Below are 58,888 nucleotides of genomic sequence, written 5' to 3'. Positions count from 1 at the left end.
TGTGAATTTCTTATTTAGCAGCTGGAGGTAATGCCTCAGATGATGAGGAGCCAGCAGGAGCAGCTGCTGCTGCAGCACCTTTACACTGCAAAGTGAATGAACAAAAAGAAACTGTGGATGGTCTGGTTGATGCAGAGTGTGGAAATGAAGTACAGGCTGGAAATGCTGGTCTTTGCAGGTTAGCCATAAGAGTTGTGCGGCACTTAATTGTTACTGTCATTTAAACTGGTCATTATTTTTATAGGAAGTTACTTAACAAGTAGTCTGTGCTCTCTGCAACTGTTTAATATCTCCTAAGATTGTTCTGCAATTTCCTGAGCTCATCAAGGACGATGAGACTATACAGTCTTGGGGATAAATAGCTTTTGATGGGGAAATCCTATTGCCAAGAAGTGACTAACCATACTTGTTATCTCCCAAGTTGCTTAACAACATCATGTAGCATCACTGTGTGATACTGGACTGACTGTTCGCAGAATATTGTTAACTGTTCTGGTTTAGATTTGATTGGACAAGTCAAGGGTGTTCTTAAGTATTAAAATGCATCAGTGCTATTACAAATTTCCATGTTTCTTGATGTATTATTACTGTACAGATTATATAACATCACAGGCATATTGTATTTGGAATATGATATTAATGTTCTGTTGCAATTCTGAAGATCAGTTTATAGGGGAAGGAACTGATTACCCATATACAACACAAACATCTTCTTCACCAGTCTCCTTCCTGACCAGTTGACTATTATTAGTGTCATGTAGAGCCTCAGATAACTGGAAAATGTAAGAGATTCATAAGGTGGGGCTCGCTAGGCACCATAAAGAACTTTTGAAGTTTGGTTTCATTTGATTTCATGATTCATTTTCCAGGAAACATTATGTGGAGTACCTTGTGGTATTAGTTAATAATAACTTGCTGGACCCTGCTGATATCATGTCATCTGAGGACCTTGGTCATGTGCTGAGGCGAGGCTATGTTGAGCAGCCACCAAGGCCAAACAGAATGAGTGAAAATCAGTATCACGAGCTTCTGTTACGAGTGAGTAGCCCTCTGTGTAATACATCACTCAGAATGTAAGATACAGTGTTTTGTCAGTAGAGAGTTGAAAACAGTTATGTCATGCAGCAGAGTGCTTTCAACAAACCTCAGAGTGTTTGGAAATAATATGATGGGGCATCATCTGGAGTGTTTGTTGAATCCTCTTGGCAATCAAAAGCTAAAACTAAGAGAAAGTGGAGCAATAAAATTGTCAAAATCAATGTTATTGTTAATTTAATAAGGTTACAGATCCACACAAGCTTCATATAAGTTTTTGATTTCCTTCATTTTAACTTGATTAAAAAATTATTTATGGCCCTGAGCTGTTAACATCAAAGCCAAAGTTAATTATAGTCAGGAATGAGTCAACTTGAGAAAAACCTTTAAATGGTTAATCAGGCAAACATTTTTTTTTTATTTACTAGTGTTGTTTGCCAATTTGTGCAAAGATTTGGTCATTACTGAAACTGGATGTCTAATAATTATTTTCTACATAGTATTTGTTTAATTGATTTTGAAATAACTAAAGTTAAAATCAGTTGTTTGATTTGTTTTCTTTGTTTGGTAGACTGTGAAAGAGCAACTTCCATTGCCACCAAAACCTCCCAGGAAAAGAATACTAGATGACGAGGAGGAAGCACCGTTGAGACAAAATATTGAGGAGATTGAAGAAGAAGATGATGATGACGATGACAATGATGATGTATGGCAATTGAGACAAGATGACGGGCACATTTTCCTTGGTGATGCTGATGAAGAATTAGAACCAGGATCTATTGGATAACAAAACGTTCACAAGGAACCTTAAGCAATGTGAATATTGATGTCCTAGCCTTAGTGGAGAGCAACTGGGAGTATTACAGTCAATGTTCAACGTGCTACATGTACTTTAATCATGATGCCATGAAGCGTACAATTTAAACAACAGAGTGCGGTGAAAATGATGAAAGCGACGATGAAATAAATTTTGAGTTACAAACAGATGCAACAGAGGAAATAGAAATAACATGGCAAAGGTATCGATACTTACAAATGTTGTATGACTGGGACAGCTAGGAACACAATCAAAGGAAAGCAGTGAAGATGGTAAAACTACATGACTGTAAAGAACACTATGGAAATGCACAAATATACTAGAAAAACTTGTGCTAAAACGAAATTATGCGAAAAAACTTAACAGAATATTGATCACATGAAAGTGAGATAAACAAAAGAATATGATGACAACAGAAAGAACGCGCGTACAAATGGAAAAAATAACAAAAGAATTGAATGTGGCAACAACATCAAGATAGCTTTCTTTTTTGGAGCTGCATTTTTTGGTGTCTTACTGTAGCTTGTCTCTATTTAGCTGATTTTGTAGGGTGGAGCAGACATTACTCATTATTGTAACTATGTTTGTAACAATAGACATGATCAGATTTTTTGATGATTTTTAAATGAATGCAAATGAGCGAGTAGACTATTAGTTAGCAACAGGCCCATTTGTCTAAGTTGCAGGTCAAATAGCAGACTAACTGGCAACTAACTTTTCACGCTGTTCACTGAAATACTTTTACTGGCGACTAAATCTGAAAACTTAGGGGCCAGCTGGCACCAAGGTTTTTTTCCTGAAAGTCAAGCTCTGAAAGGTCTCTGTCCATTCCTTAAGGGGCCATTAACTGATCTTTTCAAGCCATTGCTAAGGAAAATTTATTCTGATATAACCCTATCATTTTTAGTTAGTTCAGAGTTATTTCATGTGTTTTAACTTTTTCATGACCAGTAACACCAGTGAGGACATTATCGGGCCACACCCTGGGTCATGTGACTAATACTGAAAAAATGCAAAGGCTGCCAGGCAAATTACTTAATTGGGATTTTTTTCATTGATTTAATATTTTAATTTTAATCCTCATTATGCTTTGCATAGATTTTGTTTTATTTCTAACAGGTCAGATTTTGAGACAATTCCAAGATATTGAAAAGTTCGTAATTTTCTGAAAAACGCATGATTTTGAAAAAGGAATGCATAGCTATGTTTCCAACGTTGACTTCAATCGAAACTCGTTGAAAAAGGCTCGATTGAATGAAAAACCACGTTTCCTTTAGCATTTAAAGAAATGGGAAGTGCGCCCGATATAAATTGGAAGTTACCCTATCAGCACAAGGGCAATTTACACTACCAGCGTATTTCGGTATGATCAAACAAAGCCATGCAGAGTTAGTTTTTCTCTTTCTTTTGCCCTTGTTTTTCTGTTTTTCTCTCATTTTGTCTTTGCTTTACTTTTTTTATTTTGCATATTGTGGAACACAAAGAAAAAACATCTAAAATGTAGGCAAATTTGCAAGTTATTTTTTTTTATTTTCCGCACGCAAGTAACCAGAAGTGAAATTTCACCTCCTTAGCAACACGCGTGCTCACGTGCATGAATTGGTTAATGGGCCCTCAAGGGCTAGTTTTCACTAGTGCATAAGCATACACAACATACACATATGCAACAAGGTGCCGTCAAGTAACACCTTTTGTTAATACATTTTCCTACTATCAGCATCTTACTGCATCTGTTTGCTGCTCATGCTTATGCTCGTGCTTATAATTCTGTCCATGATTATGCTTTTGCCTATTGCAAGTCAAAACCAGCCTTAAGGCTTGTGCGGTAGCACACAAACAGGTTTAAGTTAGGATTATATAATACTATAACTACAAGTAGCTCACCAAGACAATAAACCTCGCTTTTTCCTACCTCATGAGAAACAAACAATAGTCCAGGATAGTGTGGGCTCTAGATTAGCCAAAAGCAAAGGACTGAAAAGGCATACCCGAGAGGAAAATAATTTGAGTCTGAGATAGTGGGGAGTTCAAGAAAATGAGTTCAAGATAGCAATATGTCATTCTTTTACAAGTCATACCTGTATGTAGGGGCAGATCCAGGATTTTTCGTAGGATGGAGTCCACCACTAAGGAGGGGCATAACTGACTGGTGAGGTAAACAAATTTTAAAAGCGCATACGAAGGAGAAGGCTTCATCTCAGGGGCGTGCACCCCTTGCACCCTACCCCGAGATCCACCCTTGGTATGAGTTTATCCCAGAAGCTGTACCAGAGTGAGATTATTGTAATTTCTGATTTATAGAGAAAGGTATGCTCTACTCATATCAGGCAAAACCTGATTTGCACAATTATCTTTATTGACCTGCTACCAATATTTACTGCTTGATAGTTATTTTTGGTAATTATATATTAACTTAGTCCAAAAGTATATTTCCTATAGTCTTCAAAATCCTAGAGTTAAACTGGGGTAAGGAGCAGCAGGCAGGGGCAAAAATATCAAGTGGCTTCAAAGTACTGTCCTTTCCCCCTAATCCATATCCTACCAACATTAACGTACAGAGAGGTTATTTTAATAACCTCACTTAACTGAGAACAAAATCTCCCCATGTGATTTTAAACCCCTGGGGGATTAAGTTGCCTCCAAATAGCTGCAGGTATACATTGCAGTCTTGTTAATTACTTATCCATCTCTTAAGTGGCCAGAAAAACATGCTGATATAGAACTTTGGGGCTCTTAAAGTAACAAATAACTTACTGAGTCAGAAGAAATGTTTGTTTATTGTAATAACATGGCCACATAAAAAAATTAGTAAGGTTAGATGAGTGTTATAAGAGTACCGAACAACTGTAAAGTATTAAACCTGTCCTTTGGCATGGACACTAAACCAAGTTTAGCCCATCTGTTCAATACTAAATCCTTAGAATTTCAAGGTATATTTTCTATTAGCTGTAGCTTTGCTGGGTATGGTGTTAAGGTCCCTCTGCAAACCTTATAAATTTTACAAGATTAAGAAACTTATATTGTCTTTGACCAAGTTGAAGGCTTTGCAGAACAGCATGCAAGAATTTAGTTGCAAGTGATTGTTTGCTTTTCACAACTCGGCAACAACAATTACTATTATATTTCTACATAATTAGTTTATACCAGTACTTGCAAAGTGACTTTTTCAACTGGAAAAGGCTTAGCTTTGTTAGCTTGCAATCATCATGTTATAGTTTTGTTCCTAATAGTGTGGTAGACATGGGTATTAATAGAACCTATCGTTTTCTTTGTTACATGTAATTTGATGTAAACATGTTTCAGTTTCTAAGAATAGGCACAAGGCAATATAAGTTACAGGTACTGTATGTAGAATGTGCTATTCTTTCATAAAGCTTTACGAATATTAAACGATAAAAAAATTTCTTCAAAAGCATTCTAAACTTTATTATATCTAATTAATTCCAGATTTAAATTTTGAGATACCAGGACAAGACTTGAGATAGCTAAATTGCAATGGGATTCATCCTTTCTTATGATGAATCATGACACCTTCTCATAGGCCCCATGCTGTTACTGCTGGCAATTTATTTGATCAAGGAAGAGAACATGATCGCAAAAAATGGTAGAATGCATAGAGGGTGTGACCTGGGATGGTTGGGTTGTCTGCACGAGACTTTTACAGTATGTAGCAACACAAAACGTAAGGCTAACTACTAGCTTAATTCCCAAATTGTCTCTCTTTCTGGGGCAAAAGCCCTGTGTTAAAGAACGAGTTATTATGATGGCAAAGAAATGGTTGCTAAAATCTTTATCAGCAGACAAGGCTCCTTCACTAGATATAGACCCTCAGGAGCAGGGTGCTACTAGTTTTGTCACACTACATTTCATACTGAAAATATTTAGCAGAATTCTACTACAGTCGAACCTCCAGTTGTGACCACCTCTCGTAAGCCACCACCTCTCCTCAGTGACCAGTTTTCCAAAATACCAGAAGTTTCCCAGTCAAATCATTACATTGGGAACCTCATGTAAGCGACCGCAACCACTTCTAGAGCTAAAAGTTAAAAATTTTCTATTGTTCTTAACCTCTCAGAGATTACTTGACAGATAATAGAGGGGCAATTGGATAATAAGGTGTTGTAACATTATCATATTCCTGGGTAGTAAAGAGACAGAAATTTCTCCATGGAAGAAGCAGATTTTTTTTATTGAAATTGACTTTTCACAGGATTAAAATATTGCATCAGCATTGGCACATGGGGTAAGTCTCAGCAGTTACCACATGCTAATGAGGCAAAATTTTGATTCAATATGGTCTAAGCTCTTGTAAGCGACCCCCTCAAGCAACCACCTAGGCTTGACAATTTGGGTGATTGCTTATGGGAGATTCGACTGTAGTGTACTAATGCAAATGCAGCAATCTGATTGGCTAAGCCTAAATATAAGGATGCAGTGACTGGAGGTTGTATACAAAATGGTGAAATGCTTGGCTCTCTGAAGTTGAAAAAGAATGTGAAATTTCAGAAACACTGGATAACAAGATGTTTTGCACTCAATTTTTTTAGAATTGCCATGATTAACAAGATTACCTGACAAAATTGTTTAATAGCACCACTACGTATTATTTTGTTCTTATTTGGTTGAGAGTACCCTCAATTTCTTATGAATATCTTTAGCGTGGCAGTGTAATGAAGCTAATTAGGCTTTAACAAAATTCGACCAAACATAAAATCATACAGTGTCCTTTAATTGGAATCGCTCTTCAAAACATTAACAGGAACTAATCTTGAAAAGTGCAATTAAAAACAAATGTTTACAGCAACCAAGAACTTGATATACAGCCCTAAATTCCTGAATCAACTTTCAGTGGTAATTCTTTATTATTCAACTGGTTTTATAAATGAATAGAATATTTCTTTACATATCTCTGATAATACTAAGAAAACATTGCTATCATCCTAAATGAGCTGCATTTGTTGTAACATACCACACTGATTCGATTCAGTAATTTCCTTTCAGTAGCTCAAAAGAGGGTGCTTATTGAGGACAGGGCACTTCATCTTAATTTGGTACAATACTTTGATGAAAAAGAACAGATACTTTAACTAAAGAACTGTAACAACATGTGTCCTCAGTCAAAGTGTTCACTATGACGTTCAGATAAGAAAGCAGACTTTATAATTCATTTGCCTAATCAGTCTGTTCTACATGAATATCTTGAATGTAACTTAAGATGTGGGTGTGCTTAAATATTAAAGGGAGCACTATTTGGAATAGGGCTGCTTCTTAAGCAACAGAGAAAGGGGTGCTTATTGGGTGGAGGGCGCTAAATCGAATCATTACAGTAACACATTTGCAAATACTACAAATATAATACTGCTATTTTCTTATGGAAGAGTATTTTACAACATTTAAGGATTGGTTTTCACTTACAATGGAGTCAGAGTAGGGATAAAAATAATTATTGTTGGAAGTTTGGTAATAGGGATCAAAACATTTCCATCCTAACGCTTAAAGCGTGACTTGCATTATTTACACACTTGTGTCTCTTCTGACTTTGACTCCATTGTTACTAAAAACAAGCCCTTGGTCCAACAGTAATCTGTATCTCATTTCTCCTATAACAACTTTAATACTAAAACTGTCGCGAAGACTGCTGCCATTCAAAAAACTAAAGAAATTCCTCGAACTAACATCAAAAGAGTTTTGCAGCAAACAATAAGAAGAATTAGATATTGAACTACAAATTACATGGATTAAATTGTTCACATCTCCAAAAGTAACACAACAGATGCAATGATACATCAATGATAAAGTTATTGAGAATTGCAGAAAAGCCTTTTTCACTCAGGAACTTGTACAATAAAATTGCTTTTCAATCACTGTAATCTGGACTTCAAGTAAGAAACAATACCAGATTAATGCACTGCTCAATAGCTTGGGTAATCATATCTATAACAAAATTCTCGACCGTAATTGGTTCTCTGCGCACCTATTTGTCACATAATTGGCACACGATCATGTGGGTATCCAATTACAGGTATCCAATTTCAACAAGTTGTAATTGGATACCCAAGTGATTCGCAGGTCAATTACTTAGTGGCTTTTTTCTTAATATTTCCTACAGTTATAGAAGGCACTACTCACTTTTTTGCTCAAAAAAAGTTCTCAAAATACTTTTTTAATTTCTAAATTTTGTTATTGATACGATTAATTAGTAATTGGACCTCATGTCATACAATTCAGTGAGTAATCGTGCTCATAATATCAAATCAGCCTCGCACTGCACACTTTTAAAATTCCTCGCCTGATTACTCCCTGAATTGTACTCCAATCGGTTCAATTACTATTTCTAATCAGGTAAATAATTTCAAAGTCAGATGAGGGGACAGCATGAGGTAGATTTGAAATTATGAGCACTATTTCTCCCAGAATTGTATGACACAAGGTCTAATTAGAAATAAATTGTATCATTCAATATCAAATTTCACGATTAAAAAAAGTATTTTAAGAACTTACAATAATCTCAAAAGTTACAAAAGTTACAATAATCTCATGCAACTTATAACAGTTATTAGTTGGATGAAATTGAAAAGTTATCGAACCACAGGTCTGAAAATGCTGTTTTGCACTACCTCAGTTGCCTGTACATTATGTTAACAATTTTTTGGGTCCATTAAGATTCTCCTCCAGTGGTCTTACATTTCTGTTTGTGCCCAGCTTTCCAATCTTGAGCCTGGCATTTCCTTCCACAATAGTAAACACTTTTACATCCACCACATCTCTTGAACTCTCCTAGCTCACTCTCTGCTTGGCCACAGCTTTGGCAGGCATGCCGCTGAAATCGAGGATTTGGTTTCTTATCCAATTCTTCAAATTCTCTGATCAAATGTGTGATGAGCTTTTTGTAAATTATGTGACATGAAATCTTGCACAACCTACCAAGTCTTGGACAATCAGCAAAGCCCCCCTCATGAAGTGCTTCAATAGTGTTGCTCACATGTTTTATATCAAATGCAGGCATGCCACAGTAGTATTCTCTCTCATTACCACTGCAAAATTCTTCATTAATCACTATGTCACCATTATCGAGACAGGCATAAAAAGGTACTGGATTATCTTTGCTGGACAGCACATTAATCAAGTGGTCTTGAAGCTTTTCTTTGTTGTTGCATGCACATGAGACATCACCACAGTCCTCAGGCGGCAAACGAGCAGTGACAGCTTTCTTTTTGTCACTGCTTTCTTGAGTTTGCACTTCTTCAAAGGCTTCATCACAGGACTCTTGTAATAACTTTGAGTTTGCCGTTAAAATCTTCCTTTTCTTTTTACTAGAAAGAAATCTCCAGGTATTTCTGAAATCAAAAGCGAGATGTGGCACAACATTGTTTGCGATAAGATCATGTGCAATCTTTCCAGCAGTTGAAGCTGCATCTGCTTTCATGCTTGACTTGATCAGCTTGTTGAACTCTTTTATAACTTTCTGAAACTTTGTTTGAAACAAGTCACACAGCTTCTCGACATCAGCTGATCCAAGTTTACTGCCACAGTTCCTCAACAGGGCATCTCTAAGGATGACTTTACAGGATTCAGCAAGTTCATAAATATTCAGTTCTCCTGGTGATTTAAATGCTATTGCTTTGCAGAAACTTGGAACAACATCTATCATCATTGCATGCACCATGACGTTTGTTGGCTTGATTAGCCAAAACAAATTTTCAAATGCATGGTTCAGAAAGACATCAAATGGTTTCTCGAAACAAAGGTTCGCAGCAGTTTTAACATTCAAATCAACACCAGACTGGTAGACCGCAAACAGCAATTTTGCTAGTTCCTTTCGCATTTCATACGAACCAAATTCTCCGATACCATCTTCATCAACACAAGTGAGGAGGTTGGAGTACACTGATGCACTGGTCTTTGATGAACGAGTTGAACATATGTCACATCTTTCTCTAGGTGTACGCCTGGCATCAAGCTTGACACTTCCATCATGTAAACCAATGGCATGATAATAGGTGAGATCTAGAATGATGCTGAACACCATGTTCTCCAGACTGAGAGGTTTTCCTTTCTTCTGGTCCTCTTGGAATCCCTGCCAGGCATTCACCATGACACTGGCTCTGTCCAGATCTCCCATCCATATGTACCACATTGCTTGATGCTTTGCCATGCAGCTGAATCTCTCAAAGTTTAGTGCAGTGCTACACTTCTCGGCTGCAGTTTTCTTCCACGAGCCAGCTTGATGGCAGCAGTGGACCATATAACCCACGTGCCCCAAATCGAGAAATCTCTGTGGGATCTTCGCGTCTTTAGGTGGGTCTGGAGGTAGTGGACAATTGTGATAATACAAATCCTCTTTTTCCAGAAACCACGCTTGCAACTCTATTCGGGGATTGTCGAACTTGGAAAGATCAGGATTTTGGGGGCCTTCGCCAAGACATCTGTCAAAGAAGCTTTCCGAGGACTGATAACTAGAATATTTTGCCACTTTCCTTACACACTCGAAGGCATTTGCCGTTTCCCTATCCGGAAAACCAAAGCCTTTCTCCAGCGATTTCTCGTACATAGGAACTACGCACAACGCTGCAACATCTTCAACCGGTGCAAACGATGGCCGAGTCGGGTTTGCTGCACACAGATCGGTGTGCATTTGTATCATACGAAGTGCTTCGCTTTCCTTGAGGTTAGCTTTGAAATAGCCATCTCTCATCTCACCTCCTACGTAGCCCAATATGTTGGCGTAGTCGTACATGGGTTTCGAATGTCTCCTCGGTCTTCTCACGATCGCGTTCACTACCATAATGGCTCTTCCGTTGACGTTTGAGACACTGGCTACACCGTGCTTAGATTGAGACAAAATTTCCCTTGTTAAATTGCTACAGAGGTATTCTCCCGAGTCATAGCCATCCGCGGGAGGTACCAGCGCCGCCATCTTTTCTGTCAACTCGCGATGTCGCGGTTTCCCCGCGCTAAACGCATGGTCACACGCGTGTATTGACGTAATTCACGTGATCGAAACCAGTCAAGGTGGCTGAACACAGTTTTTGATACCTGTGTTTCAATCGCCTTTTTCTCTAAAACCCTTCATCTCTCGGTCGCCAAAAATAGCAGCAAGCAAGTTAACAACACAAACTTTGGTTTTTTGATGGTTAAGCTGACGTATGTGCCGTTGCTATGGCAACACGAGCAAAAATAAACAGGCCTTTAAAATCGGTTTTGTTTATTTGTAGAAAATCTAGTCATTAGATTTTCTTTACAATTTCCATGCAACAAGCTTGTAACGATTCTCACAAGTTAACACCATTTTGCTAATAATTTAACAGAGATCTTTAATTATCCCTTGTTGAAGGTTTACTGTAATATCTAGAGTTTCCTTTGAAGTTCAATATCTTGAATACTCCAGTTACTTATTTCCTAAAGTATTTTCGTGCCAAATTTCGTGAAATTCTAATGAGTGGTTCTCGAGAAATAGGCGTATTTCCGAGAGTGCAAATTTTCATTCAATCGCAATTTTTTGACTTACTACGCATGCGCTGCATTTAACTGGGTTCTTTCGGTAACAAAGAAAAAGCTGAGAATTGCCGAGTTCTTTCCATCTTTACCTTTTCTAACATATATTTGTGATAAAAGACTAAAGCCATCACTACACTGCGTTCAATTATAGAGAAAAATAGCACAGATACTGCGGGTGTTGAGTAAATAAAATTATTGCTCTATTGACGGCATGTTTGTTTTTTGCAATCCTTGTGTGCGCACTGAATTGCATCAGCAAAAGCATGCACGAAAACTGTGTTCGGCCACCTTAAAACTGGTGACGAGTGACGTGGTGGGTGGCAGGTGGGGGGAGAGACGAAAACTGAAAAAAATACTGAAAAGACTGAGAAAAACTGAAAGTAAGTATTGTGTAACTTTAAGTGTAAAGTGAGCCACGAAAATGAAATATGTGGAGCAAATCAGAAACTTTCAATTAGAGTTGGTTTTCAACAAAGAAACAAGAAACTAGGCCTGAATTAACATGAAAAACTATGTTAAATAATAAATACTAAAAGTAAGCTCTACCTGTAAAACCTAGCATATGATTCCTTGAAATCTCAACAATATGTTTTATTACCTAAATCCACCACCATCACCGCTAAATCATGGCCATTTCCAATGAAGTAAAATTCTTACTTCCCTCAGAAGCTTTGAGGGTGATTTTGCCCCATGCAGGAGTAAGAATTTCCATATGTCAAAATTGGCCTACTATGGTTTGAAGCTCTTTGAAAAAAACAGTGAAGATGAAACTTGAGGAAATACAAGCTTAAAATTTATTGATATAGCATTAAGTCTAACTTCAAAACAGAACATAATCCAACACTGACTACAAAACAGTGACTGTGTCAAGTGCCTTTCTTCAACCAATAGAGTGTTTCATGTGATGTCACAGCAGCCATGTTGGTGTCCCAAAACAAAATGGTAGCCATGTTGTACATCCGTGTCCCAAAGTAATCCAGTGGGAGTTGAACTCTTTTCTTAGGTAAACACTGCCTTTTTTCCCATAAATTTGCATGGCTGCTGGCCACGTAAGTGAAACCGCTCTATATGTATTCTTGCACTGATCACAGTTGGTGACTAGTCTTGTTGAAGATAATAATCACGAGACAAAATATTGAGCTAAAGATGGCTCTAAATACTGTTTACTCTTATAAAGCCTTTGAATGAGACTAAAATTTTGCACAAAAATAATATGCCTTAATATACTAAAATGTCTCTTGGCTCAGTCTTGAAGGAATAAAACAAAAGATATCACATCAAGGTTAAAGGATGAATAAATAACTTCTTTTGGTTTATTATTCTAAGCCTTTGAGCCAAATATCAAAATTGCCAAGTATTTTACTTGATAATTTTAGTCAAATGTACAGTTAAGTGAAAATAGGCCAAGGTGCAGAAAGGACAGATGAAAATGGAACAAAGTACAAAGCACTATCGAAAAGGGATTTCCACCCCTTCTAGTAAGTCCAAATAATCACACATGGTTCCTTATCATTCATTTTCTATATTTCTTTCACTTTCTGCACCTGTGACACACAAAAAATTTATCTCCTCTGTTAGCAATAGTAATCAATTTCAAAATTTTCTTTAACTTCCATAACTACTACAACAATAAAACCACCTACTTCCAAACTTGACAACCCTGCTACATGGCAGATAACAAAACACACAATAAACTATTGTTGTAAAAAAAGTCTGCATACGAGCCAAGTGGCTCATCAGGCAGGAACTTATCCCAGTTTCAGTAGCATGAAGTGACTAGGAGTATTTCTACTCCCCCCTGGATGGGATGCTAGTCCATTGCAGGGTTACCCCCCACCCCCGCATTAAATTTGCCGGTACCCATTTATACACCTGGGTGGAGAGAGGCACTGTGAGAGTAAAGTGTATTGCCCAAGAACACAACACAACGTCCCCAGCCAGGCCTCAAACCCGGACCACTCGCTCCAGGGTCAAGCACACTAACCATGAGACCACCGCACCTCCCAAACTGTTGTTGTGCACTACTAGAATATTCCATTACCTGATATACCAGTGCATAAACTACAGAAATCTCAAAATGGTCAGAAATTTTTTCACTCAACAACTTCTTCACCAGTATTGTTTCTGCAATACACATCATAATACCTGGTTGCTTTTAGGGTCAACTTGATATCACACTTGCCCACAGTGCTACATCATAAAATAAGTTCTACTAAATATGCAAACAGGGGTTTCATTAACGTTTTCAGCAGGAGGGCAACAGGTTTTCGCAGGCGGGGAAAACCTTATTGAACTGAACTTCTCTAGAGGAAAACATTTCCTCTAGATGGTCAAACCAAGTGGGCAAAATCAGCCTCACAGTCAGTCGATATCTCTGGTGCCTGGCCCTGAATGAAACCCCTGTGCAAGGGGAAATTTCATATCTTCCCATATCAGTGTATCATTCTCTACCTTTTTGTCAACTGTACTTGTTCCTTTGTAACCACAGTAAAATTCCAATTTCTCAACTCTTGAGTTTTCAAACCTCCAGATTACTGGAACCAAAAGTTGTACCCACCACTCAGTCAAACACCGTAATTTAGCCCCCGTTTTCTTGAACTACCTAACTTTTCAAATCAATTTTGTTTACCCTCGAGGTTTGAAAATTGGATTCCACTGTAGTAATGAAGGCAAATCTGAAGTCCACGCTGTTATTGAAGGACTGGAGCCCACAGTATCTCAGCTCACTGCAGCAACATGTGGCTAAGAATATTGCTGCTACCTTGGGTGGGATGCTAGTCCATATCAGGTTATCCCCCAAGGATTACAACAGGCTATTTAACAGTTAAACTGTACCCATTTGTTCTCCTTGGCAGAGAAAGAGGCAGTGTAAAAGTAAAAATTAATTGTCTTGCCCAAGTGTTTGAACCCAGACAGCTTCTTAAACTTAAGTTTAAAGCCGTAACCATTAGCCCACTGAATGACCCACTAGTTGCAGTGTACCATGATCAAAACTAACTGGTTATAAAATGCATTCAAGTGCAACGTTTACAGTATATTACAAGAAAGCCATGGATGTACATGTATGTAACTGTTTTACCCCACATTCACTGGCATTCATTACAGGAGTTTCACGATAGTAATTTTGTTCCAGCTTGCTGACTCGCTCTATCCCCCACTGGTTTAACACAACAATCATAAAATTAACCAGTCTGTTACAGTTTCTGACTGGTTTAAAACTTACAATAATAATACAACGTATGCAATACAGATGCAATTTCACTTTGGCAGATCTTTCACAAAATGGCCAAATGCTTTGATGTATTTGTTTTGATCTAATTGCAGCCCAATGAAATTAGAGGTATCCCACATTTTTTTCAAATGCATTATGGCACAAAATTTTTCACATACAATATAGAAAAAACAAATTTGCAGGAAGAGGCTTCCCTCTCATATGCAAAAGAATGTCTCATAGGGTATACTATCTTTCCCCTACTGGAATATAAATTATTTGCCCAGTTGCATTGCATTATTTAAGGTCTAGGTAAAATGAGGGCTTAAGAAAAACAATACCAGTAAAAATGGCCCATAGCTACATGTAAGTCTTATACCCTGCACCGAGGTTAAAGGCACTAAAACAAACTATATCATAAAGAAATTACCCAGTTGTTGTATATTGCACCCTGTAATAATTGGCAAATTTTAGAGTTACGATGCCTGTTTTGAAGATTTGTCACATTTCTGTTTGTGTCCAGCTTTCCAGTCTTGTACCTGACACTTCCTGCCACAGTAGTAAACACTTTTGCATCCACCACATCTCTTGAATTCTCCTGCTTTAGCCTCCTTCTTCCCGCATGCTGGGCAAGTATAAAGTTCCACCTTTGAACTGTCCTTCTTTTGAAGCTCAACAAATGCTTGGCACAAGCTCATTATAATTATGGGATAGATATTGTGGCAGACCCTTTTGCACATGAAGGCCAGACGTGGGCATGATGAAAATTTTTCTTTCTCAATTGAATTCATTGTGGTGTTCACATGGTCAAAATCAAAAGCAACCATGCGTCCAACATTTTTGCCATCTTTATCCAAACACATTTCTTCATTCATGATAACATCACCAGTGGGAGTACACTTATAGAAAGGCACTGGGTTCTTGTCACTAGCCAAAATAGCAACAAAGTGCTTGTAAAACTTCTTAGGATCTTTACAAGGACAAGAATCCTTAGGGCAAACATCAGGAATATTGACATCATTTTCCCCATTTTCTTTAGGCTCAGAGGAAGGCTCAGATTGGTTGTCAGTCTCCTTTGCATTTTTCTTGTCATTACAGTTGTCCTCTGTGGAGGGGTTGTCTTGCTCTGGTGTATCTTCTGCATCTTGGTTTACAAGGCTTTTCTTTTGACGGCTATATAACTTGCTGATCTTTGCAAAGGTTCCCTTGCAGGTCTTGACTAGAGCCTTTGATTCTGTTGTCAAAATCCTTTCTCTCTTAGCTTCAGGGAGCAGAGTCCATTTGCCCTGGAATTCAGTAGCAAAGGAAGGAATCAAAGTTTTTGACAAAAGGTCTATGCCAACTGTTTCAGCACTTTCGGCACCTGCTGAATTGTCACTTGTTTCTTCCTCTTCTTTCAGTTTATCGACGTCGCCAACAAGTAGGTCAAGCCTTGAATGAAACAAATCACACAATCCCTTCATTTGCTCTTCTCCAAGTTTACTTGCGCAGTGCTTCATGATAGCTACCTTAAAGATCGTTGCACAGGAATTTGAAAAAGTGGAGAGAACTAGTTCTGCTTGTGCTTTATTAGATAGTGCTTTAACAAAGCCTGGAAGGGCCTCAGCTTCAACAGCCTCCTTCATGGCTTTTGTTGGCTTGATTCTCCAATACAAGTTAGCAAATGAATGCTCCAAAAATGTATGAAGGGCTTCTTTGAAACAATGCATGGCTGATGTTTCAAAGTCATGGTTGCTGCCAAACTTGAGAATAGCAAAGAGCAATTTTGCCATATTGCTGCGCACTTCCTCAGAACCAAATTCAGCATTACCATCATAATCTACACATGTCCTCACATTGTTTGGCCTAAACCAGTGGTTGTCTTGATCATACACATCAACATCAGTACTCAAACAAATGTCACATTTTGTGTCACGAATCATTCTGGCATCAGGCTTCCTGTACCCATCAAATAAACATTCAGCTGAAAGGTCAGTGTGTGTGATATTTAATATCACATCAATAGCAGGATTTTTGGCATCAAGAGTTTTACCCTGCTTCCAGTCCTCTTCAAGCCTACGCCAGGAATGAACCATAACTGCAGCTTTTTCTAAATCTCCTTTCCAGATGTACCACAAAGCTTGCTGTTTAGCCATTCCGCTGAATCTTTCATAGTTGTCTGGACTTGTTAATTTTCCGGCCGCAGTTTTCTTCCAAGTCTCTGCCTCTTCATAAGCTTGGATCGCCCAGCCAGCCTGTTGTAACAAGCCTGACAACTCCTCGGTACCCATAAAAGATGGATAATTAGGGGGGTCAGGGGGAAGCGGACACTTGTGAAACCCCAGCTCGATATCATCAATAGACCACAGTTTCAGATCCCCTGTGATTCTATCTCGGGCTTTTGTTATGTCGCGACCAGAGAGACTCCTTAGCCGAGCACGGAAGAAATCCTCAGGGGCGGCATGGCGGCAATAATGTGCAACTTGCTTAAAATACTCAAAGGCATTCGCCGTGTCAGTGTCTGGGAAACCGAAACCTTTTTTGATGGACTTCTTGTGTAGTGGAAGCAGAAAAAGCGCCGCAACTTGTTCCACTGGCACAAACACCATCCCTATTCTTTTGCTTTCTAACGTAGAGATGTACGATTCTAAGAAACGAACAGATTCGCCCTCTTTCAAGTTCTCTTGGCAAAAGCCATCTCGAAACTCGCCTCCAACATAACCCAAAATTGTAGCGAAGTCAAACACAGGTTTGGAATTCTTCAGGGCTCTTTTGAAGATCGCATAGATGGACACATTTCCTCTTACGTCTATATTAGCTACACAGGCTATACCATGCTTGGATTTCGATAGAGTGTCTGGAGAAAACTCGGATTTCTTTTCCTTCTTCTTAGAAGAAGCCGCCATATTTTTTCCTTCGGCGGGCCTCGTGCCAGCTTTTGTGGGAATTTCAAACTAGGTCCGCATAGCGTACCGAGACCCTTCACTCTATTTTGGCTCGCCCCCGGCCATTTCCCTCATAAATATTAATTAATTTCTGACTGGTCAGTTTTTAGCAGTGTTCATTGAGACCACAAGTGACCTGAAATGTTTCTTCCAGTCTTCAATATTATTGAATCAGCGGTGTTAAAATTTCAATTTCCCAAAATTTCTTCAAAATGTCAATTTTGCAAGACTCAAAATAGATTCTCTGACTTTTTCTTACCTATGCCAACCCTGTTTTAGGAGCTTAATATTTAATAAAAAGTAGCAGGTTATTAGAGGAGCACTCATTTTTTGTACATTGCTTTGATACAGAAAGTATTATATTCACATTTTTTAAGTTTGCATGTTAGTGATATTACTGTGAGGTATTGCAACAAGAAGTCTGGGTCAGGTTGTTCGAAAGCCAGATTACGCTAACCCTGGATTAAAAGTTAACCAAACTATTAATTTTTCTTGCCTAAAAATGCCTTTATTGCTCATGTTTTGTGTAGTTTGAGCTTAGTCAAGCTCAAAACTGAAGGACGAACATTAAAACCAGAAAACCTCACTGAAAAGTTACAAAACAGAAATCAAAATTTTTGCTAATCCTGGGTTAGCTTAATCGTGCTTTGAACAACCCAGTCCAGGATAACCAAGTATACAGGGTAATGGAATGAATGGCTTTTGTCCTAAACAGGGTCAGGGTTTTAGACCAAAGCAGCTCCACTCCAGCCAAGTTTCTCATCCAAGAAAGGTAATTCACACCCTTCAACAAGTCTACAGACAATACTGAACTAAACGTTTTCACATTTTATTAATAACATGAACTTTCAAGTAACAACTTTATAAGAAACATATTAATTTTTTGATGAACTTAATAACTTTGATAATAATAATTTATAGAACACTGTCAGAGGCTGGAGATGAAACAATTTCATTTAAAAGACAAATCATATTTATACAGCAGAACCCCTCTTATAACAGCCCCATCATTTCAGCCATTTTCTCTTGATTCAAAGAGAACTTCGGTCAGCCATAATACAACCAAATTTTGGTGCTCCACTGGTGGTTAGATTAATAAGGTTCAACTGTAATATACTTGAAATAATAAAAGATAAATGGTTGTAACAAAATCTTGTCTTTTAAGGTAGAATGAAATGCAGAGTGAAATTTTTACAATGAAGATTAAATGGAATGGATCAACTCTAAGCTTGATTACCACCTGCTGTTCAGCAAAGGAGCCCGCGCTCCTCCCTTGAAGTAATCTAGACCGGAATCAACAAAGCGGTGGAAATTGAGCCAAGATTAACTCCAGCTGTCTGGAACAATAACACTACTACCGGTATTATCCACTTCCAGCCTTGGTATTATTTTCAAAAATCTCTACTCATCATATAATGTTATCATAACAACTTTAACATCTAAATTTCTCAGTTCATCAAATATGATAAATGTTACTATATATAAGGCATTTGTTTTTTAGGTACCATGAGATATTGTTGATGCTGGAATCTGACAGTGTATGATTACCAGCAATTGTTAGTAATTACTAAATTGCCACATGTGCAACTAATCTCTTCAGATATCTTTTGTTGTCATCCTCTTGGATGCAAATAAAACTGGAGCAAGCACTGCATTGTTCTCAGTTGAAACCGTAACCAAGAACACATGTGAGAGTTGTGACTAGTAAGTGAAACAGCTGTGCTATATACTGCTGTAACACATGTGCTACCATTTGACACCTGTATATTGAAATGAAATAGCTGATGATACCTGTCACTAAATTATCTGGGTTTGATTTCCTAACTTCGTAAAACCGTCTTAGTGATTACCAGGTGATCATATGAATATAGGCCTAAAACATAGATCTCTAAAATTAATCTTATAAACAACTGTTATCTGCTCTGTTGTTGCCAAGGAAATATTTACCTTGTAATGCTATGACAATGTATGAAATATCCCTATACCCAACAAAAACAAATGCCCAACTCCTCTCTTATTTAACATTTACACAGGTTTTCCCCTACACGAAACTAGGCACTTGCATCCTTGATGCAAATTTTGGCCAAAAATGTTCAAGGCAAGCATATTTAAGCCTGACATATTCTATATTTGTCTTAAAAAAAAGTGCAGTCAATTGAAAATTAAAAAAAAAAAAAACTGTACCTTCCACTTCAAGACTCTAAAATATCCAATGGTTATTAGACTGTTGAACAATATTTTAGAACAAGCAAAGTTGGGAATTTGGGGGCAAATCAAAATTTAGACATTTTAGTCTCAGAATATATTACAAGGATTAGTTTGGTTTCCATTTTCTCAAGCAAATACAGAGAGCTGACTAGGGGATCAGCATCTCCCGCCCCAGACTCCCTAAAGCCAGACACGGAATAATTCAAGTGCACTTCAAAAGGGCATAGTATGGAGGATTCAACCAAATGCTAATTTTTTTGCAGAAATGCTTTGGATAACAAGAAGTTTTGTTTTATCAAATAAATACTTGGGGGGTTAGGTGCTCTATAAACACAGGTTCATCAGCAATCACTGAGGATATAAGGGGTTTGTAAAAACTGACAGGCAATGATGCACAACTATTTCCAAACACAAAAGTTTTTGTTGCTAAACAATAACTTGGAAAAAAGCTTCTTTCTTTTACGAAATATACTTCTAATTTTTGAGGTACCCTGAAAAAATTACGTCAATTCAGGCGCCAAATAGCAACAACATAACATCTTGATATAATCTCTGAATAATACCAAAAGCCCAAGATCTGCTATAACATTTTAAAACACAGGAAGCACACAATCTTGTTGAATAGGAAGAGAGTAAATAAAGGAATGAAGAGAACGAATAGTTAGCCTTTGTCTCCTCTTGTTATTTCTTATGCAACCTTATAGGCAACACTGCTACCCACAAGTCCTGCATAACATAGTAGTGCTAAACTCTTACTTAGGCCTTTTTGTGCACCGCAAATGTTTTTTGGTTTATATAACATTGACAAGGGAGGCAACTCTTTGCCCAAACATTTTGAACGCAATCCAAATATGCGCTTGAATCTCTAAATTTCTTTGCTTCCATGAAACCAAACAAACACAAAACGAAGTTGAAAGATTTTTCTACGACTCGGCCAAATTTGTTTTCGCATACTTTCTCGACAGTCAGATAATTTTAGCGTCTTAAGCAAAGTTTTTTCTCAAAAAACGTTTTGCAACATGATCAAACCGTTGGAACGGTACCAGTCACTTCATCCAAAATGCACTCAAGCTCCCTTCCCTCTCCCACAAGTGCTTTTTTGACATGACAAATTTTTAAAGTCCTTTCTCAGCTCCCAATTTTAAACACAGAATCTCGCTAAAAACGCTTCAGGTATTAACTCATGTCATTTCATTTCTGTGCAGAGATCGGGTGACTCCAGACACCCAAGAAAAACTGTGAACCAGGGGAGGGGTTTGTAAAGATTTGTCTTGTCAAAAAAGCATGTGTGGGAGAGGGAGGGGAGCTCGAGCTGGATGACGTGATTGGTACCGGTTCAACGGTACGATCATGTTGTGAAAAGCGATTTGAGAAAAAATTTTGCTAAAGACACTTAAATTCTCTGACTGTCGTTAAAGTATTAGAAAACAAATTCAGCCAAGTTGTAGAAAAATCTTTCAACTTCGTTTTGTGTTTGTTTGGTTTCATGGAAGCAAAGAAATTGAGAGATTCAAGCAAATATTTGGATTGCATTCAAAATGTTTGGTCAAAGAGTTGCCTCCCTTGTCAATGTTATATGTAAACGAAAAAATTTTTGCAGAGCGAAATGGTTCTCTTCATTCCTTTATTTACTCTCTTTCTTCTCAACAAGATTGTGTGCTCCCTGTGGTCTTGTGGAATCTTTCCAATGCTCTGAAGGAGAGTTTTACCTACTCTAGCATTAAGCATGTAATCAGCATCAGTGTTACACGTGTTATTATTCTAAATAATCAAATGGGGTCAGGTAATAATAAAACATTATCCAGAGTAAACTGATTACAAAAAGTATCTAAAATAAAAAGTCAACTAGGACTATTAGAAAAGTATGTCGAAACCTTAAAGTGTTCATAATAGCTTAACAGCATTACTCTGTCTCTCTGAGTAATGATAATAACCTCTCTAGTCCAGTGTAGCTTGGAAAATCTTCCAGTGGAATACTTCATCGTTATGAACAGAAAAACAATAAAACAACACTTTAGTACAAAAACCCCAAACCTCATTCATGGCCAGTTTTATCAGGATAGGGATCAAGGCCTAACGCTCATCCTGCAAAGCTTTACAGATAGATGACAATGCTAGTGACCAAACTTTTAAAGGCTAAAATATTTCACCCACACTATGCTGTTAGTGGAAAAAATATCGCAAGACTCTTAAGCAAGGAAAAGAAGAGCTATGTTGCAAAGTTTTTTTTTCTGACACAGAGACTTAGGTGAATGTACCAAAATGTAACTCGGTGAATTAGTATAAATTGGGCGATTCCAGAAAATATCCATACCCTACCACGGGTGGCATCTCCGAATTCCGAGGGAGAAGGGCGGTTTCTTGGACTGGAATTCTGAACATTACGGAGGGGGTTACGCAGGTTATGGGGATTACGCAGTTTGGAATTCGAAACGCATGGGGGGAGGGTTTCAGCTCTGAATTTCCAGAGGGGGAAGACAGCGAAATCTTAGCTTGAAATCGCTGATCTGTTAACTTTTCTAGTTTTTTTAAGTCAAGCACGAACCGACCATGGAAGCAGAATAAAGATCAATCAGGCAGGTGTTAGCATTCACGTGGATGAGTGAGTGGATGGGTTGTGCAGCGAGCTCCACATCGAAGAGGCCTTAAAGGTCAAATGAACCAAAATTTAGGCATTTTTTTTTCATTTGAGTTCAATGTGCTCATTTAAGTATAAAATAAACATATTCTGAAGTTTCAAACGAATTGGATGAAGCATTGGGGAGACATTGGAATGTTAAAATCACTGTTTTTTATCCTTCATAATCATAGAGCGGTCGGGAAAATTGTTGGATAATTGTTGGAAATAAAACTTGTGACGTCACTGTTGGTGAGCTCAAGAAATACGGGAAATTTGAAACTGTTTTGGTTTCAAGTTCACAATGAACTTCACCACCAAAACTTAAAAGAGAATGGCTTATAAAAATGAAGAGAGAATGCTTCATGCCCTCGAAGCATTTGCGCATTTGTGTAAGACAGCTTCAAACAAAATCTTGTAGTAAGGAATTTGTTGGGACCCTCTTTCAAGCTTCATCAACTTGTAGTCAAGAAAGATGCGATACCGACAATTTTAACTTCACTATGGAATGTTGCAAGCCAGCAATTGGACAAAAAATAACGAAAAATAAGCGAATAATGCCCGCCAAACAGTGGGTGAACTCCTCAGCCATTTCCCAAGTAAAATAAGGTTTGTATTTAGATCCAAAACCTTCCCCACGAAAGACTCACTGACGCTGAAACGCAACAATGTTCAAGACAACAGTGTCATCACAAAGCAAAGTCTCAGTTCCATTCCTCCAATAAAGTGCACAGTCATTTTGGAAACATTTTCGTGAAGCCATTGACTTTCTTCATACTTTTAACTTTTTTACTCCTTTTCACAGCTCAGAAAGAAAAATTTCCACATAAGTTTCCTTTTTTAACATTTTGTCGATATAAAATGGCTGAAGAAAAGATGTCTAAATTTTGGTTCATTTGACCTTTAAAGTTGATGAATAAGTCGATAGATTAATAAAATATAAAAGAAGTCTGTGTTTCTTTCTGATCTAAAATTGTCGATCAACGATCTTGTTGGGTTCGAAAAATTTGCACCAGTTTCACATTACTAAATGGAACGCCTGACAGATTTGTAGGCTGCATTACTGGTGGTCAGTAGTTACTCAATAAATGAAATTTTCAATTTGGCGGGTGACAGCCAGCACATCATGAACTGTACTTTTGTCTTCCACTGGTATCAATATGATATGCTCTCCTGAAAATATGAAGCTAACGGAAAACAAAAAGTTTTATTTGGTGGTAAGCAACTTCAAGATAACACTCAGAAGGGACAGCTGTGGTGTACTGTATCAAAATGTTGACAAACTTGAGTTGCCTTTTGCTTGACCGAAAATTGTGAGCAGAATTTTCTTGGAGACGGGAAAAAGCGCAAATTTCCTGTTCCTTAGAGGTTTTCAGCAGTCAAACAGGAATTCCAAAGGGTCTGGAAAAAAAACTGGAAATTCCAGAGGGGAGCAGGGGTTAACGATTTTGGAATTCGGAGGGCATGGGGGGTATGAGCATTTTGGAACTTCTGAAGGCAAGGGGGGTTAAAATGCTCAAGCTGCCCGTGGCAGGGTATAGATATTTTCTGGAATCACCCATTATTAGGCATATCCAGGATTCATGAAATCAGATACAAGAGTTCGATTTGCACATGCAGGTTATAAGGAATGACTCTTACAACTTCATACTTTTGTAAATCTCAAAATCCACATTAGCAATTCAATTAATAAACTTCTATCCATAACTCAATATATGCACAACTACAAGCACGAACCAATTCATTTATAACATAGCAGCAACAACTTGTGCACAAAAAAAGATTATATTTGTGATTGACTACAAAGTTTTTACAATGCTTAGTATTTACAATTAAGAACTTGATCACTGTATAACACAATTCAAGACTTTTCATTAGCTTAGCCATCATGGTATATTTAACAATTACCTTATTACATGAAATTTTCGCGACATGATAATTTTGTGAATTTAAGTGACCCAAAAAATAAGTGTCGCAAACATAACATGATGCGAAAATTAAGTGACTCATATTATGTTACTGTTGACACATAGTTCCACCGTTGTGTTTTTGTTAATTTTGACGTTACTGTACCTTTGATAACATCGGTTTACTAAATTCAAGGACATGTTGAAGTAACATTGCTATGGAAATAAATACGTGTTACTCAAAAACGCGAAGTTAAAGTGATTCAAAATACAAAATTTTCGCAAAATCACAGAATTTAAGTGTCACGAAATATGCGCACCGCAAAATCGCGAAATAAACGTGTCGTGAAAATTTCATGTAATAAAGTATTCCATGAGCACATGTCGGATATGAGGTGATAGATAGCCAATGAGGCGCATAGCACCAAGTTGGCTATAACTATCTCATATCCAACAAGTGCGAGTGGAGTAATATTGCTTTATTAAAAACACTCCCAAAATATACATAACTAGACTAAAATAAAAATGTCCCAAAAGTCACTCTTAGGCTTACCATATTTGTAGAGTGTGGTATAATGGCTCAGCCAATAAAAACTCTCAAATTGCATTATCCAATGATGCAGTTTTTAATAAGAGCAATTGTGATATAGCTGGAGTTAAGGTGGCTCCATAGGTAATCATTTATGACATTGCGCCTGCAAGTGTTATGTTTTGAATGATGTTTTTGCATTCGCTTTCACACCTAGTCTTCTCAGACTTATTACATGTAATAAGTAATGATCAACTAGTGTTTTGCTACCATCTCTGTTAAAATTTTGGGATTTAGTCTTAAATTATAAATGCCCAAACAAATGTGTTTTTTACTGTTTTTATGGCTTTATTTGTGATTTTCGTGAATTCCCTTTGGTGAAATCTTCCAAAATTTTTACACCACATTGCTTCCAGCGGGATCCGAATTTTAAACACGAAAAAAGTAGGGTTTGTAAAGGCAGCTTTTTTGATATTTTCAGATTTATGTCTTTTACCGCTGCAAAAAATCTGGTCTTATAGATTTCCCTGAAAAATGAGCTCTGACTAAAGTAAAATATTTACTACCAATCTGCCAAATTTTACGGAATTTCACCAAAGGAAACGTGAGAAAATTCACTGTCAGTTTTGCTTTTTGTGCTCATGTTGACGTAATAAAATATCGAAAACCACTGATGTTTTCCTTTGAGTGTGCACAGATTACTTCCTCAGCGCTCATGTGATCGTAAAACTATAGGGAGCCACCTTAAGTTGCCTCTAACTCGCGTTCTTATTGGTTGATTTATGGCCACACGGCAATGGCTAAACCCCGGCAAACAACAATGAATGTGCTCCCCCATTAACCATAGGTTACTTTGACTTCTCCTTACATTTTGTACCTCATTACTTAACTCCACCTACATAACAAAACACTTTATTACTGGTCCCTTGGGAAACAGTTAGAATCTCAAGTGAACAAAACTAACTGTTTCCCTCCAGACCAGTAATTAAGTGTATGCAATTTATACCATACTCTACATATATGGTAAAAGTATGCATATTTTTTTCGGAGCATTTTTATTTTTAGTTTAGTTTTCTATATTTTGGAGGTGTTATTAATGAAACAATAATTATTCTACTTGCACTTGTAGGATATGAAATGATAATAGCCAACTTGGTGCTAGGTACTTTGTTGGTTATCTGTCTTCTCATATCCAACACATGATTGTGGAATGATTGTTAAATATACCATGGTGGCTCAATAGGAGTTAGACAGGACCAGCAAGTGAGCTGTATTATAAAAAGCCTTGGTTAACTGTTTATCCTAGATTAATGTCAGTTGGCAACTTACCTGTACTTTACTTGTCCTTGCCTGGTGCCTGACATTTCTGTTTGTGCCCAGCTTTCCAATCTTGAGCTTGACATTTCTTCCCACAGTAGTAAACACTTTTACATCCACCACATCTCTTGAAGTCACCTGGCTGACTCTCAAGCTGGCCGCAACCTTGGCAGGGCTGGCATTCAAATCGGATGTTGTCTTTCTTCTCTAACTCAGCAAACTCATGGATAATGCTCATCAGCAGCATTGGAACTATCCGGTGACATGCCATCTTACAAAGTAAGGAGAGTCTGAGGCATTCGGAAAAGATCTCGTCTTCAATTGGCATGATGGTTCCAGATATGAACTCTTCATTTAGGACAATGATGTCATCAAAGAAATTACCCTCCTGATCCTGGAAAAGATTTCCTTTCAGCATTATTTCTCCATTAGGAAGGCACTTGTAGAAAGGGATAGGATTCTTATCACCAGACAAAACGCCAACCAAATGCTGCCAAAACTTGTGACTATCTGTACATGGGCAAGAATCACCACTGCACTTTGCAGGAAAATGGGTTTCTATTTCAATGTCATTCTCAGATTCCTTTGATAATTTACTCTGGGTGACTGGGATGCTTGATTTGGTTTCCTCACAGTTAGTCACCTCCTGGGACTCAAAACATTCTTCATCATAGCTCAGGGTTGCACTGACCTCACTTTCCTTGCCATTAGACATCTCTTGCTCCGATGTGCTTTCCCCTCCATTATTTTCATCAATCATCTCCATTTGCTTGAAAGTCTCACAGCAAGCTTCAAAGAGACACTTCTTGTCTGTTGTCAACATTTTCTTTCTTTTTGCATTTGACAGGAGCCTCCATTTACGCTTGAATTGCTGAGCCATGGTAGGAGCAACAGTTTTCCTCAAGAGATCCATGCTCACATCTTTCTCTGTGAGTTCTTCGGATGGTGTTGATTTTGCCTCATCTTTAACCAGCTTCTTGAACTCTGTTAAAATCTTATTCATCTTTGAGCGAAACAATTCACACAGCTTCTTTACATCTCCTTGACCGAGTTTGCTGCTACAATGCTTTACAAGGGCTTCTCCCAACACAGTGGTACAGGAATTCACCCATTCATTCACATCAAGTTTTTTGTTGACATTCAGTAATTCAATGAACCGTGGAACTGCTTCAGTCTCCGTTGCTGCCGTCATGGGGTTTGTGGGTTTGATTCTCCAATACAGGACAGTAAAGGAATGCTCTAGAAAGGTGTGGAGAGCTTCTCTGAAGCAGTGGCTAGCAGATGTCTCAAAATCTTTGTTGACGCCAAATTTGTAGACTGCATAGAGCAATTTTGCCACGTTCACACGAACACCTTTATGTCCAAACTCGCCATTGGCCTCTTTGTCAAGACAAGTCAACACATTTAGACCTTGGCGTTTCTTTCCTGAAGATGCAGGACTCAAGCAAGTGTCACACTGGCTCTTTGGTGTCAATCTTGCATCAATTGTGCTCTGACCAATGCACATCCCTCTACCCGAGAGATTGCTAAGAGTTGAATCCAAGATGACTTCAACCACGACATTGTCTTCATCAAGAACTTTTCCTGCTGTCTTGTCTCTTTCAAACCCCTGCCAAGCTTCCACCATAACCACAGCTCTTCCAGGATCACCCATCCAAATGTACCATAGGGCTTGAACCTTAGCCATTCCACTAAATCTCTCGTAGTTCAGGGGGTTGGTAAACTTCTGAACTGCAACTTTCTTCCACGATTCAGTCTCCTCCTGGTTTCTACTCCACTGGCTGGCCTGTTGCATGAGCCCGGACATGAAGCTTGCCTCTTCCATCATAGCACCCAGATTAGTCATGTTAAGGGTGGGTGGGCGAGGTGGAAGAGGGCAGTCATGATACAACAGCTCCGACCTTTCCAGCCACCATGCTTCTAGTTCTCCTCTGTGACCACTGAACTTGGTTCGATCAGGCTTTCGGGGACCTTTTCCAAGTTTAGCATCAAAGAATTCCTCCACAGTTTGATAGGGGCAGTTCTTGGCGACTTGTTTGAAATACTCAAATGCGCTCGCTGTGTTAGGGTCAGGGAAGCCCAGGCCCCTCTCCATAGCTTTCTTCTGTAGCGGCAGCACGAACATCGCTGAAACTTCTTCGACGGGAACAGAAATCATTCTGATGGTTCTTCCTCTTGAAAGTTCGATGTGCGTCTGCATAAAACGAAGAGCTTCGCCTTCCTTTAAGTTTGCGTTGCAGAACCCGTCTCTTATCTCACCGCCGACGTAAATCAAGATGTTCGCGTAGTCGAAAATGGGTTTGGAATTTTTCCGCTGTCTTCTAATCATGGCGTATATAGACACATTCCCTCTTCCGTCAACATTCGATACGCATGCCACACCATACTTGTACTTGAACAAAGTTTCGGTGGTAAATTCTGGGGATGAATAATGCCCGGACTCGTAGCCGTCCGGCCGGGAAGCCATCTTGCTGTCACTTTCCGTGAACGCGTGCCTGGCGTACCACGTGAGTATCAATTCCCGCCAAACTTCACTAGTGGGGGTACGTGAGACAGCTATATCGGATAGAGCAATATTCACGACCAGACACTTCCCTAAGTGTAAGTCAACATGTTTAAAATAAGTTAAGATTGTTTATATAACCAGCTGATAATTCCTTCATCCTTTCTATTCGTATATCCTTTCCTTTCGCTTGCTCCCTTCTAGACCCTACTAAGTATCAACAGGGTGTCCGGGCCATCATGCTCTTTGCGCAGGAATATTCAAGATTTTGGCGCGAAAGCCCTGGCGGTGACACGGAGGTTGGGAACGGCCAGCGCGAAATTTTGAAGAAGAGTGAAAACTTTCAAAATGGCTCACGGTATAAAATTCAATTCTAAAACTCTGTCCAAAACTAAGCATGGTGTAGCTTATGTGTCAAATGTGGACGGGAGAGGCAATTTCTCTGTTTGTGGAATCTTCAACAGAGGAGAAAAATCTTCAACGTTGACATATGACCTCGTCAATATTCTGTGCTACGTTGGAGGTGAAATTCGTGATGGCTTCTTCATGGAAAAGTTACGAGAACATGAGTTAGTTCCAATACTTCAACGTAATTTCAGTATGGCTGCAGGAAAAGCAATATTTCAACCAGCTCCCATCGAAGAGGCAGCGAAGCTTTTGGTCGTTTCTTGCTACGAAAAGGCGAAAGCTAGAGGAATTGTTGACCTTTTCGTTAACAGGGAAGTGAAACGCAGTTTTGAATTTTTCGAGCGCGTTTCCCAGTTATGCAGCTACACTGACGAAGAAGAATTTATCATGGCTAAAGGAGGAAGTCAAGTGAAGAAACCTTTCACGCATTTTGACCTTCACCGCCCCGAGTTAAATGCATGGTGGATGGAGAGGTCAGAATTAGAGCATCTAGAGTGTTCCTTACCCCCTGTCCCTATAACATTTCCCGAATCTGGAAAACTCCTCCTCAGTGGCGATAGCATGATTGATTTCATGAGTGCAGCCAGCAAACAAAGGAGCGAAATGTCGACGTGGAAGAAGAAAACGCTTGAAAAGCTAAGCAATCCGGTAAATTTTGACAGACTTTGTGGTATGTCTCAGCACCAGGCTCTGTGGTACACCTGGAAAGGTGATCTGGAGATGGGCATCACTATGCTTGACTCAGCGAAAAAAATTCGCGTTGATCAGAATGCAGGAAGAATGCTTAGTTCAAGGATCCCAGCTGTGGACCTCTTTCTGAGCTTGACGCAGATCAAGTTGGCAAAGATGGGACAGTGTGAAGAACAATCCAACAAAGTTAATTGGCAGCTGCCAGAGGGCTGTGTGTCTGAAACTTGTCATACATCGGCATCAAAAGATGGAGATTATAAGGAGTGCCTCCTTGGAACTTGCACTTTACCATGTGTGGATAAAAAAGGAAAAGGAAAAATTGGAACAGAAAACACCAGAAAATCTCTTATAGCAGCCCTTGCCGTGGTAAGGAATGTTAAAAGTAAAGAAGAGTTGAAAACTTGCCTTGAGTATAATCTTAAAGGGAGTCTGGAGGTCTTTTTACAGCACTCATTTGTGAGATTGTACTGGAAGAACAAACCAACTCTCCCCATGACAGAATCCCTCATTGAAGAAGCAGTGATTAAGTTTGTCGATGCAATTGACTGTGACAATTTTGATCCCTATGATTGGGTAGAATCCTGTGCTGCTATCTTGGAAGAGATGATGGCCAAGTATTGCCACACAAAGCTTTCAGAAAAGGACATCAGTGAGGTTGGACAGCTCTTTAAGGAGGCTTTCAAGACTCAGGTTGTCCAAAAAATCAAAAAAATTGAAGAACTGCCTCAGTACTCAAGCCTCTGTGACAATGAAGCCTCTCTGCACCAGCTAAGTTCTGTCATGCTGGCAAGGGCCATTGCCCCTTCAGTTGCTAGCCATTTTCTCTTTAAATGGAAAACCATGACACCTACTGAGAAGAAGAAGAAAGCACCTACTGTAAGTTTCAATGATCTCCTTGCTGCAACAAAGAAAGTTTATTACAACTATTCAAGGAAGGGAGTTGCCCAGTGTATTAATGAAGACCTCAGCTCCTCACAAGCACGTCCCAAGAAAGAGTGTACATGCAAGGACTTGGCCAAATTTCAAGACCATGTTATTGATTTATTGTCAAGTGGACACAATCCTGTTTCATTTCTGAGTTGTTCTCCACAAGGAACTGTCACTTTAAGTGAAGGGCTGATCATGGACACTTCAGGACAGCTGATTAACGACATAATTTTAAGCTGTGATATGTATATGTACGAGAAAATCATGGACCCTGATAACTTGAAGGAGTTTGCCAATTGCCCCAGACTTGCATGTTTATGCCAGTTTGCCTGCTGTGAGATGTACACCATGCTGAAGGTTAAGCTAGTGATGTACTTTAAGGAAATTTCATGGAAAGAAAGTGCCGAGTTTGAGACTCATTGCTGTGCATTTTGTAAACAAATGGTCAAAGAAGGTGTCACTTTGAAAAAGTGCAGTGCATGCAAAGCTGTTGTCTACTGTTCCCCCCAGTGCCAGAAGAAGGACTGGAAAGCTGATCACAAACAAAAGTGCCATATCCTAATGAGGCCTTGAGGTATGTTGAATTCATATTACATTATTTGTATTGATAGGTATGGAGTTAAATATTAATTTGGTGCTAGTGCCATTTAAGAATCGGGCTCTTGAGTCACTTAAGAGCCTGTCGACAGTGACGCGCTGACCATCGCCTCTGCGAGACGAGGATGCCATATATAGTGCCATTTAGGCATTAGTGACATGCATAGTTGGTGATTAATAAAAGGGTTGGGATTGATCTTTTCTCCTAAAAATTAATATGAATGTGTCTACCTTTACATGTAATCAGGACTCTAAAAAGGTGTCATCTGGTCGTCCAAGACAAGCAGATTTTCCTGCAGGAAAAAATCTTAAACTAAGACTTGCCCAGATAGGGCAACCAAAATTTGAGAGTTAATTGTCCAAAGGGCAAGCTGGGATTCAATTTTTTTTCAAGTCCTGGATGTTGAAGAGGGACTAAACTAATACACGTCATCATTCCCTCAAAAGCTCTCATCCTTAGCATTTTGTGCTAATCTATGTTTAGAATGATACTGGCTCTTTATTTCTGTGATTCATAGCTGGCTTTCATGTGCAATTTTAAAAGTTACTTTACAAGTATTTTCATTGTTGGACATCATCATGTAGGTACCACAGTCATTAAGGTTTTACACCTGATGCAACATAAATTGCCACAAACATCTCACACAGAAAGCCAAACATTGTAGTTCGGAGCTGTTTTATTTTCCCAAGGGAGCACATTTAATGTAATGATGGCTTTTGTCAATAGCAACCTATATTAAATACAACTTTTATCTCTCTTCCCATTTTCTGCTGGTTACATATGTTGTTCTTGTCTTCATATAATAACCACAAACGTATATGGCACTTCTGTTGAGCTCAAGCAGCAAACAGCTACTTAAATTGAAGATCGTTAAGAATCCCTGGAGATCCTTGAAAGATTTTCATCACAGATACAAAGCTGTCATTAAGTTTTGAGTCCACTGTAGCCTTAATCTTCACATCCATGACAGAATTGTTACCTTTTGAGTGAATTGTATCAACTGCAGGCAAGTTCACCTGTAACATCAAAGGTCCATCAAAAACACTCGGCTAGAGGTTACGGCCCTTTCTGACAGCTCTGCAGATAGTTGCCTAAATTTCAGGGTGTTAGTGTTTTACACAAGAGGCAAAGCTATAAAAAGGCAGACAAATATGTAAAAACAGGTAATAAATCATTAAGTTTCTTATACATGTATAAAAGTATCTCTAGACATCTCTGCCAGAGGGCTGCCAGGGAAACTCTTGGACAGCCAGCTGAGCTGAGCTGGCTTTAGAAGAAACCAATTATGATGGTAAATGGTAGGTAATATTAATCTAGTACCAATCATTTGAAGTTCTCACATTCTTTGACATACCGTCCATACATTATTTTTATATCACTGAAAATTGACATTATACCTTTTGGGTATACTGTACTAGTGCAGAAATTTATTCCTTATTTTCCAGGCACTGTCATTATCAAAGCCTAACTTGCAACCAATTTAAAGGTGGCTTTCGATGTTTGATTCCATTGATCAAGGTCCTAAAAAGTCTAAGAACAAACAATCAATTTGTTTGTTCAACATTGGAAAGATACAGCTGTGTGAAAACATTTCTGAAGAATTATTTGTTGCAGTTTATTCAGAGCTGGAATTATTTAAAATAGTGACTAGTCATGATTTTTTTTTTCTGACTTATGCTATTTGTTATCATACACAGCACAATTATTGTTATACAGCTTAAGGCCTGCATAATTTAAGAAGAGTATGCTTTTGAATGTTTATACTGACTTGTTTAGTGATAAGATTTATGTTTTTTAACACAATGCTACATATATTTATGTAAATTTGAAATAGAGATACTGATGGATTAGTCACATTATTATAACTATCCAAAAGTACAAAAGCATCTTGATATAGCCTGAAACCTTTAACAGTTTTGTTAGTTTCTTGTATCACTGATTTACAACTGTAAGAGCACCCATCTGAGTGTCATTGCAACTGATAGCTCTTTTATTTCTGTAATGTTTCATTCAGTAATATGAGATCATTTGTTGTGAGATACATGTGTTTATATCAAGACAAATACTTTGCTGTACTTTAGAAACTTTTTTGTGACTTGGTTCAATACAACACAACACAATTACCATGGCAGTACTACTGAACAATTATTCCATGAGTGCCCGTTGGATATGTGTTGGCTATAATCATCTCATATCCAACAAGCACAAGTGGAATAATTGTTTTATTAAAAACGCTCCCAAAATATAGAAAACTTAACTAAAATAAAAATAAAAACGCCTGAAAAAATCCTGCATACACTTAACATATTTGTAGAGCATGGTAAAATGGTTCATAACCCATGATGGCTAAGCCAATGAAAACTCTCGAATTGCATTATCCAACGATCCAGTTTTTAATAATGAATATATTGCAGTCATTATATTAAGTATAATGTGGTCCTGCTTTGAGCCATACTCAATGTCGCAAAGATGATGCAACACATTTAACTTTTGAGTGAGTTGTAAAATAGAAGCCTGTGAGCCTTTTGGCTAGCAAACAAAAGTCTTCCTCTTCACAGAGGTTTTTGTACAGATTAGTGTCGCAACTAGTGGCAATTCAGTTTCAATTTTTTGGGACATTTCTTTAATTCTTAGTAAAATTTCTTTACAATAAGACTTGAAGTAAAACCTTCCGTTACTAAACCTGGATTTACGAGATATTTCATGTTTGTACAAGTTCGCATTTTCCTCAAAAGAATACTGGGATCAAAATCTATCTATCTTATCTAAGTTGGCAATATTCTTTTGATGGGGGAAGGTGAAATAAACAATTTCCCTAATTATTGTTATAGTTACAACGTGCGCTGTTCCTGAACCCTTCAAACACACATAGAGCTAATGTAAACATCGTACTAAGTTCGTCTGTAAGTTACAGATCCTCGTATTTCCCCTTTGGTTTCTGCAGTATAACCCGCGCGCTTCGCGCTTGGGCCATAAACGAAAACGGTAAAAAAATCGGGTCCGAGAGGATGTGGCTAGTAAGAGGTGTGCATAATTGTGGTGGCGTTGAAATTGAAGATTGGCGAACAACTGGCAAGCAAGCCTCACCACCGTCTTTTACCAAGTTCATTTCCCTTTTACAGCCGGGTTCTTGAACAATGCGGCAGACAGTTAGGAACCGATCGGTTAACACAGTTCCAACCTCCTAACTATGTTCCAACGAAAAGAATTACAAGAACAATCTATTAAAGCAAACTTTCATTATGAACGATTAGTATGAAGGTAAAATTCATGTAAAATACAAAAGCTGATATCTTTTCATACTGTCACTGGCAGATTTACCGTCTTGTCATTTCTGTATTGATCAATATTCAGGATTGGAAACCGAAGCCGATAGTACTTGAGAATTTTTTAAGACAGAAGTTCTCTCATATTTTCATCATTCAGAACAACGTAAATTTATACACCGGTACTTTTACTCAATGACACCGTTTCCTTTAGTCTAAAAATATTTGACTCCTCGTTTTGAGCTTCCTTATTTCAGTTATAATTCCTTTGTTGTTTATTCCGTTTTGCGGAAGTTCTCCTTCCGATTGTTAATTCCTAATGAGGACAGGTTTAATTCAAGGGGTTGGCCTGCACTTAGTATAATAACGGAATTGTTCTGAATGGAATGAACTGATGTTTGACCCTTCTCCCTTTCGTCTGTCGGTAGAAGAGTCATGTAGTACAAGATCCCAGTTTTTGTTACCGCAATCCAAGGGATGTTCTCTTGGTCTTTGGAGTCTTTAAAGTACGTTCCCGGCAGTGTTGTCACTGTACCATCTGAAAACGTATCTTCACACTGTCCAGCTAGCACTACAGCAAAAACCCGCGTGTAAGAACCTAGTTTAAGAACCTGCTGGCAGAAGTTTACCATTTTAATACCCAAAAATATAAGAACCTGTTTAGCCAAGCAAGATCAAGCAGGTTCCTATATGTGGGTTTCAGCTAAATTATAATGAACATTTTAACCAAAGAGGACTTTGAGTTTGCAAATTTCTATTACAAGAAAATACATAATACAGTTGCGAATATATACTGTTTGTCTGTATTTAAGGACCAAACCCATCGAAAACCAAAGTTTATTTATTTTTCTGGTTATCAACAACTACATCTCCTTCATAGAAATTAAGAACCTAATTAAAGAACCTACTTAGCCCCAACTGCCAATAACTAACCCAAAATACAGGAACCTATTTTGGCCAGACTTCAATAGATATAACAATGAAGCAAGGCTGATACTAAAAAATGTGGGTTCTTAAAGGCAGGTTTTTACTGTACTCTAAATCGAATACATATGCTCAGGAATAAAAATACTACTTCTGTGAAATATAAATCTCACTGACCAACAGACAAATGCAGCTGGGCTAGCCTTTAATACTTACAGTAAATCAAATGGCCAACCAACTTAGTCAGAAGGAGAAAGTAAACACTCACGGTAAAATTGAAGTCCTTGTCCTTTTTATGGCTTTCATTGTAGGCCCCACACTTCATTATCACTTCACTGTATGTCTCATTCTGAAATGTGTTCATCGTCATTAGCTAGAACTGATTTTATCTAAAGCTCCCTAGACATGCACGATTACAGGTATACGGCAACTGTTTTCAGTCACACATGTCCTAGATTAATTGCTACCAAGGCGTACATCTGTTTATCTGTGGCAGACTCTGATCTGTTTTGAACGATTACCTTCTTGTTCGTCAGTGCGATGTTCCGATTGTTTTTGTTTAACCTGCCAAGTTTACTGAAACTCTCCAAGAGGCTCTTGAAATCAAGTGATAAAACCGCGTATTCTCACTCTCGGTCATTTAATTATCGATATCTCTAGTATTTATCTTGAACGTTGCTCTACATTCCGTGACCTTGTGTGGCAAGACAATTAACGAGAGAGCTTAGTTTCTCCTGGATTTCGTGCTAAGAGTCGAATAAGCACTTTTAAAAGTTCAACAGAAACTGAGAGACTAATCCGGCCATCTTCAAACTTTTGGCAATCACGGACAAGCACAGTGGGTGAGTCTTAAGGGAGGTCGTACTTAGAGCATAAGAAGAGGGAGGTATAATGACATTTTCTCTCCTTTAGAACTTGGGATACTAAGTTTACCTTAGCCTCAGGCAATGTATTTTATCGTTTAAGAACGCCGACATAACCCATCATCACAGAGTGCCAATAATTAATCATTTCGGTTTGTTTGACCCCTTAAACTATAATTACACAGAGTGTTTTAATAACTGTACGGTTTGTTATGAATAACTTTAATTTACAAGAGGACTATTAGCAAAGCAAACAACCAACCTTTCAGCGACCAAACGACTTAGAGTCGCAGACTTGTTCCTGCGGAAATCGGTAGTGGCTTGGAAGAAGTTCAAGAGGAGAGACGGATCGGATGAGCGCTGTTAATAAGCTGGTTGATGGGCTTTATGTTTGAGCACGGGAAACTCCCGCCTAATACTCGCAGCATTCAAATTCTTATCTCTGCACCTTGCCAGTTAAAAACCCATGAATCTGTATGGGATTTAATGACAGATTTTTCTCACTCTGTGGAGATTCTCGTGAGTCAGTGTGAGGTTTTTCCCCAGCTGATGAATTATACGCCGGCATGGTGTCTAGGCTTGGGTCGCACGCAGTACATTTATCCGGGAGTCTTACTGTGCGATCATAATCCTTGTTACGCGTACTTCCGTAGAAAAAGTGGTTCTGTCTCGCGATCGTGACCAGTTTATTGGATTATGTACATTTTTCAGCTTGCATAACTGGCGGTCTTTCTTCGTGTGCGCATTTTCAGATTCCAAAAAAAGAAAACTAATTTTACAGGTCTCAGTTTTGACACCCATAGAAAATAAAGTGTTCTCCATTTCTTGCTATGCCTTTTCTTCTGACTAGGCTATGATTCATCCCTTGAAGTAATTAATTTTAGGCTGTGTCGTGTTTTGGATTTTTATCCGCCCATAGCCAAACTTTTGTTGCGTGCTGTTACTGAAGTAAAAATATGCATATCGTGCAGTCATTTACACACTTTGAACAATGCGATCTTTGCGGTTAATGGACAAGATTTTTTTTTCTTAGGGAAAGTTAATTCGGTCTGGCGTGTACGTGCCTGTGAATAAATAAAAAGAATAAAAAATAAAGAAATACTGAAAATACGAATACAAATAAATACTAAAATAAATAAAAAGGAAAAACAAACTCGCAAAAATCAAGAGTCGTTTCTTTTTTCAAAGATTTGCTGGCAGTGCAGCGCCTATACAGGTTACCTGTAGTAAGTGGGTATTTTAGATTATGTGAAGGAAAGCTTGGAGCAAAAAAGGCCGGCCAAAAGGTAGCAGTCTTATAATATCACGAAAACGACTGATCAACGCCACTTTGCCATCCACTCCTTCAACTGAACTAAATAGAACTTTCCGTCTCAGTCAGTTTTACTACTGTCATTCCTCATTAAACTAAGTAGAAAACTGAAGATGATTAATGAGGACCGGAAAACACTTCGAAATGGTGAGTTTCACCTACTGCCAACTTTGTTTTTCGAAGTGAAGATGTTTAAATTGAAAAATACTCGATCCACTTGATGTGTAATAAACTTGAGGTCAGCAAGCATCATCTGGCTCTTGTCAACTTCTATCTCCAACTGTTTACTGCAGTGTTGGACAGTGTGTTAGATGCTGGGCTCAAGGCGTACTGTTCCCTACGCAATCGGAAGTTCTCAGTCGGATTGAGAGGCCATTACTATTCCCTTGATCGCTAGGATATCATCTCATAGCCGGCTTATTCACTTAAACTTGGCTTCTACAGTGATTTGAGCACGTGAAACACACAGGGCATGGCATGTCGCGCTGCGCTATGAAACGTTTCTTTCTCGATTCATGTTCAGTTGTTGGATCCAGACCAGTTCCTTTACCCGCTCCGTGTGAGCTTTTCTCCGGAAACACCCTGCAACGGTACACGAGAAGCTGAAACTGCCTGCGTGAGATATCCCGAGTCACTGCTGAGTGCATGGACAAGTGAATGAAGTCTGACTGATCAGTTTTTAATCAATTCTTTATCCAGCCGTCTTTTCTCGGCAAGAATTCAAGTTTGACAAAGGACCAACTCGGAGTTTTGCGCGCGAAGAAGCCGAAAAGCTTATTACATATAGAGTAACTTATGAGCTTCGAAATTTTAGTAAGCTTGCAGATCTTTTTGAGCGCTTTCAAGGCTTGCATTAGTACGAGGAAAGATATGCTGAAGAGTAAAGTCCAATTTAAAGGAAAAAGAGACAAACAGCAATCGTGACCAGTGAGTAATTAAAACAGGTCAATCACGTGATCATGCATAGCTGCCGTAGCTCGGTAACCGAGTGCCCTTAAATCAAATGCACCAGATTCCTTACTTTGTTCTCTTTAAATTGAAGATGGAGGAATTTTGACAGAAGTGTTGTGATATTCATTGTCGGTGGCCAGAATCCTTGTAGGTGTGGCTGTAAAAGGCTAAAAAGGTATTCTAGGTGGTGCCATGGTGAGGCGCTTTTGATCAGTTGCATTGCTTTAAAATTTAAAGGTAGGAATGTTAAGACGCCATACAACTGTTGCGTTACTTTTCTAAAGCTTACAAAACAACTGAGTATTTTAATCGTGCAGTAAGCCAATGACGGAGTATGCTGTAACATTAACTCTACTGAAAGCAGTTTAAACGAAATGACAGCAAAACCATCTTGACACTCAAAGACAATATTGACTTTGATCTCGAAAACTGAGAACGTTTGGCAGCGCATGTCAGGGGCACTCAGAATGCTCCATCCTGGAGCATTCTTCACTTTTTTAGTAAACATTTTAGTTTATGACGACACAAATATTTAACAAGTCTTCTGTTTCAAGCGTCTTATTCAAGTTTTCAATTGTGTCTAGAAAAAAAGAAAGAAGTCTTAGAAGAAAGGCACTTCATCGGTTCCTCGTTTATTTTCCCACGGTATATTCGATCCATATTTACTTTTCTTCAATGGCAAGAAAAATGCCAGCTATTGAGTCTAAATTGGGCCTAAGTGATTGCCCTGTGTTGTGATCTGTTTGCTGCTGTTTTAAGAAAGCGATAAAGTAAAACAGGCAACATATCAAACAAACAGCCTAATCTATTTCTAGACCGAAATCTTCTTAAAGCTTAAGGAACGATTTAGAAAAAAAAATCCATTATAATACACGGCTGAGATCAGACACAATCGCCTGAAATAGGACACAAGGCAGTTCCAAAATACCCCGGATGAACTCAAGGAAAAACAAATTCCGAAGTAGCTTCCCGTTTTCGTACTTCAAAAAAGTATAAATATTTACTGAAAGGTTGAGTAAAGCTAATGAATGTGGCTAGCTGTGGGAACATTGAGGCGTTACTTTCCCACGCTAGGATCGCGTCTTCGAAAGTGTGATGACTTTAGCGTTGTAACTTTATTCTGTAGATGAAAAAAAAAAAAATGCTCAGAGTCAACTGACAAGTCAACCTCTAAGCTTGTGAATGCAAAAGGTCAGTTTATACTGAGCTAATGCGGCAATTTATGGTCTAAAATTATGTTGTTTATATTTCGGGAGTTACTTGGGGATTTCGTTTTGTAGTGAAGTGCAAAGGAAAACTATTCAGTCTTAGCACTTTTTGAAGCTTTTACAAGAGCTAGACTGAATACGTTTACTAACGGAACGTGACATCAGTGGCAGCTTGTTGTCATGTTGCTTTGGAGACCAAAGTATTCCAGCTTACAATGTTTTTGGAAATTTTTAGGAAACGGTCCAAGAAGATAAAAGAACAATTTAGTGTGTGGCTGAATGTGCTTTGATGATTCTTGTCATTCAAGGACAATTTTAAACGTACGTGATTTTGTCAAGAACGCTAAGTGAATGCTTTTGGGTAAAATCCAGAAAAAATTGCCATCATGGAGTCATCCTCTATTTATAGATTTCTCAACTCAGGAAAGAAGCATTCAACAGGATGCGCATTTGATGATGTTCTAGTTGTGAATCGTGTTTCAGTGTTTGTTGTAGCAATTAGAACAAGACGTGGAGCGACTTTGTTGAAATGTTTGATTTGCGTGCAGCCGTTTGTATTGCCAAGGGCACTTTCTTCCCTTATTCTGTCCTAACCTGCAAGTATGCGCAATTTTCCTCGCTTTATGAGATTTAATAAACACTGACCACAATCTCTAAGACTGTCCAGTACCGGCTTTTCAAAGCGACTCTTTTACACTATATTTCCCGGCTCATGTCGTTATTTTTAGGCCAACTATTTGAGACGAATATAATATGTGAAACTAAGGGGATTGACGCTTAAGTGACTGACTGATCGAGAAAGCTGGAAGTTCGTCAAGGAAGGATTACTAAACTGAGCTCTGTGATTCCTGAGACAGCTTAAATCTTGATCGCTTGGAATTCGCGACAGATTCCATTTGGTCTTACATTCTTCGTAGCGGTGAGCTGTCTGTGCGCTTCACTAAGGGTGAAATTATAAACTTGTAGAAATTATAAACTCCCCAGGATTATTCAGTTAAGAGTGAAATAAACCTCTGTTTAATTTACATCAAAACGTATCTACTCGTTTTTTTTTCCCCTCAGTTCTTTCGAAATGATTGAATTACGTAATCCAATTTTCTCCGTTATGACACCTGACAATTTTTTTTTTTTTTCAAACAATTCTTAAAACTTCCCAGCTTTGAACAAAAAGAAGGAAAAAAATCGGTGACAGCAATTCAAAAGTATCTGAAAAATGCAGGCTATCCACTGACCTCCGTTTTGAGGGTTTTAAAAGGAAATCAGGGTTATATAGGAGTTAAAATCAAGTCACCCCATATCTCATCTGTCCTTATTAAAACGCGTCGGGGCAGGAATCGTTAGTAAAATGAGAATAGCAGTTTCATTTACTTCATCACCAAGGCCACTGTTAGCCAGGTGTTAAACGGAAAAACTCGATCATCGGAAGGAAACTTTTACTTATCCAAATTGTCAAACAGGCAGCATTTCGCCACCACAGCTCTTGACCTCTGAACCTTCTTTGTCTGCTGCTAACACTTTTGATAATTGCGAGTGGCTTTCCGTGCGCTGTCAAAAAGGGACAATTGTTGCCCCATGATACTGATACTAACATCTCGTTTGGTGACATGGCAACCCAGCCGTGAACTTACGCAGGAGCTGACGCAAAACGCGAAAAACTTGAAGCATGGTTTCCACGAAATTGCGAAACATCCCCCACTGGATTTTTTTGGAAATTCCTTGTTGAATTTATTGTCTAGAAATATCAGCATTTCTTTCCGGCCCAGTTGAGATCATAAATCGCACGTTTTGTGTGTTAAGAGTATTTGGCTTGTGTCAGGGAAGGGATTTGGCAGTAAGGGGATGAAAGGATGCTATTTTCGGTTGCGTATTTTTAGTTCAGACCTTTACAAGTGCAATGGGCTAACTATTAATTACGCGCTCTGGCCGGTTTAATCGTAGATTATGTCCAGAAAGGCGCGTTGAAAAAGGAGATGGAAGAGCCTGCCAAAATTCTTATTTTGTCAGGTTTCTCGTGAAGTTTTCAGATCAAGTTTTAAATGGCTCTAGAAAACTCACGCGCTGAATAACACGAACGGAGTGATAAGAATCTGACAATCCGTCCATAAGTCAATCAGCGAGCCGTGAGTGCTGACTGCGAGTTATGCTAAATCTACTATTCATTATCGCGGTAGATAAGCTCTCGGCCGGTCACGCCTACTGACAGTGTCAGAAAACCGCCGAATCATGCCTCTCAGATTCTTCACTCGCGCGCCCTATTGTGTCCTGCGTCAGATAGTCTCATGGCTTCTGATTATTTTCAGTTCCTATCAAAAGCCGATTTTGTGATGAGTCTATTAAATTCTGGGTGCTCAGTAATCTTCTGTCTGCCTTATTCACGGCTATTTTGTTCTTTAGTGTGGTGTGACACATACAAAGCTCGAATTCGTCACCTTTGTTTTCTTTCGAATCAAGCGACAATAATAGTTTAAGTTCTTGTTTTTTCAGGGTTTTCCCTGTAAATTCATCCTGTGAAGGTAAAATCGAAACAGTAATTAATCAAACATTCGCTAAAGGAATCAGTTTGTGGCATTAAAGACCGATGTACCCCACATGTTACGGGTATTCACTTTTGTCCTTGTCAGAATTCCAGATGGTTCCCTATTGTCCCATTTCAGGACAAACCTAACCAAACAAAAAACACCAGCGTTCTCATAACCCAATTTGCGGTGTGAACTCTTGAGATTCGTAGTCTCGGGTGAAAGCGCTGAGCGTGAAATAGCACGCATGGTTTTGCGCTTTGTAAAGGTCTCCGTTACAAACAATTAGTGCTTCTCTTGTGGCAGGTCGCCCCCGCGCGAATACTTTTTGGTTGCGCGTATCATAAGCTGAACAATTGCTACTTGTTGAAATGGTGTTGACAGCAGAAATAATGCAATTGGTTAAAAACGTAAATGGGCAATGAAACGGCAGCTCTGTTCAGCTAATGGAGTAGTTGACTGTGTGTGGCCTTCAGATAGTAGCGCTTCCTGCGATTGGCTAAATCGATGCAGTAAAAAAATTGCATAACCGACAAGGTACATAACTGGTGTAATTCGATCAAGAGGTGACAAACGAATTTACATCTTATTATAGTGTGTCTAGTGCGCGTGACTCGTGCAAAGAACAGATATCAATCAAAGTGCATGCAAGGGACGCTTTTATCAAATCATTTACGTCCAAGTTCAAAGCGGGCATAGTTTTGAGTCGTGATGTCCATGTATCCTTATCCCGCCAACTCGCCGGCCGCAAACAACAACATGATCGCTCCTATGTACGGAAATCAAGGCTACGAATTTTATCGACCCGGCGCGTCTCCTTACTCTTCAGTTCATTTTCCCGTTTATCCCGCACACGGACAGTATCAAGCGAGGCAAGATCGTCTTTATCCTCCTATTCCACGCACTCAACATGTGCCGCATCAGAGACACGAGATGGTCAAGCCGCCGTATTCCTACATCGCGCTGATTGCTATGGCTATCCAAAGCGCGCCAGAGAAGAAAATAACACTTAGCGGAATATATCAATTTATCATGGACAGATTTCCGTATTATAGGGAGAATAAACAAGGCTGGCAGAACTCTATTCGACATAATCTCTCCCTCAACGAGTGCTTCGTAAAAGTGCCGAGAGATGATAAGAAGCCTGGCAAGGGAAGCTTCTGGAGTCTGGATCCCGAAAGTTTGAACATGTTCGAGAATGGAAGCTACCTGCGAAGACGAAAGCGCTTTAGGAAGAAGGACAAGGCAACATCAGAAAGCAGCAACAGCGCCGAGAATCAAGACAAAAAGGAGCATAGCACTTCCGCCGACACAAAGACAACAAGCTCTGAAAACTCAACAACAACTTCCGCTCCACAAGAAAAGACTAAGGAGCGTGAAACGCTGTCAGCTAGCACGCAGACCGCTCGGGCAGAATCACTCGAGTCAGCTTCAAAATCAGAGGGTAAAGTGACGCCTGCCGCCTCAAAGGCCAGCCCACCGTCCTGCAAACGAGAGTGCATGGTAAGCTCTGAGGAGGGTGAGCTTGCATCAAGTAGTTCTTCTAATGATATCAGCGGTGAACATCCTCACGCTCCGACGCCGCCGTCTTTCCCCACAGTTCCACCGTGCACAATTTACGAGAACGCATACGGGTTGAACTACCCCTCCTATCCACAAAACGGGCAACAAGGCAGTGGCAGCTACTCCAGCACACCGTACGCAGTGTGTCACTCTCCTTCCTACGCCAGCTCAAACACGCCCAATGGCAGGGCTTACGTTCACCGCTATGAGCCTCCGATGAGTCCCGAGCACCCTCCTGTTGTCCATGGCCGATACTCACCTCATTTGAGCCACTACAATCAGCAAGCTACACAGAGCCAGCACGTAGAAGAGGTGCAAGTACACCGCCAGCAATACGCAGCGGACTACGAACCAGCGGCTAGAGCGGGACAGTGGTACTCTTCTTCGAGCTACCCGGGCAGCGAGCCGCCGGTTTCCAGCGCCCACAACTGCTTCCCAAATGTACGCGAGATGTTTGAATCGCAGCGACTGATCGCTCCAGCTGGTGGACAAGCTGTACCGGCGGCCATGCAAGCCACTCAAGGTCAGTTTGGAAGTACTAGTACTGCTTATCACTCGGCAAACGCTGCGTCAGTGCCTCAGTACTCTCTTTGATCTTTGATTGTGCACTGAACTAAGAGTATTTTAAGACAAGACACTGTGGATAGGCGTAGCACCTTTCGGGGCGAATATATTTGTAGCCACTTAGTGTTTTGTACGATTTGCTGAGTAGGAACTGAATACTTAAGACAGATGTAAAAAAAAGAGGAAGACTATTTGTGACCATTCTTGTAGGCGAGGTGTTATTTAGAACCGTGACGACAAGAATATACTATAAAATTTTGCGCGATCTAAAGTTTGCACCAAGCGTTGGCTTTTTTTTCCTCATTGATTTTCGAGTTTCGTTCTTAGCGCCAAGTGTTTGACAGTTGATTTGTGTACCGGTGAAGTTTGTTTTTAGTCAGGCTTAAGGGCAACAAGCGATGTTTTCTTTCTACTCGCCCTTCACAAGTGTTCCACTGTGTCGCCCACAGCGCTCACAGTATGAGAGAGTAATCAATCGAGTCCAGCTAAATACTTCGTCATCAAACCCGCTTTTCCAAACCGCAAGCTGCCAGTCGTGAAGACCAGCACGCAAGTAATTACGGATGTTTTATGCGTGCTTAAAAATTTTGAGCCAAAAAGTGTTGCAAACCGATGGAGAGGTATTCAGTGCGAGGGTGTGTTTAAAGAACTGCGTGCAAAGGGAAGCTTTGTTTTGTAATCAAACTTATACCAGCAATTATGTCAGTGATTATAGTGATAGCTAGCCTAGAGCAGCCTTGTAAATTAACGCGTAGAACTAAATGTACATAGCCCTCAGAGATTTTGTTATATTTAATGATGTAGAGCTATTTTTTCCAATCTGATTTATTCTTGATATAAAATCCCAAGAAAAAAGCAAAAGCGATTAGTTTTTCTAAGACAAAATAGACTTTGTGTACATGATTGTACTCATGCTTTTGTTCGCACTTTTTTCACACCACTTAGTAGTCAAGCTGTACAGACATGATTTGCATGCAATTTTACAAAATAAAATTGAGGAGATTTGACAACTCTTGCACACATTCTTGCGTTCTTCGTGTGGAGTTTGTTAGGTTTTGTCCCCAAGTGCATGATTTCGTTGGATTAGCTAATCAATCACGCACTTTTTTCGGTCACATTTACCTGTGCGCCCTGATCACAACAGGTTAGTTCAACCTTTAACGCTGAAAGCGATGAAACCTACTGTGAACCCGTTCAAAAACCAAAACCAACGCAAAGAATTTCATGCGAAGAACGAAGCAGGGTCTCGAGATAAAACGTGAGAAATTCCACAAGTCTCCAACAACGGTATTAAAAGCTTAAAGCCAGCTAGATCTCTTTATTGGTTTCACCCCTTCTGTAATCCTATGACTCATTTGCCTCCATCGCAACTAAGCTAGCAACAGGAAAGGGCACATTTTTAATTTTTCGACTCCATAACATTTACGCAAGACGGAAGGCATGGGAGAAATTGTCTGTAGCTTTAATTGCCGTTCGCTCGGTGTGGTCGTGATATCTTTACGCGTGCCGCAAACCACTTGCTGAAACCTTGATAAGGCGACCAAACTTTTCATCAACACTGAATTCTTGCGGCAAACCAACTCTTTTTATTATCAAACAATGGTAGATCATCAAACGCGACTGTTCGTTGTTGCGTTTTCTGCTCTCTCTCCCCACATTGATAGTTTGTCCACAGCAGGGTGGGCATGATCGGAAGATAGATAACTTACGCTAACTTTAACTTGAATGATATTATCTTTCGTAGTCCAGGCGCAAAATAACTAGGGGTAACTTCTTCTTTTAACTTCTCCCTACTACTACATTTACGGTACATTGTTCGGTACAATGTTTTACAATTTCCTCAGCTGCGCGTACTATTTATAAACGTTATAATCGATAAGTTTAAATCGTGCATGGATTTGTTGTGTCATGATAGAGTGTTCCGGCCTCTGACTTGACTGAAGTGATCCATCAGTCCTCCACCCCTCTTCTCAATTCAGTCAACCCTCCATGTAAGGAGGATCTTATGCACAGTGCAAAGGGAATTCCATGTTTTTGTTTTTAGACCGAGTGTAAAGAAAATCTTGTAAGGGAAGGAAGTGTACTGGGGATGTGGTCCTAGAAAATTTCTTGGATCAGAAGACGGATGTTCTCATTCTTCTGATTATTCCCCTTTTCCCTCTGGAACAAACTGTACGCGTTTATGTTTCCTAAAAATGCTAAATCTGTAGCAGCTATTTGTAGTTGTGGTTCTAAGCGCCGGAAAATTTGATAAAGCTACTACTAAAATTCCACAGAAGAATAAAAAAAGATTACTGAGAAGGTGTCAAATGCTCGAAGATGGAATGGGTACACTTAGCACCGCTAGAAGTACAGGAGTTGAACCTACTCACTGTACCAAGCAACCAAAAATTAAAATCCCTTGAAGAAACCGCGTAATAAAATTTTACGTGATGATTCAATGATGGCGCTCATGATATTTTGGGTGATTGATCTCTCTCGTTCATGCCACTCCCTTGCTCCACATTCAAATCAATCTTGGTCGTCTGTTGGTTGTTGTAATCCTTCGTCGCGACCAGCTGAAATCCTTCTTAACGGTTTTGCCTCATCTTAATTTGTTTGAAACTGGACCCGATACTTCCAGAAATGCAGACTATGACGCACATTTTCACAACAGAGCCAGCATAAATGATGAATTGAACCATTTCCTCCATGCATATAGGTTTATTTACACACAGAGACCACACACTTCATTATCCTGTGGTCTGGTTGTTGAAATTAAGGTTCATTTGAATGCGTACCCCGCTCAATGTTCAATTTATATTGTAATATCCTAAGCTATCCAAAGGAGCTCAAACAGGCCTAACCGTTCGTTTTCTTTGGGCTCTCAAATGGAAACCATATTGGATTTCGAGTTTATTTATCGATTTAATCGTTGCATGAAGAAACATAACAATTCTTACACTGCTTTATCTATAAAAATAGCTGTTTTTCAATTTTTCAACCGAGACATAACATTAAATAAGTTCGGTAAATATTTCTGATTACAAAATCAGTTGTTAATAAACTTCTAGGAAGGCGAACTCTCTTTGAAGTTGATCACGGTAAATGTGTAGTTCTGAGATAGTTTAGGACAGGCGTCGTCAGTAAAGTCCTGACTTGGTTACAACCCTCGTATACAAGTACAAATACGTTAACATCACCGATACAATTATGATAATCAGAGTCGAGCAAAAGCCATTTTATTTATGTGCAGTTATTTTATCGACCTGTTTCGAGGCACAATTAGAGAAAAAGAATAGACCTAGTCGTTGCATTGATTTAGAGCCGGTTCCACAACGGAGGGTTCGTTGCTGCTTATGTGACGCATCGCCGAGTCTCTTCGTTAACATCCTTTCTCCTCCGAAGGGACCCAACCTAAAAGTTAAAAGACAAAACCGTTTTGCGCCGTTCGGAAGCACCACTAAGTTCTGCTCAGTAGCTTACAATTGAATGGTTACTGGGTTTTATCCGAGGTCTAAAAAAAGTTAAAGCAATATTGACCCTTGGAGTGAAAGATTTTTTAACACTTCAGACCTTTATTTCTATAACTCAACTAAACTGACGAACAGTTGTCTTCCAGAGACTGAGGTGTTATAGAACCAAGAGACAAGATAATTGTTAAAGATTCTTTATTTGAAAGCTCACAAGACTGAAAATTGCCGTCATGGCCAGAAATGGAAATCAATCGTATACTAAATCAATCTTGAATGTTTGTTTGTAACGTTTACCTGATTCCATCGTCAATTTAGTCCACATAAAGGATTTTGTTTTGATGCTGTAGCTCAGTGAAGATAACATTACTTTTTTCCAAAACCTAGCGTTTTACTTTCCTAATCAGTAGGACTGTGTTCCACGTATATAGTAAATTGTGTTTCTCGCTAGTATCAAGAGAGGATTGCTTAGTATTTATTAATTAATTAGCATGCCATTTATTTGTTACACAGTTTAATTCAGGAGCTGTAGAAATGTTCTTCATCAGTATTAAACCGTTGTGAACCTCACTTTCCCATGACAGAAACCAGAAAATCCGGCTTCTCCAGCTATGCCTTTTCGGCTCTTGATTTTGGTATTTACATCACTTCTACCCGTTTCGGTTTTGCCACAGAAATTCCACATATCCCAGAATGAAACCTAAGTGCAGCAACGTTTTTAGCGACAGAATTTATTTTATGTGGAATTTTGTCAAGGTAACGTATCCGTGCGCATATTTTTATCTATAAGAAGTTAATGGCTTGAAATAATCTGAAGTCATCCCCTCTAGGAATTTTAAGGATTTAAATTATTCTGAGGCATAATTTAGATCATTTTAAATAACTGACCACACAACGCATTTGCTTGCATATTTTTGGCACAAATGTAAAATCCTTCAAAGTAGCAAAAACTGAGTTATTTCGCCTTCTATTTTGAAGAGAAAACGTGATGTAAAAGCAAGTTATGGCACTGAATCGACTTTATAAGATCAGGTAGCCACGTACGTCTTGGCCGCATACACGAACCTCGTTCAAAGATACTTTACAGAACAATCAAAATCATTGAAATGAGTTTCTCTGACTAGCTTACCTCGCGAAATTTGTTTCTAAACCTCGTGGTTTTTGTTAGTCTTGCAAAGAGTCTGCGTTTTGTTAGCCAGAGTTAATGCTGGGCTGTCGTTCGGGTGCTGTAAAGCGGTAGATTAGATGCACATTTTGAGATAACGTCCTGCAGTGCGCTCATAACAGGTCGGTCGGTCTCTGTTAGTAATTATTCGGTAGACTGTCGCTATTAGCTGCTGGTTAATTTTAGCTTTCTACCTGTTTTCCGCGTGATAAAAATCACCAATTTCGTTTCCACAGCCCTGCATTGTCCGCGCGAAAAACCTCTCTGTGGGTTTGTATACCCGATCGAACTACATGTCGATTGAGAGAATCCACCGGGCAGGATTTGTGCCAAGTTTATTTGTTGAGCAAACATGGCCCAAAGTGCTACAAAAACAGTGTAACTAACTTAGCGGTTCGCTATCTATTTAGACTGTTGGATGTTGTTAAATAAGATCAGTAAAGAATGTCTCAAGAAGGACGTTTTGCTCTCGAGACGTTTGTGAAGCCTTCTTGAACGTCGTGTTTTCTGTAGTTAAGTAAGATGTCGCTAATTGATCTAAATTACTTCGATGGCGAGGAAGTTTTTTATGAGGAGGATTTGGGCAGTCGAAGATAAACAGCGCTCGTGTCTTAGTTAAGCGAGGAAAATGTACAGATTCATCCACGGCAATGTTCTGTTAATTCTCAGCTGTGGGTGCACGGAAAGGAAAATGGAAGACCGAAAATTTCCTCAATTTTATGTTCCATGACCTTTTACTGTTTTCTGATTCGGTTACTAGGACATCGTTTTGTATTAAGGAAACACTTCATTAGGGATTTACACAATTTGTTGTCAATTGTGTGTTACAAAATATTTGTAGCTGTGAACTTTTGCGCGATTCCAGTTAAGCCTATAAACACCTTTTACAAGGCCTCCCACTGTATCTCTATCAATCTGTTGTTGCAAGCTTTCAGTTTTTAGTTGTGTATGAAAACACTTATAAGCACATTTTGAATCAATTCACGATGCATAGCGGATGAACGCGCTCGTTCTGTCCTTGTTGCCGTAATTGAAGTTATACGATTACGCGCAGTCAAATGACAGATGGTAATGACGAGTTCAGAGAACCGCCAGCAATTAATCTGGCAGATGAAAGATGCAGAAGTTATTTCTGGCTTGAGAGACCCTGTTCTTGTATCAACGTGTTCTAGGGCTTCCGAGATAAAATCGCTACTGAAAATAACAATCTCCATCGACTTATAGCAAATCTGCTCTGTGGCATCGACACGTCGAAGCATGCGTGTCTTTTTTAAAAATCCATTACAGTATCCATTTTTTTTTCGGCTGGCAGAAGTTTTACTCGTGTAAGAAGAGAAACCGGCGGATGTCCAAGCAATTACTTTACGACAGAACTGTTATCTTACTTTGGTGGGTGGCATTCTCATTAGAGAAGAAGTAAATGGCTCGGTTTGCGCCAAAAAATCCGTCTTCGATAACACTGGTATGGCGTTAGCTTCCCTACTTTCTTAGATTGCAATGATTTCGTTTTAGGTTCTAGCCTGTCGTGATCTTTCTATTTTATGCTAACTTGTACCGCGTTGTTTCTCATTTTGGGAAATGAAGGATATGGAAAGGTTAATGGCAAAACGAGCTGTCTTAGGCGTTAAGTATCGCACTCCGCTGTAATTGGCTATTAGTCATCAAAACACAACAGTGGGCCAAAGGTTGCGGCTAACGCATCAATTAGTGTTTAAATCCTTTGACAAATTAGCCTTTCATGAACGTAACTCTAGAAGCAGATATGGTTTCTTTGCAAAAGAAAATAAGCAAAATGCTTCGCTTAACGTTTTGGAGAATATCAAGTGACACTCGACTCCATTGTGATATAGCGCGTTATCACAACGGCTGCCCTTCAAATCGTTGTGGTTCCTGATTCTTTGAACACGTGTTGCATTAAAATCAAAATGCGCAGACTGCTTTCAGTGTGTACGCCATTATGCCGGCGAGAAGACATGTGCTGGCGGCTTCCAGTGGCCGGCCATATTTGAAGTTCAGAGTATAATATAAAAGGTACACGTGCTGGAAGCGATCGAAGACAAAACGCTCCATCATGTGGTACATTAACACATCTGCTCATTTCAACGTCTTAAAAGGCCGCTTTTCAAAAACTGAAAGATTACACGCTCGTTATTGGTATGTCTTGTATCGCATCCGTGATCTTTTGATGCCTTATCGGTACTGCTCAGTTCACGTCAAATGGTCACGATGGATTCACGTCAAAACCTGACTGGTTTTGCACCAGTGTACATGTAGCGAAATTGTTTCATGAACGTTTTTAGCAGACTCTAGAACTGGGTGAGAGGTTTCAAATGAGATGCACTGAGCAGAAAAATTGGGCGTTGCTTTCGGTCAGGCGGAATTTTTTTCCATTGCTGGATATCTTTATCTCTTTATCACCAGTTAGCGGCTTTCATTTTTAAAAGCTTCACAAATTGATTGCTAGCCTTCAAGAGACAGAAAACACATCTGCTTCGCTGTGCGTTCTCAGAGTACCTAAATGACAACTAGAAAAAATAATTTACCAATCTATTTTGGGAAAGTTCCTTTTTATTTTCTCTCATTTCTTGAAGGACTTGGTGAAAATCGTGCCTGTATTTAGTTATAGCTTGTTTGCTTTGATAAAAAAATCTCATCCCTGTGACTTTATTTTTAGTTGGCTGACAAAATTATTTTCTCTCTCCTTCAAACCGACCTAAATAGGAAGTTTAAACATCGTTTATTTTATCTCGACGAAAACTCGTGATTAACTCGTGAGAAGTTGTTTCCGGATTCTTGCCAAATGCGTCAGGTTATGAGAAGGCATGGCCACTGACGTGGGTCCAACATAGGTGTGTCTTGCCCCATGCCCATTGATGAAAAATGTTGACATATTTACAGAAGGGTTGTGGGCGGGTTGAGAGTGACTGTTTGGCTAGAGTGTCAAACGATTGCAAAACTGGACCTACTAAATTCCATTCTAAGAAATATACCAAGTTGAATAACCTAATACAGGGCATGTTTCTACAGGTTCAATCGATGAAGAGTTTGCTATTCAGTAATTAGATAGATGTGGAGCAACATTCACTATATCAACCAGTCCTTATCCCGCTCTTTTTAGCCCCTTCTGGTCAGAGTGCGTGACTCTACAGGTTCGATCGTTTCAGAGCGTGCTATTCAGTAAATAGATTGTGGAACAACATCGTTGTAACTCTACAAACTATGCCTTCCCCCTCTTTTTAAACTTTTTCTGACCTCTGCTATAAATGGTTACAGACTCACACGCTGTATGAGTAGTTTCAAAAGCTTTTTACTATTTTACTCTACAGAAAATTATTTATGTCTTGATGATTTTGATACTTTTGTTGTAGTGTTTTTTCTGAGAATTTCGTGGCACATCGAAGAACTTGTCCCTTATTAGTTGACGATGTTCTCTATTCTCGTTGTCTGTCTTCTTATTGTCTTGATATTACCGAAATCAGTAGAGAAGTAGTTGTTTAATATAACGTTTGGTAATAGTGGTCAATGTATGTAAGGAATGCACTTCATGGCTTAGTTTAGACAACTTGTTTGTCACTGAATATTCCGCGCTGGAATAACGTTGAAAGAAGAGGTTCAGTCAGTGGGGGACTTCTGATCGGATCGGATCAAATGGGCTCTGTAAAGTCTACGAGTTAAGTTGTGGTCTAAAAGAAGCTTTGATCACAGATTGCTTTGGTATTCCTGTCTGATTTTTGTTGATTTTAATCTTTGTTTTTCCTTCTGTCGTGAACGTGAGGCCGCAGCTATTTTTTTTTTTTTTGTCCTTAGGAATCAATACAAATCCGCTCTGCGACAACAGTGGTGTTTGCTAACGGCGAAATCCGTCTCGTCGATGAAACTTATGCCCAGAAAAAAAAGACGTTTAAATTGCACGAACTGGTTGACAGTGAAAAATGTTCTGACGCACTGCCTTCTGACAGACGAGATGGGGGGTGGGTAAGAGGGTCAAAGAAGAGTGCTGAAATATAGGTCTACTGCATTCCTTCCCGTTAAAAGGCAAGCGCCTTTTCTGTGTAAGAAAAAGTTACTGGTTTGAAAAGATTTTTCGATTTTGAACGCAGATTTGGACTCGCGTCTCCCCTCCGCCTGACAACTTCGAGATAGAGCGATCAGTGTATAACAGTTCATATATTAAGAGAGTTCCTTTGAAAAAGCAAATCATGATAACGACTCTTTTCCAGTCTCTCGTTTCGTCAGCAGTTTGAAAACGTACCCAAGTCTGTCCAACCACTCAATAAAATAAACGTTCCCTTTGTTTGTAGGTCACCGTCATGTATGTTTTTTGAGCGGTTTTAGACTAACCGTTGGCGTTGAACACTGTAGACAGATCTGTGCAGAAACGTGGAAAACCAACTAAGCTCAACTTCTATGGGCGGTCTGATTTTGTAGAACAGTGCGACCGGCACGAGATAAATGACAGGAATCCATTAGAACGAGGGGATAATTTATATTAGGAAGGCTAGAAATCAGGACTACAGTATAAACACTCCACAAACTTTCTGACTCTCTTCACGAGATTAGATTTGGTTGAGTTGCAAACAAACTTAAACATGGCCGTCAAAAAACTGTTTCCTATCATTTAGTTATACAGAGAGATTTGATGCATAAAGTTCAGTTTTCCATAATTACGCGAACATTTCCTCTATTCATTACAGTTTCAAGGCAATGCCCGATGGCGTTTTTTCTCTCTTTAAAAGAGAAATGTTGTGACACTTTGATTCATCTTTGCTGAGCACAAAATTACTTTCGAAAAAAATAAAAGGAGCATTCAAAATTATACTGAATTTGCCACAGTAAAAAAAAAAGTGAGCTCGAACAAGGATGGTCAAGATTGGGTGGGACAGATTGATATTGACTACAGCTAAGAACTTGATGAAATTTTCAAGATGGTCCAAAACGACCACCGACCTCACTTCTTGAAATATTTAGCCTAAATGTTTCAAGTTTCGTTTGCAATCCGTGTTCATCTTCTCCATCCTTAACCATCCTTGTACCTTAATGGTTTTTTACTATCTCCTTGCTGTTTTTCTCTCGTAGTAACCTACTATTTTTAGGTGTCCTTCATTTTTAAGGTAATTTTGTACGTGGCCAAAATGTCATAATTGACCTCACTTAACGAGCGCCGCAACTTTAAAAGAGCTACGTCACGGACCGCACATCTTGAAAACAGTTGGCCAAGTTTTTCTTCAAATTTGGTGTTCGTAATCAGTCTAGATCGTTTTCAGTTGTGGCCATCCTTGTTTATTTTCGGTTTTTTTGTGACAGTTTTGGTGTTATTCTACCTTAGGAAATAATTATTTTGAGATTTTCTTCAATTTAAAAGTACTCAGAAACTCACTTGAAATATCGAGCCGCTTTCATCCAACTTTGCGGTCATGATTACTTAAAGATGGATGAAAAAACACCTCATCTAAAAACGCTCACGAACAGCGCTCGAAAACAAGTCCATCTGAAATATAACTTACAGGAGGTGATTAAGATCCCTGCTGGCTCCGTTTAACTAATTACGTTTGTTACAGTATCTTGAATTCCTTTATTTTCCTAAAACCAGTTACTTTTACCATGTAAACTTCCTTTCCTTCCCTTTTGTCTTTTCTTTATCAATAAACAGTCGCCTAAAGAATTCACTGAAGTAACTGAACTGTAATTTGGCATTTTTAAACGTAAATTTGAGAACAGAAAATATCGACTAAAAGTAACACAAACCCTGCAAACAGACATTGTAAAACAGTTTCCGACAGTGATCTTTGAGAGAATAATACAATAACATTGCGAAAGAAAGAACCCTTTACCGTGAAATTGTGTGCTGTGCACGTGCTATTAGAACGTTTGAATTCCTTTCCAAATTTAGAATAAGCATTTCAGTATCATTGCACATTACTGACTCATTGCTGGTTATGTGTCTCTGCATGTTTGAAATTTGTTATGTTTATCAACTTCAATCATGACATATAAATGGCCTGGAAACGTGAAGAAAAATTATTTTACTATGTAGAATGTTTCAATTGCTTTTTATGTTCGTGGGACATCATTGTTGAAAAACACATTTACTCCGTACCTGTCTCAGTTTACTAAGAAAAGACAGTTTAGATTAGAACTCGGTTTCGAAAAAAGAAGGGTCGGAAAATAAAGCTTTCATTGGATGGTCTGGTCCGGAAAAACTGTACCGCGAAAACTTAAAATCGTCTCAACATGATCAAGAGGATGATTGGCTACAAATTATATACACTCTTTTTTTAAGAGTGTAGGTAATAAGAATATCTAGGCTGAAATTTGCGAAATTTTAAGAATTTTTTAAGAGTAAACCTGAGGCTGAGATTTTGAAAGAATATAATTTTGTGTGTTGAAAATATAATTCTTCCTTTCTCTAAAAGGCAAAACAGACCAAAAACAGCACTAACGTATGTTCGATGTTAATACCATTTCTGCAAGAAGGTATGTGCTTCATATCAGGCTTGACTGCCTGCAGGTTGGCTCTAAAATTACTTTAACACCATCCAGACACAAAATACATTCGAAAACAGAAACGCCATACGCTATTAAGTGAGAATATTCACAAGAATATTTTCAGCCTAAAATCGGCAAAAAAAAAAAGTATTCTGCGTCAGCCGGAAAAACAATATCAGTCTTATAAAAAGAGAGGGTATATAGAAACCTATAAACTGGAGAAGGTCGACCCTTGAATAGTCTAACTCAGTTTTAAAATCGATATTTTCATTTAATGTGTAACTGCTGGTTGTTGCTAAAGCAGTGAGATTGCACACTCGCGGTTTCTATCAACTTTAATAATTGACCCAGGTCTGAAGTCACTCCTCGCCAGTTATCGGTCGAAAGATATGTATGTCGCCAATGGAAAGCTAAAAACGGAGCCAACCCTTTGCGTTTGTTTTTCGAAATGGTCTGACGTTAAACGTTGCTTATAGATCAGGAATCCTGGTGCCAAATTGAAGAACACTCATTCCTACTTTGGTCTTACCAAGAGAATATGATCATAATCTCTTGGTCTTACTTTGTACATTGATTAGTTTAGTTTATTATTATTTTTGCCACATTATAGATATATTTTCGACCTATTAATCCATAAGGCCAAGAAGCCCAGGGAGGCCAATAAGGCTTATGTAAAGGACTACCTTTAGAGATACCTGATGCGTCATCGGCAGGCCAATTTATCTAAATTTGTGGATGCATGTATATTTTCTGACACACACAGGACACACAAAGTGATCATAATTTAGGATAAAAAATAGTTAAGCAAGCTAAACGCACAGATGCGCAAAAGCGATGGAAGAAATTAAAAGCAAAAAAAGCACACAAGCACACTATGAAAAAGTAACATATGCTTGTACCAAGAATGATGTCTTAAGTTTAGAAGTGAACACAGCAATGCTAGAGGCGTTTTGATGTATCTGTTACCTAAGGTTTTTACGTATCGTTTGCTCAGTTCGGTTGCTTAGTAACTACAAGATGTGCATTGCATGCTGGGGTGGAAGGATCGTCATTGCTTGGTTCTTCTTTTAGCTCTAACCTCACTTCTCAGATGGAAGCTGTAAATTAGCATTTTTAAACGTAGATTTCAGATCAGAATATATCAACTTCGAGCCACAAACTCGGATGTTGTAAAACAGTTACCAGGTTACCGTCGGAATTCTTTAAGAGAATAACAAAGTAACAATAAGAAAAAATAATCCTTCGGCGAGAAATTGTGTGCTGTGCATATGCTATTAGGACTTTCGAATTTAGAATTAGTATTTCAGTATCATGATACATTGCACATTATTAACTCATTGATGTGTATTTGTTTCTGCAGGTTTGAAATTTGTTGTATGTTTATGAACTTCAACTATGACTATTGCCAGTTGCTGTTGGAAGCATTTAATTTGTTAACCCGTCAATACAGTTAAACCCTTTAGTATCAGCTTCTTTGTTGTCATGGCTATTATTTTGAGCAATAGGATCACAGAACTGAAGAGATTAATAACCATGTTGGAGATCACTTATGTCCCATTTCTTTTGTGTTATTGTAAGACTTTGTATTATTTACTTTAACCAGGCCGCGAGTATTAATAAGTCGTCTCAATTTACACGTTGCCCTTCAAACACAAAAATGGTAGGCCCTGTCTCCTGCATCTTCAGTGTTACATGGTTAGCAGGGGACGTTTGAACCCACACACCTATCGCAAAGAGTAATGCACGGAGTTCACGGTGTTGTGATCTTGCCTTGTCTTAGGGGTTGGTGTTTCACATAGGGTTACCGTCATTGTGCTTTTGTCTGTGTCTATGCGTAGCCCTAGAGCTGACCCTTCAATAGGGAAAAAGACGAAATAACAGTGGGAAAGCCTAACGAGCTTCAGGGCTTAACATTCCTCTCGCCTCTCTTCTTTTCTCTCTTTTGCTGTTCTATTTACTCACCATCCTCGCCTGGAAGTTTTACCGCTTCCCAGAATTAACTAACAGTAGTACCCTAATGTAGGGTTGTGTTCTCAATGGCTGTGATATATCGAAAAATGTGAGATGCCGCTTGGTATCCTGGCTTCTAAGGCATACCTACCTTAAAATTTAACACAACCTGGAAAGAGCCAAATGATTCTCCACTCGAAGAATCATCAGTAGATTTGACGATACATTTCTTGGCGTAAACCTGAGGCGTGGGAAATTTCACAGGATGAAATTAAGTTAAGAAAAGTTCCTTGATTTGCAAATCACATGGTTATCAAAGATAACGGCGCGCCTTTAGAGTCACTTACAGTCCTTCCTGTCGTTAAATCAACCAACGATCGAGATAACTTAATCGGGACTGAAAAAACAGGGCTTAATGAGCCAAATGGCTTCAAACAAAACCATGCAGCACTCGTACGGCGTCCAAGAGACTCCTGATAGATTGCAAACGACCTTCAATTTTCTCTTAATGTTCAGCTGTGCGGCCACCAGACATTTCGGCTACATCAAAGCTCCCTCCGCTTTTAGCTTTTTATTCCTTGTGATGAGCTTATAAATCTTTTAACATGCAAAGGTAACTTTGAGCCTGTTGAACAAGGCGACACGTTATGCTTTCTTTCCTTAACCCTCATTCATTTTCCCATACACCACAGGTAATTTATGTCCATACGTTCAGTTTATAACAAAGTGTTTGTTGCATCGCCAGTTTTCAAAAGTCAGTCGAAAAAACTGCAGGGGCGGTATTAATTTTGCATGAAAGAACTGAAACTAATACAAAAAATTGAAACTTGGTGATCTAGATTAGACAGATAAAAAACTAATATGTCCGGCTCCGTCCAGTCCGCCATACGAAATTAGGTAGATTTGTTTTAAAATCATTAGAAATCCAACTCTCTTTCGGTATGCCTTTGATTTCAAAGAACTGAACTTATTTCCATCTGATTTTAAGACTTCAAAAGACTACGTAATGGAAGGTGTAACTGGATTCCCCACTTAGGGTTTGTTTCAATTTAGAATTAATCTTGTTGAATTCTTGTTTTTCAAAACAAACGCATGTTTTGAAAACACACGTTAATGAAGATGCTAAATGAACTAAACAAATTATAATCGCTTGCAGGTGTGCTGGAGTGTTTTTTAGCTTGTCAAATCTCTGGTTATCGATTTAACTTTATTTGCGTGATGGAGATGCTATTTGGCGTTTTGAGCCATCACAATATGAGTTATTACTTTGGAGAAAAGAAGAATACAAATGTCAAAATTAGAAGCAGCTATTAAATTTCTAAGAAATGCTATACTTTGTTAGCTGTATTTTTTCCTTGTTGGTTGCAAAAATGTTGTAACTAAACAAAATCATGCCTTGTCAATGTAGGAGATTGGGTTCACGTTACAAGACAATGAAGGTATTAAACCACAAATACTAAGTTATCAACACTTCAGATA

At 38.9% G+C, this 58,888-nt stretch overlaps 4 protein-coding genes and 1 long non-coding RNA gene across 9 annotated transcripts in view; 3 read left to right on the top strand and 2 right to left on the bottom strand.

Annotated features, from left to right (window-relative positions):
* LOC145465694 (uncharacterized) overlaps positions 1-2,598 on the top strand; it is a 28,637-nt gene extending 26,039 nt beyond the window's left edge. For 4 of the 5 annotated variants that reach the window (XM_081449463.1, XM_081449460.1, XM_081449462.1 and 1 more), the window contains 3 exons: positions 19-178; positions 870-1,038; positions 1,607-2,598. In XM_081449463.1, coding sequence (XP_081305589.1) covers positions 19-178; positions 870-1,038; positions 1,607-1,822 — 545 coding nt within the window. In that variant the 3' untranslated portion in view covers positions 1,823-2,598. The remainder of the gene's footprint in view (positions 1-18; positions 179-869; positions 1,039-1,606) is intronic. The other variant, XM_081449464.1, reaches the window with a different exon arrangement.
* A 15,695-nt stretch (positions 2,599-18,293) lies between these two features.
* LOC145465289 (uncharacterized) lies at positions 18,294-28,530 on the bottom strand. Its single transcript, XM_081449063.1, has 2 exons — positions 26,076-28,530; positions 18,294-21,669 (listed from the first exon to the last, which is right to left on the bottom strand). The coding sequence occupies exon 1, from the start codon at positions 28,528-28,530 to the stop codon at positions 26,083-26,085; it is 2,448 nt and encodes an 815-aa protein (XP_081305189.1). The 3' UTR covers positions 18,294-21,669; positions 26,076-26,082.
* A 375-nt stretch (positions 28,531-28,905) lies between these two features.
* Positions 28,906-31,193, top strand: LOC145465290 (uncharacterized). Its single transcript, XM_081449064.1, has one exon. It carries the CDS (start codon positions 28,915-28,917, stop codon positions 31,162-31,164), a length of 2,250 nt encoding a protein of 749 aa, XP_081305190.1. The 5' UTR covers positions 28,906-28,914; the 3' UTR covers positions 31,165-31,193.
* Positions 31,194-33,773: 2,580 nt separating this feature from the next.
* LOC145465560 (uncharacterized) lies at positions 33,774-39,125 on the bottom strand. Its single transcript, XR_014041642.1, has 3 exons — positions 36,505-39,125; positions 35,648-35,728; positions 33,774-35,026 (listed from the first exon to the last, which is right to left on the bottom strand). It is a non-coding gene; the product is annotated as an uncharacterized LOC145465560 (long non-coding RNA).
* Positions 39,126-40,816: 1,691 nt separating this feature from the next.
* On the top strand, positions 40,817-54,833 carry LOC145465141 (uncharacterized). Its single transcript, XM_081448914.1, has one exon. It carries the CDS (start codon positions 42,941-42,943, stop codon positions 44,384-44,386), a length of 1,446 nt encoding a protein of 481 aa, XP_081305040.1. The 5' UTR covers positions 40,817-42,940; the 3' UTR covers positions 44,387-54,833.
* Positions 54,834-58,888: the final 4,055 nt, after the last annotated feature.

This window comes from Orbicella franksi, chromosome 13 (genome assembly GCF_964199315.1).
Source record: "Orbicella franksi chromosome 13, jaOrbFran1.1, whole genome shotgun sequence".
Taxonomy (NCBI): domain Eukaryota; kingdom Metazoa; phylum Cnidaria; class Anthozoa; order Scleractinia; family Merulinidae; genus Orbicella; species Orbicella franksi.
The sequence above is the reverse complement of the archived record's forward strand: the minus strand, read 5'-3'. Positions and strand labels throughout refer to the sequence as shown.

Bases quoted from the DNA above. Each gene is read 5' to 3' on its own strand.
- LOC145465141 (XM_081448914.1), top strand. From the start codon at position 42,941: ATGTCCATGTATCCTTATCCCGCCAACTCGCCGGCCGCAAACAACAAC.
- LOC145465289 (XM_081449063.1), bottom strand. From the start codon at position 28,530: ATGGCTTCCCGGCCGGACGGCTACGAGTCCGGGCATTATTCATCCCCA.
- LOC145465290 (XM_081449064.1), top strand. From the start codon at position 28,915: ATGGCTCACGGTATAAAATTCAATTCTAAAACTCTGTCCAAAACTAAG.